We start from the raw sequence: 60,948 nt of genomic DNA, 5'->3' as shown, positions 1-60,948 counted from the left end.
TATTTTTGCTAAAATAGGTGAATTGTTTCACTAAATTGTTAATATCTATACTACAACTGAATGGTGGTCTGCATATGGAGCTTCAGCTCCAAATTTGCAAAGGTTTGCAATGAAAGTCCTCAACTTAACATGCAATGCATTGGGTTGTGAACATAATTGGAGCATATTTGAAAATGCAAGTGACCAAAATAATTACAAGTAATAGTTTAATAGAGTCTTGAATGTAACTTAAAAGTTAAAACTTTAAAACATATGTATGAGCTTATGAATTTTTGCAGATTCATAACAAGATGAGAAATAGGTTAGATCATTAACGCTTGAATGATTTGTTGTACATTAAGTATAATCAAGCCTTGAAGAGAATATACAATGAACATAACACCATTGACCAAATTTCCTAGAAAGATATAGATGATAGCAATGAATGATTGATAGGAAGAATGGAATATGAGGATTCTCATGGAGGTGCACAAGATGATTTTGTATTTGATGATGATAATTTGACATAGGGTGATGTTGCTAGAGCTACTGGAGCTGAGGAGGCCAAGTTTGATACTAGAGCTAGAGCAAGCTCAAGCATAATACCACCAACGAGGGGGATAGCTTTAAATTCTAGAACTTTGTCTTCTCATTCACTAATAGATGAAGATGAAGATGGAAACATGGTTGATTCGGCAGATGAAGAAGATGGGGAAGACTACAAATGTGATGATGGAAATGATGATGATGATGATTTTGTTGATTTAGAGGAGGAGTGATGATTGCTTGTTGTGGAAAATTTTGTTATTTAAGTGTTTTTGAATGATGTTTTTGAATTGTGGACAAATTTCATGTTTTGGTTTGGAAACTTTGGATTTGGATATGTATTAGGTTATTAGCAATATGGATTTGGATTTGTTTTTATGCTTGAAGTTCCTTATTTTTTTGTTTTTTGTCGATTAAATTGAAGTTTTGGATAACATTTCATGATTTATGTGTTTAAGACAAATAAATTATTCTTAAATTTAATTATATTATACAAAAATAGCTATGTAAATTAGAGTGCAACTCACTTCACTAAAGCCCGCGCCTTAGGTGCACCTTGCGCCTCAGGCTCTAGGATTACTTTGCACCTTGGTGTGTTGTGAGCCTTTTAAAACTATGGGGGCTACTGCTGTCGTTTCTCCTGCTTCCATCACCCTTATTTGGATTGGTTGTTTGAGGGCTTTGAGCTTCCAACTTTGCTATTTTTTGTTGGCCGATTCGTGACCAAAACTTGTTGAGATGAGGCTCGAACATCATCCTTGAGCATAACATACTTATCCGCCTATCTGAACAAATCATCCATCGAGGCAGGTGACTTTTTGGCGAGAGACTTAAAGAACGAAGTATTGGGGCTTATACTTCGCTTGAAAATCTGAAGAATGACATCCATGCTGTTTGACTCCACCTAAAGTACCGCCTGTCCGAATCGCTTCATGAAGTCCCTCAACGGTTCGTTCTTTTGCATCTTAATGTTCTGCTAAGTGTTTACATTATGCTTTTAACTTGCAGAACATAAGTAGTGGCTGAAAAATGCCTTAGAAATATCACGAAATAAATTGATAGAGTTTTGAGGGAGGTGATGAAATCATGATAAGGTCGAACCTTGGAGGTTGACAGGAAAGACCTTGTAAAGTAACACATCGTTCCCAATGTCCAATGTCATCAATTGCCAATAGTGCAATAGATGATCAAATGGGTCACTTGTACCATTGTACATGGTGAACTTGGGCACCAGGAAACCTCTAGGAAAGTCATAGCTAATGATATGAGGGTCGAATGGCGTGGAAAACATATCATCCAACTGTTGACTAATAGAGTTTAAGGGTGTCTTTCTTGTGGGTTTAGACATAGTTGGTAGCTCTGGCTACGAATGGTGGAAGCTTGGTGATACCTCTTGTTTTGGTTGGCCAATAGGGCCTTCAAAGCGTCGGATATGCACAGGAATGCCTAAGCTCGTTGGTTTTGGGGCCCTAGGCGGGCCCTCATGGTGTTTGATAGGTAGGAGCCTAGTCACTATCTCATTTTCTACTTTCCTTTGCTAGAGCTAGCAGCCTCATCGGGGTAGGACTGGTCGGTTGAGGCATAAACTTGTTTGAGCTAAGTAGGAGAGCGACTAGAGGAAAAGTTTTCATCATGCATTTGGTGAAATGGCTCTACGTGTCGTCGAGATGAGCATGTCATTTGGTTACGACTCCAATCAAAGATGGTCGGTTGAGGAAGGGTGCGATGGCTCTACGAACGACGCCTTTCGGCCATCTAAGCTCGCAACTCCTAATTTCCTGTTTGGGTTGTTTGGCTTGCTGAAGTAGTGACTGCATTTGACGCTCATTTTCTTCTTGATTTCTTTCAATTCGGGCTTGCCAAGCTTGGAATTGGTTGGCCACAATGGATGATTGGGATGCATTAAATGTATTGGCCATCATACTAATATGCTTTTGGTTCGATATTCCCACAGATGATGTCAATGTTGTTGCACAATCCAAGCGGGTAGTCTCGTATAGCTGCCACGAGTTGGATGAAGGAAACAACCAATAGTTTCGTCTAAGTTCCTCAAAATGTAGACGGTTATAATCCTTGCACAAAGGCTGTCTGGATGGTTTGTTTGAGCACACCCCTTCGATGCTAAATTTAGTAAGTGGTCTAAGCAAGTCAAAGTCTTTTATAAAAAAAAAACCTTTTTACCATTTGTGGAGTCCACATGGTTATTTATACCTTTTGCAGTGTAACGTCTTTCCAGGTGTCTTAATAGCACCTTAATTGCGTTTAATTGTGTGATCTGATGGCTTTGATTGTCAATGCATAACGGTTGTCTTACCATGATGAGCCGCTAAGAATGAAATGTTTCCCATAACGGCTATAGTTAATATGGAGTGTGTTAGGCACACAATTTGCGCATTAATGGGTGTGTAAATGCATGATAGACGGTCAAGCATTAGCCATGTTGTATCCTTGTAGGATTTATTCGTCTAACCTCCTTTGAGACAGATCAGTCACCCAGCCTAAGGGATGTAAGGTGATCCGGCTGAGGGCAGTTTCTCAAATGGCTCTTCTAGCCAAACAGTCGTGAGAGAGTGGTGAACTTTAGGACAACCTTACATAGAGGGTACCACAATTACCAAAGCTAGAGAGAATTGGACCAAGCAAGAGCACGATAAGTTTCTCGAAGCTTTACAATTGTACGTTGCTCCCGATTACTTTATTTTAGGGTTCTGTTTAGTTTATGAGAAGATTCCGGGGGGGGGGGGTTGAAGAATTGTATGTGTGTTTTGTTTCTTGATTTTGGGAAAAGGTGGGGAAAAATGTTTAGTAGAGTCAAGTCAATTGGTCAGTTGAGTGGGGTGGGTTTATTGTTTTTTAGGGCTTGTTTCTCTTTTCTTTCATTTAGTTCTATTTTCTTGCACTTTCTCCACAACCAAAAGAGGAATTGAGATTGGTAATTCTATTAAATATCATCAAATTAAACATTTTCTTAATTGGTTAATCTTTTTATTTCCGTTTTTCTAATGAGGCTTCTAGTTTTGTCATTTTACTTTGGTTTCCCAAAGTGGGTTTTTGAAAAGACCTTCCATTTCTTGGTTATTTTTTTTTTAACAGATGATTTTAGTCTTTTTTATGATAAGTTACGATTCTCAGTTGCATTAGATTATAGATTTATTTAATTTAACATCTGAATTTACTAATTTCCATGGATCCCCAAGTCCAATCATAATTCCTCAAGAAATAACTTATTATTGGGGGATTTTGGGTGAGACTAAACTAAAATTTGAGGTTTTTTAGTTAGAGTTTTGTTTATTTAGCTTTGTTATAAAATGACTTTCTGTTTCATTTCCTATTGTAGGAAAATCATGCATTTTGATTTTTTGTTTTTTTCTTGTGTTCTTTTTACATAGGTTTGATCGAGATTGGAAGAGGATTGAAGCATTTGTTGGGTCTAAAACAGTTATCCCGGGATAAATTTGTATCTTTTTGAAATATTGTCAATTTGGTTAACTTGCTAAAAAGGCTATGTATGGACTTTTTTTTGAAGCTAAATTTGGAAATGAGGAGTGAAAAGAAAGAAATGATGAAAATTAGCTACAAGACATTCATTTTTTAAGTCATTTGTCATTTTCCTTTTCTTTCCAAATCCAAATCTTTGCCTTAGTAAGGTTGAACTGAATTTGATTAGGAATTACATTTATGTGAAATGGTTTTGCTTTTGCTTTTGTCTTTCTTGTTTTTTTTTTTTACACAAATTTCTATTTATCAAATTAAATAATAAAATATATATATATATATATATATATATTTTCTTATTCCCTTTCGACAACGTTAACAAAATTCTACATAATCCTTTTTCTTTTCTCTTTTTATTTATTATAAACACCAAACGAAAGAGTGGATCCCAATGACACATGCATAATTAGAAAATATTTAAGTTTTAAATTTAAAAATAAAAACTTAAAATTTAAATAAAAATAATTATTTGCATTTGAAATTAATCTATTTTTATCCATATTTCTATATAAATAAAAAAGAAAAGAAAAAAGGATTACATAGAATTTTGTTAATATTGTCGAAAGGAATAAGAAAATCATGTATATTCTTTGTTTTGAAGAATATATATTTGTATTTTTTTCTCTTTCAAATATAAATTTGTTAATATTTTATTATTATTTAATTTGATAAATATAAATTTGTGTTAAAAAAGAAAAAGAAAAAAACAAAGGCAAAACCAAAAGGAAAACATTTCACATGAATATAATTCTAAATCAAATTCAGTTCAACCTTACCATTTATTATAGTATCCAAAAAGTTAAATTATCATAATAAATATATTAAAGTTAAACAAAATTCTATAATAAAATATGAAAGTTATATAATAAATAAATGCATAGAATTATCATGATACTATAATATTATTTTAAATACAAATGCCTAAAAATAATTAAAAATTAAATTTTTTTATTTTTATTAAATTAATATTTTACAATTTTTATTAAATAATTAAAATTTTATATATAATATCAGGATCAAGCCTAGTATTACTGAAAACAAATAACTGTTTTGAAAAACACAATCTTGTTTTTCAAAAACGAAAGTATTGATTCACAAGTGAGATCCATGACTCGAGAGTGGTAGAGGAGGTAGAGGATGATGATAGACTTGAGCGCATTCTCGGAGGAGAAATTCGATGCGAAGAAATGGATCAACACGGCGTGCCAAAATCGTCACCCGCAGGAGACTCTGGAGAAGCAGTTGGTGGATCTGGAGATGAAACTTCAGATGATGTCGGAGGAGATCGCCGCCTCCCTCGAGGAGCAGAGCGCTGCCGCCCTCCTCCGCGTCCCCCGCGCCACCCGCGATGTCATCCGCCTCCGCGACGACGCCGTTTCGCTTCGCCACTCCGTCTCCTCCATTCTCCTCAAGCTCAAGAAGGTACCTTCTTCTTTTCCCCCCTTTATTTTTGTTTGGTTGCCGAGAACCTGGTTTCCACCACTTGTTTTCTAAGCTCTTTAAGGGAGGACTGGACTAGAGGTTAAGAGACTGTTTGGGATCTCGGTGAATTGGCGGTGAAAAATCTTCATCATTTTTTTTTCTTTCTTCTATTGTACTTCTCGAGATCCGAACCGAGTCTAAGGTTGGGTGAATGATATTTTTGGCAACTGTGATTTGCATCATCTCTCTATATATTAGGAACATTGCTCTAAGAATTAGTATAGTAAAAATTCAGGATTAGAGAATTATAGAATAGGAATTTGTAGGTGACCTGGGAAAGTTTTGCCAATGATTTGGAGAAAATTGAAGAAAGAATTTATCTGTTCGAGAACCTATAAATTTTAAGAAAATACTTACAATTTGTTGTCATTCAGTAGTTATTTGGTATAATTTGGGATTAGCAAGGAGTTAATTTGGGGATTTTGGAAAATAAGTCTGAGTGTTTATTGGTATTCCGCATTTTGGAAGAAGGTGCCACTAGATGCAAGTGCTTGGCTTGAAAGACAGTCGTTTCAAGACTCACTTTTGTACCTCTCTCTCTCTCTCTCTCTCTCTCTCAACTGTTTTGGTCTCATCTGTAGGCAGAGGGATCCTCAGCAGAATCTATAGCTGCCCTTGCTAAAGTTGATATTGTCAAGCAGAGAATGGAAGCTGCCTATGAGACATTACAGGTAGAGATGTTAATTATCTTGATTGATCAGATGTATCGGTTTTATCAGTTTGGCTGAGGATTGTATGTTTTATGGGTATACTTCTCTTACCTGCCTTAAAACAGGATGCTGCTGGGCTAACTCAATTAAGCTCTACTGTGGAGGATGTCTTTGCTAGTGGTGATCTTCCTAAGGCTGCAGAAACCTTGGCCAACATGAGGCACTGCTTGTCTGCTGTTGGGGAGGTAATATTTTTCATTGAATTTCTTTATATCTTATACGGTTTGATAGTCACTAAGTTCATGGTTTGGTTTATTTACTTCACTTTCAGGTTGCTGAATTTGCTAACATTAGGAAACAACTTGAAGTTTTGGAGGATAGGCTTGATTCAATGGTTCAGCCTCGTCTCACGGACGCTTTATCTAATCGCAAGGTCACATTTCTCTTTCAAAACGTTGTTTTGCTATATTTTTTCTTTCACTTGTTTGTAGTTCCATTACTAAAGTCCTTGCTTATTTCATACATTCTAATAGGCTTCTTCATACTTTCCATTACTATTGTATAGGTTGAGGTTGCTCAAGATTTGCGGGGAATTCTCATTCGGATTGGAAGGTTTAAGTCTCTAGAAGCACATTATACAAAAGTTCACCTAAAGCCCATAAGGCAACTTTGGGAAGATTTTGACTCCAAACAGCGAACTAATAAACTTGCAAATGAGAAGAATGAAGTAGAAAGGCTATTGAGTAGCAATGACTTCCAATCTATTTTGCCCACAATTTCATTCTCCAGTTGGTTGCCAAGTTTCTATGATGAATTGCTGCTCTATCTTGAACAAGAATGGAAATGGTATTGTTCAAATCTTTCAATTTTCTAACTTTCATACTCAGAGTTGTAAGAGGGGCAATATGCATCTTAGCTTGAATACATCCTTGATAGTATTATTGGAGATATGAGCATTTATTAAATATCTGAAATAAGTAGTTCTGAAGCTTTTACTGAAAGTTAAGTTTGTTTCTATTATATAACACAATGCCTTTGTATTTGAGGCCAATTTGGGAATGGGATAAATTGCTTTTGTTGTTCCAAGACTTTTCCCATGTCGAGAAATATAAATTGGTTCATGTTAAAGTTTTTGATACTGTAGTTAAGTAGAAAGCAGGTGTGCAGACTTGGAGACAGATTGTATTTTTCCCTTTTGGTCCTTGAGCTCCATTATTGAAGTGATTATCAAGTTGCTATGACTTTGGGGAATGTCTGAATGCATTTTATGATGAGAAAATGAATTCTTGTATATTTTTTAGGTTGAATATGTGTTTTCTTGTGTTTTTTATTTGGTTGAAAGCAAGAAATTGAGCAAGTCATATTTTAAGGGTTGCACAAAATCCCCAAGTTTCATATGGAGACGAGTTTATGTTTTTCATATCATTTGGTCTTTAAGAAAAAGGCTTCCTGTGTGCTTTTTGAACTGCATCATGTATTTATTGATGAAGGCAAAGGTGGGTTTATGAAGATGCAACCCAAATAACATCCATTCTGCATCATTCTCCATTTTAAATGAGAAATGCTTTAGAATGCATTAAGGTGGATTTCAAACCAGCTTTTAGTACGGGGCATCACTGGTCTAGGTATTCAGTTATTTCTTACTTATCTGTGGATGGTTGGTATAAATAACCTGCTTTTATTTTTTCTTCTTGTCTCAGCCACATGTTGTTATATCTATTGAGGCATTAAATCCCATGTCTTCCATGAGTATATTATTTGATTCAAGGATAACACATCCAATAGATTTTGTGACAATATTTTTTATTTCTCGCAGCATTTTGTGAATTTCTTGTTTAATGGTTTTCGTTCTCTATATAAAACATGGGCCTGCCCCTTAAGAAAATTAAGCAAAAGAAAAATCAGCTTGCATTACCTGATATTATTAAGCACTGGCATTTTTCAGTTGTGTGCCTAAAATTGCTAGCTTACACTGTTATGTGCAGGTGTATGATCGCTTTTCTGGATGATTATAAAACTCTTGTCCCAAAGCTACTAATTGAGACAATGGCAACTATTGGTTCAAATTTTGTCTCTCGGATCAATCTTGCAACTGGGGATGTTGTTGCTGAAACCAAGGCATTGGCTAAAGGTTGCATTTAGATATCTTCCATAATTTCCTGTTGAAGATGGTTTACTTGTGGATATTAAATGTTGGTTTGTATGCTCTATTGGTTATAAAGCATCCCATTTCTCAATTATTGCTGTTCTATGCTCTTATTAAAGTAATTGTTGATTTAGGTCTTAAAATTCATGATTGGATGTTGGAAATCTCAGGCTTCTAAAGCATGCCAGCTCTCTTGCATTTGTGGAAATAGTTGATTAGACACTGATATTGTGATATTGTGCAAGTGGTTCCTTTGGGTTCCACTACAGGGTATGGTGATAACTTTGGCTTTCTGAGATGGAAATACAGGCTTGAGCTTTCATGCTGCAAACTGCCAATTAATGTAAAATGCTGAAGTTTGCATCCATTATCAGTCCAACCCTTGCAGAACCCTAGTCCTGTATTGCTTAATGGCCTATAACAATTGATTCCTTCCTATTTTGTTCTGCAAACAGCTGGAAACCAGGCTATGAATTACGTGGATGAATAACAAAAGCTTGACATTTTTTCTTTCTTTTCATTAATAGTAAATCAGTGCATACTGAATAAAATAAATAGATTCTGATCAAATTTGAATATGAAGAGACCCAGTCTCTAAAATGAATGTGTTCTTTCATCTATCCCTGTTTCAGAGCTGTCATTTTCCATTCTGAGATGGTCCCTCGGGGGAGGACTAATTTTGTTTCAGGTCTTGTTTCAATTTCTAGTCAATTTTTGATGCTGGCCTTCCTTAATGACCAACTGTGGGATTTTTTACCTTTTGCTCAAACTAGTTTTGGATGATTTAGAAGCCTGAGATTTGCAATTTAATTTTCAGCCATGGTTAATTTTTTTTTATGAATGCCACTGCTGTTCCTTTTTATTGTTCAAACTGTGGAATAGTTCTCAGTCATTTTATGCTTAAAATTCCATGTTTATAACTTCAGGCATACTAGATATCTTGTCTGGGGATATGCAAAAAGGTATCAAAATCCAGAGCAAGCATCTTGAGGCACTGATTGAGTTACACAATATGACGGGAACATTTGCGAGGAATGTACAGCATCTATTTTCAGAATCCAATCTTCCAGTGTTATTGGATACACTGAAGGCAGTGTACCTTCCTTATGAATCATTTAAGCAGAGGTAAGCAAAAGAAATTAAATATTTGTAAATTTTACTTTTTTGATTTCTTAGTGAATGTTCTGAAGATTTTTATGTTAATTTCTCATTAGTATGTCCTAGTAGTAATGTTTTGGGTTACTTTGCTTATTTTCTATTTAATCTGCAAAAGCTTAGATTAAATATGTCTCCTTAAACCCATGGCATTTTTCTTGATCCTGGTCATAGTTTTAGGATTCAGTCTAGGACATTTAGAAGATTTTGTGAGTGCCCACTGGGAAAATGATATTTTAATCAGTTTTTTCAATTCAGATTGTATTTTAGTTTGGGAGACAATCTGGAGATCATATGGTAAACAGAAGTGTTAAAAGGTGACTCAAAAAAAAAGAAAAAAAAGAAAAAAAAAAGGGGGTAAATGTGATACCTGAAAACAGTTTATGTATGACTGAGAAAGCTAGCAAGAAACAATTTGGAAATGGATACAAAGCATTAGTAAAACAAAACAAAGCATGTCAAATGTTAAGATAGTCCATGTAAATTCTGGAAAACATGGGAAACATCTTTCTGATTTTTATTTTTTTTAATAATAGGAAAAGAAAACATTTCATTTCATTGAACATGAATGCAATAGTACAACAGAAAGGATTACCTATCCTTCAAATAGAGATACAACAACTTAAAAGAAAAAGGTAAAGAAAGAAAAAGACCTTTGAAGCTACAACTCAAAGTGGCAAACCCCCTAACAAGGATACTAAAGTGAAAGGCCCTACATCTACCCAATCTATCTGCAGTATGGTTGGCCTCCTGAGGACTCCAAGAAATGAAGTGCCTAAAAGGTCTGTGCAATTCAATTGTTTTGCACACCCAAGAGTCTAATTTCCACTGACATCTCTTCCCTTGAAAGACCCAACCTATTGTCACTGCCAAGTCTCCCTCGACCAAAATACTGTCGTAGCCCAATAAAGTCACAATGGTTATGCTTCCAACAAAGCAAGGATCTGAGCCTCAATGACCAGTGGTCTGCTGAAAATTATGAAAACAACACCCAAAGAGTGGGAAGAAAGCAAGTTCCACCAGTATTCCAAGGATCTACATCAATTCTAAAAAGCCCTAGCATTTCTCTCTGGCAGTACCACCCAAAAAATAGCCAGTATGTCCTCCTGCAAGAGCACATGTATTCTTCCTAAAAGAATGTATGCGTTCCTCCACACAATTTTAAAAATGTCCATAAAGTTTGATGATATTTACTCTACTTTGTAGAGAAGATTCCTGTCACTTCCATAATTGGGCTCCAATAAGTGGGTTTCTCTGCTAGAAAGAGATTTCGGTAATTATGTTAGAGATTCCTAACATGTCGCAATAAGATCCAAGTCTTTATTTCCTTTAAACTTCTACCATTTCATTGGATTTTTGAGCTAGCTTATCCATGTCATACCATTTCATGTTCAAGAATATGTTATTTTCAAATCTTGTAACAAATGGTGACTGGGATATTATTGATTTAACCTTATTATGGATATGTTCATCTCTAACTGAATAATATAGTTTTCTCATAAAGAAAGAACAATGGTATGAGGCAGTCCTTCTTTGCATCCTTAATAGGGCCCTTCTTTCCATCCTTAATAGGGCCCTTCTTTGCAAGTGGAATTGGCGTTTTGCGATTGAAAGGGAGAATTTTTGGAGGCATGTCATTAGTAGGAAGTTCGGGGAGGAAGAAGGGGGTTGGAGTTCTAGAGATGTTAGGGAGAGTTATAGAGTAGGATTTTGGAAGGAAATAAGGAAGGAAGGTGCCCTTATGCAAAATAAAGTCTCTTTTCTAGTGGGGAATGGTAGAAGGGTAAAATTTTGGAAAGATATATGGTGGGGGAACTTCCCCTTATGCAATTCTTTTCCCTCCTTGTATGCTTTTGCTTCCTCTAAGGAGGCTTGGGTAGAGGAGTTTTGGGACACTTCGGGAGTGGAAGGGGTTTGGAGTCCTAGATTTTCTAGGCCCTTCAATGATTGGGAGGTGGAGGAGGTGGAGAGGCTTCTTTTGACAATCCGAGGTGCAAGGCTTAGTCCTCTTATGGAAGATAGAATGAGGTGGAAAGTGACTTCGAATGGGAGTTTTTCAGTTAAATCACTCTATAATGATCTATCTTCAAGAAGAGCTGGTCTTTTCCCTCATGGTTTGATATGGAACCCTAGTGTGCCTTCCAAAGTGTGTTTCTTTGCTTGGGAGGCTTCTTGGGGTAAGGTGCTTACTATGGATCAGCTTAAAAAGAGGGGGTGGGCTGTTGCTAACAGATGTTTTCTGTGCTGTGAGGAAGAGGAGTCAATTGATCATATTCTTATACATTGCTCCAAGGCAAGAGTTTTATGGGAATTATTGTTCGCCCTTTTTGGAGTGTGTTGGGTCCTACCATCTTCGGCTAGAGAGACCCTTATTGAATGGAGGGGCTTTATGTTGGGCAAGAAGCATAGAAAGGTGTGGAAGGCAGCCCCGTTGTGCCTCTTTTGGGCGGTTTGGATGGAAAGAAACAGGATTGCTTTCGATAATGAGGACTTCTCGGTTCATAGGTTGAAAAATTCTTTTGTTTGTAATCTTTGGGTGTGGACAAAATCAATTGTAAATGAAGGTCCTCTCACTTTACCTAGTTTTATTGATTGGCTAGGCGCTAGATAAGGGTCGGGTTTGTTTTTTCTCTTCTCTTGGGTGTGCCTTAAGGGGCCTTTTTGTATACTCCCTGTATGCTTTTGGGTTTTCCTCTTGGTGCCCTTTTCTAATATATTTCTGCTTTTGCCTATCAAAAAAAAATGGTATGAGGCAGTCCTCATAGTCAGTGAAACTGAAATTCTTATGTTTTTCATTTTTTTCCTGGTTGACAATGTTGGGATCAACTAAAGATGGGCAACTTATGAAAAATATTAGGATTTGGATGGTTTGTTATCTTGCTTATGGTTGAAATTTATGATTTCTAGGTCAAAGTTGAATCATAGAGAATGACAAAATTTTTAAACAAAAAATAGAGGAGAGTGAGGATGGCATGAATTTTGGAACTTTGTTCTTTATTTCAAAGCTCATCATTTTTTTCATCAATATTTATTCCCCTTTGTGTTGTCCAACATATAACTATAAATAACAAAAATGGAAGAAAAAGAAAAAGAAAAAAGAACTCTTAACCTAATGCATGTGCTTGGAAAGGTTTAAAGATGCATAAAAACTCTTTTAGAGACCTTGTGAACCACGACCTTCATAGCTTTTAGACTAACTTCTTTACTGGTACTAGTCATTTCAGGAGAAACCTCACTTACATCTCTTTGCTCATGATCGCCTGAAGTACAAGTTCTTTGGTAAATACTTTGTTTTTATTAGAATCTTGATTAAAATAAGAGGCTCATTCACCTTACCTCCGCTGGACCTTGCATATGATTTGTGCTATGACATGAGCCTCAAGGTTGACGTTTAAAGTAATTTCCTTAAATCTTTCAAGGTGAGCCTTCAGGAACAAACCTACACTTCCAAAGAAAGTGGTTTATGCTTGTTCAAGCATGCATGCACATGTGCACACATGCTAATTAGTTAATTCTAGCTGTGGCTTTAGGCTCTCATAAGCTCTTTGGAAAATGTTCCATATCCTCTCCTTGACCTTCCATTCCAGAAAAAATCTAGTGTTTTTATGGTCATTTACTGTAGATGCAGAGATCTAGTTGGTTTGTGAGAACCAGTTGAGCTGAGTTGTTTCAATGGTCTGGCTGTTGGTGCTGCAATTTAATCTTCTTTTAGGAACATATCCGGTTTGCAGTTAGACAAACTGTCTAACTGTTCAATTAGGGTAAGGATGGCCAGCATGGGAACTGGGAAGGATCCTGAATCAGTTAAAACATTACTTCTTGTGCAATGGATAAGGTCACTATTTCTGTTCTTGCATCTAATTCATGTTTAATCTGCATTTCTTTCTTTTTCATCATTACTAATTGGGGCATGTATGTGTTTCTTTAGATAACCAATGATTTTACCTGTGTTCTAGGTATGGACAGATGGAACGTGTCATACTTTCTTCTGAAATTGCTGGTGTAGATCTAAGAGGAGCCGTTGTGCGTGGTGTGGGAGCCCAGGGTATTGAACTCAGTGAAACAGTTAGAAGGATGGAGGAGTCTATTCCCCAAGTCATTCTGTTCCTTGATGAGGCTGTCGAGAGGTGCATCAGTTTTACTGGTGGTTCTGAGATAGATGAACTAATTCTAGCACTAGATGACATAATGTTACAGTACATCTCTACCCTGCAAGAGACCCTCAAATCATTAAGAGCTGTATGTGGAGTAGATACTGGTGATGGTGGTGGTACAAAGAAGGAAATGGTATCGGACAGAAAAGAAGGAACTCATAATGCACGCAAAGTAGACTTGATGTCAAATGAGGAAGAGTGGTCTATTGTCCAAGGTGCATTGCAGATCCTCACAGTTGCAGATTGTTTAACAAGCAGATCCGCAGTCTTTGAAGCTTCCTTGAAGGCCACTCTTGCTAGACTGAGCACAAGTTTGTCCCTTTCAGTGTTTGGTTCAAATTTGGACCAAAATCAGTCACATGTAGCCAGTGATGATGGGAATGGGGAATCGTCTATGATTGGAAGGGCTGCCTTGGATGTGGCATCTGTGCGGCTGGTTGATGTTCCGGAGAAGGCTCGGAGACTCTTTAACCTTTTAGATCAGGTGAATGAAACCAATATTTGTGCATTTCCTTTTTCCGTTCTCTCTCTCTCTCTCTCTCTCTCTCTCTCTCTCACACACACACACACACACACATTATGTATTTCTGAATATGACAGCAAAAACTCCAAGTACTAGAAGATAGGACATTAGGTATTGCTGAATATGACGGTGGAAACACCAAGTCCTATTTTTAAGTTGGACATAATCTTGATGGTTTTATCCTACACTCTGAATCCAAGAAAAGAGAAATGAAAGAATAAACTGTCGAAAACATTGATCATATGGAGCTTGTTAGTAGGAAAGAGGCAAATTGGTCTTTGGGGATATTCTTTATATTGGAAGCATCAAAATCCATTTCAGAGTATGCTTAGGTAGTTTAATTGTTAGTTTTGAGTTAGGCAGTCACTGCTGTTTGGCAAGAAAGTTTAGTCTTACCAAATATCCTGGTAGTATGGTAAACAATGGTGGGTATTCTTTCATGCTGCTGTATCTTATACTTCTGTCACTGTGATAGTAAGGGATTTTAGTCTTTTAATTCTTGTGTAGTTTTTGATTGATGGTTAGAATTTGTTTTATTCAAGGGCTAAATTTAACAGTAATTAAAGTCTTTGGTCTTTAGAATTTGGTTCAACCATCTCTTTTTGGAGTTATTGAGGATTCTATTTAAAATGTGTTCAAGGCTTTTCTTTTGAACACAATTTTTCAGAGCTCTTTACTTCTGTATACCTTCTCCTTTTCTCTTAATTTTTTCTTCACGATATAGTATGTATTTATCAAAAATTGAAAGAAGTTTCATCAAGTTCCTTATGGAGTGGTCAAGGGCATCTCTGGAGGTGGCAAATTGTTCATTATTGTATTTTATTGTTAGATGATCTTTTTCTTCTTTTTGTTGGCCCTTTTTTTGTGTAGTCAGGGTTCTTCTCTGTGTCATCGGTAGTCCCCATGTACATAGAGAGCACCACCCTTTTTTGTTAGGCCCTTTTTATTTCATCTCTTTTCTTTGCAAAAATAAAAATTAAAAAAAATAACACACAAATAAACAAAACAAAAAAGAAAAAATAAAGGGAAAAAAAAAGTAAAAGAAAAAGGAAGCTTAAGGGCCATAACTTTATTCTGAAAGCCATCTGTTACCAATTCTCATCTGTAACCTAAGGGCAAACATGCATCCCACATTATGCTGGGTCCTGAATTGTTGTGTAGCTAAGCTGACAAGATAGCTTAAAAATATAATAGAATATAGCACGCATTCATTGTTAAAATTAACAATGACCTGATGCAATTAAGTTGCTGTAATCTGCTAATATCTATTATTTTTTAGTCTCTTTTCATTTTCTACATAAAAATATAGGTTGTTTGTCTTATTTAGTCTATTTTTTCTGGGTTTAGTTTCTAATACCTCAGTAACTGATGTTTAGTTTCTCTGGGGACTGAAGGGTAGTCACTCAGGTGCCAAAATTTTCATATGGAAGATTTTACCATTATATCTTGGTTCAGTTGACAATGACCGACAGACCAGTCCAAAAAAATTGAAGTTGAAAGAATTCTGAGCTTAAGATTTTTTAAGGCAATTGCTGTTGTTGATTACCTAAATTTCACTTAATAAGAACTTGTTCATTCATCATATTTCAGTACTACTGCTGAATTTCGGTTTTTTACTTTTAGCTCAAATGGCTGCCTGCCTTAACGCGCTCTCTCTCTCTCTCTCTCTCTCTCTCTCTCTCTCTGACACTTTATGTTCTAACAAGATTTTCATTTTGTTATGCAGTCTAAAGACCCACGGTTTCATGCACTTCCACTTGCATCTCAGAGGGTTGCAGCATTTGCAGACACAGTGAATGAACTTGTTTATGATGTCCTCATATCCAAAGTAAGGCAGCGCCTCAGTGATGTATCCCGTTTGCCCATCTGGTCTGCTGTAGAGGAACCAAGCGCTTTTCCTCTTCCGAGTTTCAATGCATACCCTCAGGCCTATGTGACCAGTGTTGGTGAATATCTTCTTACTTTGCCTCAACAGTTGGAGCCACTTGCTGAGGGCATTTCTAGCAGTGACCCCAATGCTGATGAAGCTCAGTTCTTTGCAACTGAATGGATGTTCAAGGTAACCGACCTGTGCCTTAAATGAAAAGCCATGAACCATTCAATTTTTTGTGCATTTGGTTTTCTAATAAAATTAGACACCCAACAACCCACTTGTTGAAGATGGGATAATAGTTTTGAAGGGTTAATTTTACTTGCATCCCTTGAAGTATAGCGTAAATACATTAAGTCACCAACAATTTCTAATTTCGTTGGTTAGCACCCCTATAGATGTATAGATGTATTCATTTTATAAATTTATTTTGTAGAAAGATTTAAATTAAAAGATTTTAGGTGCATGTGTCTTAACAATTGAAAAATAAATTTTATTGATGAAATACATTTATAGGGGTGTTAATTAAAGTAATTTGAAACTCATGGTGATTTGATGTATTTACACTAAACCTCGGGAGGTGCGAGTGAAATCAACTCTAGTTTTGAATGATCAGATGTTTCCTACCCTAGCAAGCTTGTGTGCACGATTTTGGCACTTGAGACACATGGATCGATTAAATTCACTTATTTATTTTCTCAAATAAGTGGAAAATTTTGTGTATGCTTCATCTGATGATGTTATCTTCTGTAATGAAGGTTGCTGAGGGTGCTACTGCTCTTTACATGGAGCAATTGCGAGGCATTCAATACATAACAGATCGTGGAGCACAGCAGCTATCAGCTGACATCGAGTATTTGAGTAATGTGCTTTCTGCTTTATCAATGCCGATCCCTCCAATCCTGGCCACATTCCACTCATGCCTTTCAACTCCAAGAGATCAGCTGAAGGATTTTGTAAAATCAGATGCAGGAAATCAGCTTGATCTTCCAACTGCCAACCTTGTATGTAAGATCCGGCGTGTAGGTTTAGAATAGTGCTTTTTTCTAGAGGAAATTTTATTGCTGAAAATAGAGGGTAATTTTTCCCATCATACCATCTCAATGGGCAGCCATTGTGGTAAAATCAGCCTGTGTTTTATATATGCATGTTGCCTATCTCACCTGCATTAAGTTTTGGAAAAGTATAATGTTTCTGAAATTACCGGGGAAAGGGGTTGGGCAAGTGGTAGTTGAAATGCCACCACTGTTCATTTGTAGAATGTAGTCATATTCAAGTGCTTCATCTCCTGTCCTCCACATCCTATGACAGAAAATTAAGCAAACATGACATTGTATTAATTTTTAATACATCATTTCCACATTGTTTTATATTTTTTGCTATGATGATTTTGAGGTAGCACTTGAATAATTCCTTCCATTTTGCTGACTACAGTCTATTTTGCAACTTGCACAGATTTTTTCATGGCAAGAAGCCGAAAACAGGGTTGGTTCCTAGAATAAAGATCTTGAAATTTTTTGTTAATTACCATTATAATTAAACATGAGCAGCTCATCTAGTGTCTCTTTTTGCCGTTTTATCTGAAGGAAGATTATGCTGTAGGTAATCCTAGCAATCACACGTTTTTGAGTAAAAGCTCTCCCCAAATCCCAACCCAAACTGGGATCATATCAGGAGAGGCTTGAAAAATCAGGTGGGAGGAAGGACTTACAATAGCACCTGACTTTCCCCATCCCTAAAATGCCTCTGCTACAAGTAGAGTGATTCTCTAGTTTACAAGCTCCGCCTGCCCGTCCCCTACAATGTCTGATTATGGAGGGTATGAAAGAAAATTTTGGCAATGGAAGACTTAATTACAAATAATTTTCTGATTTTTTTTCCATTTATAGGAACTACTTCTGGTCTTGATGTCAAAATGGGTTAGTGTAAAATGGAGAATCTATTAATGGCCAGTTTTTGGATGTGAGATATCTATTTAGTCATGAAGAAAAGCTGACATAGGTGTTAGGTATGGAATTTGGACTCAGCATTCCAAGTCCTATATTCCTATTTCATTGCTTTCACTTGGCCTTTCTACGGGCTTACAACCATGGCCATTGACGCAGGTTAATCACTCACTCTTTCAGGTTTGATGCAAATAAACTTAATCACCAATAGTTAGATGTATATATCATTTATAAAATTTAGCTTTTTAGAAGAATTTTAGAAAGATATTAAATATATGGCTTTAACAATTCTTTAAAAAATAAATTTTATTGATAAACTACAGATGAAATTTGAAACCAACAATGATTTATTATACCTACAGCGAACCTCAAGGGGTGTGATTAAAATTAACCTAAGTTCAATCGCATTAACTTTAGCCTAACAGATTGGTATACAAGCTGAAAGGATCATTGTCAATCAGCACTTCTGTTACAATTCAAAGATCAAAGACAGAGAAGCGCACAAAAATCTTCAATTACCAGTGGCATATGTTTCTACAAGCATTACATGCCATGTTCCTGTCAATTTCAATTACATAAAAGGACTTCCTCAATTTCCCTACTCTGTTCATCATATGTAATTCACCAAGCAGCACCTACGTTGTAAAATTAATTTCCCTGCACAAGTCACTCTTCATACATATCATAAAAAATATATATATAAATACCACTTTTATCAGCCACAAATTTATGCCACCGAGGCCCCAATAAAATACCTGCTTTGGTGCCTTTCCTGCAAACTCCACACAGAAATATCATATTCTACAGATCAAGTTAGTTACCTCCAGGCACCCCACACTGTTGCAATTTTACTATTTTTTGAAGCAGGAAGAGACTCGACACCCCAATCCACGGAGATATTCATGCATGTGGAAACAATGGTTCTGCTTCAGAAAATGAGTTTGAAAGATATATGGGTAGGAAGCTATGAGCATCCCTCTGCATAGATAGAGAGGTTACCTATGTACTACTTGACAAACTGAAGCATAGTTCACTGCCTGACCCTGCCCATGAAGTTTAAAGTTGAAAACTATCACCAGTTCTGTAAAACAAGTAACATAGAGTCGGCAAATTAGTTACCCTCAGATTCCCCATGTCTCCTGATTTTTGTAACTTCCAATTCATGCGCATTGCACATGCACTGCTCAAGTCATTCAAGAACCATAAACTAAAAAAGGGCAGGGACAGGGGCAGGTTAAGGGAAGAGCATCGAGCAGCATTTACAAGCAACGATTTGCTTGAAGACACTTGACAACTGAAAGGCCATAAAGAAAGAAAACCTGAGTCCATGATAAGTAGGGAAATTAATCCATGGGCTTCGTCGGGATAATTGAGATTTATGTGTTACCTCAGATTTGAGAAAAAAACCATAATCCTCCTCAGCAGCTGTAATTGATGCATATATTTTGGATCTGTCCTCTTAACTATTTGACAATAATGTATCCAGCAATGACAATAAAAAAGAAGCCCAATAAAAGACTCTGAAAACAATGTTTCAGAGAAGCAACTCATAAAAGATGTTTAGTTCAACCAAAGCCTAACAATAGATCATAAAAAAAGAGTTACAATACCTACCTCAACCCTTTCTCCTCTAACAATATTGGTGATAGGGCCATGGTAAAGTCTCAATAAAGCTGTGAGATGACAAAAAGTAAGTTTATGTGTCCATGATGACAATTTAACTCACGCATTCATAAAACTGTGAGATATAAGAAGGTCTACCTCTTGATTTCAAAGCTCAGATATCTATCTACACAGTCCACTAATATGGCCGAACTGGACTTTGAGGGGACCTCCTGTGGCTATGCCTAACAGGGGAACGTGACCTGCTCCGATCACGGTACCTATCCCTGCCTCCATCTCTTCCATCCCTGGAATTGCTGTACCTCCAATCTGTTCCTCTTCCTCCATCTCTGTATCCTCTACCATTCCACTCTCGAGGCCTTTCACGATCCCGTTCTCGTTCTCTGTATCGATCCCGCTCCCTGTCTCTATCTCGGTCACGAGTCCTGTCCCTATCACCAGAATCAGCTCTTCGACTTCTGCTCTCAGATTCCTTCTCTCTCTGCTTTCTCCTCTCTTCAGCTTCTTTCTCCCTCTTTAATCTTTCTTCTTCCCTTGCCTTCTCCTTGGCTTCCTGAAAGTTGGAAACCCATGTTACTTGTTCACCTGAGTAGATATATGAACTTTAAACATGAAAATCACTTTGGAAGACAGACTCACCTTGTACTCAGTGATGAAATCCCGAACCATGCCATAACCAATATGCTGCTTTCCTGTGACATGAGACTGAGTCCTCTCTGCAGCATCATTTGCTACCAGAAAAGAACCACAGGTTTCACACAGAGCCATCTTTTTCTCCTGTGCAAGCATTAGGACTTTGTCATTCTGGGGTTGTTGAGTCAAGACTGTCTTCTCAGCATTCAGCATCTCCACCTGTAAAGAATGTTAGTTAACATTCAAATTAGATATTGAAAATCTAATAGTTTCCATTTATTTCATTGCAAAATAATTCCTGGAAAACATTCTACCAAGACAATTATATTTTCCCTTAAAGCTCCAGTTTTAGCTTAAGGAAAATTTACTATGCATCCTTGGTTAATTTCATGGACCAGATTTGCGTCACAAAGTTACAAAATAAAACTGAAAATGCATATGTACCATCCCTTAAATATTTTCAATGTTAAGGAAATTGGTGAATGATTAGAAGATAATTATTATGATTGCTTCATGAAAAGCTCAGGATGATTAGCAGCACCTTCCTCATGAGTGCTTCAGCCTCATCCACCTTGCCAGCTTCACCAAGGGCCTCAACTTGTTCCAACAGATTCTTTATTTTTTCCTCTAACACAGATAATTGCTCAGATTTCTCCAGTGAAAGTGGAGCAGGTGGGGCTGCTTCCACCTCTTGGGCAAGGCGTTCACGCCCACGCCTCACTCTTCTATCCAAGTCCATAACCTGCAATAGAACAAAAATTATGATCAATATGCAAAAAATTTATAGACTATCATGACCCACAAACTACAAAAATATATTAGAAGAGAGTGGAACCCACCAATTTCTCACAAAACTGAGAAAGCTCAGCTTCAAAGCGAGGCACATATGAATCATGTCTTGGAGACTTTTCAAAACTGAAACCACCAATATAACAACCCTTATTAAACCAAAATACAACAATAGATGCATTGAATATCATCTATACATATAATGGAATAAATGGGAGTCTGTTACAATCAAAGTTCAAAACTTAAAGATAAACCCAATCCAAACAATTTACAACTATGCGCTAGCCGTTAGTTGATCATAAAGACTGCTGACAAACAGAATAAAGCAATCTGTCCAAGATTCTGATTTAAATGCAAGTAGATCATAAATACAAATAGCTATATCATAACCATAGATAGGTTGAACTCATTTCAATTCATATGATCGTTGCCTTATCCACTTTAATGGTCTATGCTTGACTTTCGAGTCCTTGGAATCCCGCTCAAGCTGCACTTGGACTGAAGACTACTTTGGGATCTGTGTTCTCCTAGAATCAGAACCCTTATCCCCATAAACCACTCCCACTTCCTCCAACGGATAGGGGCAGGTTCTCCATGAATGTTGGGTATAGGTGAAGGCTATGCTAATTAGGTCAAAAGCACGTAAGAGCCATTAGGGATTTTTTATACAAGGATAAAGGCTTTCTAGCCAGGGCAACCAAGGGAAGCCAGCAGATCGGGCAAGGAAGGAGCCCCCACAAACTGGAAGTGAACTCGTCAAAGGAAGCAAGTGGAGAGTGAAAAAAGAGTCTTTGTTTCACTCCTATGACCATCATTGCCCTGCCCTTTTTATGTCCCCTCTCCATTTGTTTGTCTCTTTGATCAACGAAGTCCTTTATGGTCTTTTAGTGGAGTCCAAGGACCCATTTTATTCCTTCGGTGGTCGATTGACGATAGAGAAAAGTTGAAGTCCACTGTTGTACTGTATCGATCAGTCATCCCTGAACTCTCGCATCTATTTAGCGAATTGATTTTCTGTTTGACTTTGCTCATCCCGCTTATCTCTCATTTTGGTTTATAGAAAACGTTCTTCATGGCCTTTTTTTTTTATTTGCTAAATTGCCAGGGAACAAATGGGGCTTCACTACCTAAAGAGATAGATGATGTAGCAGTCAAAGAGGCCACACTTCTATTTCCCTTTGTTGGCTTTTTGACAGTATGCAAGCGTAGTTAACAAACAAGGATGATGTTAAATACACCCATCAAATCTCTCTCGACACCCATCCTTTTTTAAAAAAAATTGGGTGATGTTGAACACACCTACCTTTTCTCTCTATGCACCCACCTCATTTGAAAAAACAAAAAGGAAGAGAGAAGTGGGTGTGGAGAGGGAAAAGGCGCATTTATTCACAATTCCCTTTTTTCCAAATAAAAGGTGTAGGTGAAAGGGCAAAAATGCCCTCATCTTCTCCACACACACCCATACTATCAAACCCTAACCCTAAACCTTCTCTTTGCCTCCCCTTTTCTTCCCCTTCCCCTTCTCTTCTTTATTTGTTTTTTATTTTTTATTTTTTGGAGTTTTATGAGGGTGTCTGGCTAACCAACTCTGGAAACCTTTCACATTGTTCAGCCATGAGTCATCCATTGAACCAAGTCCCAATCAACCACATTTTCTCTTCTTCCTCTTTTTCTGCCTTTTTTCCCTACATTTTCATTTCTTTTCTTTATCTTTCTGATACTTATCAACTTTAATCTAAAAGTTCTAACACAGACACACACATTTAAGGTCACAGTTGAAGCTAGTGTTTCATGGATGCAAGTAGGTGTAAAGAAGATGAAGTAGATGAAAAAAATTTTACCCTTTCACATATTATTTTTGTTTGAAACAAAAACAGGGTGAGTATAAAGAGAGATTTGATTGACATATTTAACATAACCCAACAACTAAATGGATTTCAATGCAAAGGAGCATTAAATGGGAACACATTGGAGTCTAAGATGGCAAGAAAAAAATTTAGAATTAATAGGACATTTAACTAAATTGATTAAAATCAAGAATGATTCTTTTCTATATTTGACATTCATTCACTCTCTAGTATAAGCCAAGGCCAAGATGCATTGCCTGACCATAAGAGCAATTTCTGGTTCAATTTCTTTAACTGAAGTGCAATATCCTGGATACATTGCAACAAACATTATATATTACCTTGAAATACATTGCAGTCGTAAGCAATATATTTTCACTGATACGGAGATCTATAATCCAATGTATTATGTAATCTATATCAGAAAAACTAAAAAAATATTTAGCAATAGCGTAATACATCAAATTACTTGCATCAACCAACAGTAATATTTATAGAATTCTTTGAGAGAGATGAAATCACACTGAAAAATCATTTTCCCATTTTGAAATACCAAACAAGTTGGTCGGATAAATACATGAAAAAAAAAAAAGGAACTTCTTATATTAGAAGGTAAGATCATGTTTAGTGATTTTTATACTTGTTATTAACACTTGTAAGGATATTGAATTACATAATATCCTAAAATAGGTAACCAAGACAAACCAATTGTCTGCAATGATTTTAGGCTGTCTGGGATACCTAGGTTCCCTATCACTTTCAAATTCCCCCCATCCTAAAGCCCTTCTCTGCCCTCCACTGAACACACCGACAACTATTGCCACCCCAACCAACCAACAACAGCCCTCAGCTTGGTCTTGGCCTTTAGCTTGTTTTTACGCCCTTCTTTTTTCCCACCTCGACTACACTTACCATTTGCTAGGGGCCATCTCATGCCCACTTTTTCCCATTCTACTATGCTTACCAGTGTCAAGTAGGCAATGACATTACCCTAGAGGACATGAGGAAAAGTGTAAGTGTAGCTCTGTTTCATGTTGCTTAAAGTATTTTAAGAGAGAGGAGATGGCAAGGACAATTCCATAGAGGACAACACATTTTTTGTGTAGCTTGGATATTTTGTAAGAAAGAGAAGAATCTATGAAGGGTTTGGAATATCAAATCTGAAGCTCAAGAATATAGTATATATATATATATCAAGACGATGGAAGCCACGAGCTAGCAAAAAAGTACCATATGCATACAAGCAAACACCCATTAAATTCTATGACATTCTTCATGAGAACCATTTCAATACTTACATGATTTTTGACTGGATACCAAAATCAAATTTAAGATGCATTCATATGAAAGTTCTCACAGGGTTATACAAAGGGGTGCCAAAAGGTGCAAAGATGACAAAAAAAAAAAAAAAAAACAACTCCAACTGACTCTCAGACCCTATTTACAACCAACGATTTAAAAGGCTAAAGGAAGTCTTGATGATAATAATAATAAAAGAAAAAAAATAATCAAAATTAGAAAAATACTAATAAAATCACCTGAAAATTAAATAATAAGAAAGCTATACAATTCATAATAAGCTACTTAATTGAATGTCATTTTCAATAGTTTCTAATTTAGTTCTTCTTTGTCTCTTCTAAAATCCAAACTCTATCTCATGCCTTTATCAAATAATCTTCAAAACTACAATCACTATTACTAGTAGGATCCTCTAATGAATCCTAATTATATCTAGTTGCTCTATTATTATTATTGATAGGCAAAACAAAAATTGCTCTATCATCTCTCCATCAACATTAATGTCAACTTGTTATTCTACTTCACCCATTAACTACATGATCTTCTTTTCCTTTATCTATCAATAATAAGATAATGATTATATATAGGCTCGGTCACTAATTCCTGTATTTCTTCTTCTAAATCTCTTCTTTTCCTTTCCATTTAAAGGGTTAATTGGTAATCAACTAAGCCTTTATTTTTTAAAAGGCTTTACCCTAATCTTAGATGAAGACAAAACTTATAAAATCTATACCGAAACCCCATAAAAGCATAACTCACTAAAACCAATGAATATTGAGGCTTAAACCTCATATAAAATGTATACAAAAAAGCCCATAAAGGTCCTAAACCCATTAAAGCCTTCTGAAACATTTGAGACTTAAGCCTCAATAGCCTCAAAGGCTATGCCCCCAAGGCTATAAGCCTCAATAGGGTGAGGCTTAAGCCTTCATTATCCTATACTAAGGCTAGAGCCTCATATTGATTCAAACCATCTCAAGGTGTAAGCCTCAATAGCCTTTTAAAACACTATTTACAACCAAGCAAAATGACCAGCTTGAAGAGGAGAACAATGGAAAAGGGTGAAAACAAAGGAATATTTTAGTGATCCATCTGATTACTCCACTCCTTCAAAAGATCATCATGTTCCTGCCAAATTGTCCAAAACAGGCACCAAAAACCGTCCTCCATGCTTTACATTCATTCTTCCCAACAAAACTCCCATAACATCCCAATACCAACTCTTTCACTGAAGAAGGGACCACCCAAAAGATGCTAAAAAGAGAGGATAGAAGATGCCAGTGCCCCTATAGCTTTTCCAGAATGCATACATAGATGGTCAGCCTGAATCTAGAAAGTTGAGAAAATTTTAGAATGTGTCACAGTACAAATATTAATCATTTGGACATAAAGTATGAGACAAGAATTTGGAAATCCTAGTCAAATTCGAGAAATGAAGTTCAGATATTTAATTAGGATGCATACAATTGATCTCTTAACTCATATTTGAAACCATTATATATATATATAATCTAATATTTTTGTTGAAACTATTATATTGTACAAGTAGTGTGATACTTTAAATTTTCTTATATATAGTGTTTGAAGTGAAAGCTGTAGATGGAAAAATCAGGGCACCAACTTGTCCCAAATTTACAACAAGAATCTCAGTATCATTAAGAAAAGACTATGCACAATATGAATCAAAGTCTCAAAGATGGCCACCTCTTGTCTAATTAAAATCAAAGTACAAAAGCATTTGGCATCTAGAAGTGACTGGGTGCTGACTTTTTTCTACCTTAAATTTACTAGGACACAGAGATCGTGTCTGCTATTGGACCAGAAAATAGATTTTACCTAGGGAACCCACACTCAACACTTAACATATTTCTGGCAACAACCGACAGAAAAAGCTTGAAACCTAATGTGAGGTAACAGTACATTAAGTTAACTCTTTCATTTGGAAAAGAAAAGCGTCCCCCTTCCTTGGCAGGAATCGGATTGGAAATTTTAGATCAGTAACCAGTTACCTCAAATAGAAAAACCTGCAACAGCCAGAAGTCCAAATGTCTTATTTAGCAAACCACGCTTATAAGTCATATTCAAGTTCCATCCTACAGCAAACATATAAAGCAAGGAACTTAATTTTAAGCAAGAAGAGAGCATTCTCCAAGCAGACATTATATTTGGCGAATCACCAAGTTCTTAAAAAGGGAAGTGTTCCCAAGCTCAACAATAAATTTGATAGTCATATGAAGATTGAAAGCAATGAAAAATTTTTATCAACATAAGTTCACAAATAAACCCTAAACACAACCCAATAAGATTCTTAATAAAAGAGTCCTAACAAGGAATATTAGATAAATTTGGTTACCTTTCTTTCAACTTTTGATCATGAATTCTAGGGCATGGTCCTGATGCAAACCAACAAAGAAAAATTCATGATTAATCAGAATTCACACTTTTCCAAACATCAATTATCCATTTGGTCACTGAGAAATGTTGGAATTAACATAAAAATAAAAATAAAAATTCTCAGGTTTTTGATTACTTCGACACCAGAAATCATATCATCAACCCAACTGAGCTCTTAATTGAGCCAAAATTTTCCTTTGGAAACCAGGACTAGGGAAAAACATGATGGAAAATTATAGTTTACTTTCTTCTCCTTGATTTTCTCAAGAAACGTACGAGTTCAGTGCTCCATTTGATTGCTGGATGAGGTAGCAAAGTAAAGAGTAACTAAATCCTCCATCCAACTGAGGCTGACAGTAATCGGTTCGTTGACTAACGGGGTTTTCTCATTTCCAAGAAATCAAAACAACAAAAAACCTAAAACTAGTAATAAGAATATTCAAATTCCAATACTTTTCCTGTGTTTCCTCAGCAACCAAGCAGATAAAAAGAAGCGTTGTTCAAAGCAAATCTAAGTCCAACGCACCGAGATCACTTCGAGTGTTGACGAAGAGATCATGAGGACAAAACCGCACCATATAGAATCCACAAACCTCCTTATCATCCCAAGTAACCTCCTTGTACCCTTTTTTCTCTTCTTCCGTCAGGTTTCTCGCTGAAACACACCAAACCCAGATACCAAAATTAAACAAATACATAACTTTCACATGAAAACCAAATTAAACCAAATTGAAGTAAAAAAAAAAAAAAAATCATTTGCAGGGGAAAAACTAGGTTTTTTTGGATTTCTAATTTGCAGGAAAAAAAACAGGGATCATAGGATTTCGAAAAATAGAAAGCATCCAAATGTGATATCAAATCAAAGGCAAGAAAACCCTAATTTAGAGGAACACAAATGAGGGTGTATGGAAGATACCTGCACCCATGAGCTCGTCTAGAAGAGCTCTCTGAGCGTCCATCGCTGGCTATGGAGGGTTTCAAGCAGTGAGAAAGAAAAGAGAGTATTGGAGAAGACAAGCCCTAACTATGCAGCAAGATTAGGGCTTTATGGATTGGGGATTCTTTTTCTTTCTAGAGTCTACCCTTTTTAGAATTGATGGAGAGTTCAGTGAAACTTGTGGTGATTATGTGTTTTTATCGGTTCTCGAGGACTTGAGCCTCCAGAGATTGTGTGTACGAGGCGGGTTGCGGTGATTCAATTAGGGCCTGTTTCGCTGATGAGAAATATTTTTCTTCACCCCATTTGATATGAGTTAATAGAAAATAATAAGATTTGCAGCATACCATTTTTATGCTTTTATTTCTTTAAAATAAAAATATTTGCATTGAAAAATAATTTTTTGATTTTAAAAATAAAAAATTATTCTTCATAATTTTGGAGAAAAATTCTATTAGTCTTACCACAAAACTCTCTTCATCCCCACCTATATTTATACCATTTTGTTCAAATAAAATGTAAATATGAAATAATAACAATGTCTTTTTCTTCTTCCACCCCCGCCAACTCGAAATCTTAAGTTATGTTTGAAAAGTATTTTCAAAAAGTAGTTTTTAAAATTAATTTTTAAAAATTATTTTATGATATTTTGTAAGATGAAAATCTATTTAAAAATTAAAAATGTTTAACTTTTTTTTTTAATTTGTGTTAAAAATAATTTTAATATATAAGTGTCATATTGTTATTTACTATTTATATTTATATAATTAATTTTTAAAATAATTAAAAATATTTTTAAATATCTTATTTTTATTTTTAACCTTTTCTTAAATTTTTTTATTAAACATATTTTCTTATTTTTCAAAAACTAAAAATAAAAAACCATTTTAATAAAAATAGACCCTTACCCCAACCTCCCTATAGACCCCTTTTAAAACCAAATGTTATTAGTTTTATTTATGGCTTTAAAAGCATTTGAAGGTTTTTTCTCTCACACCCGGGGATAACTGGCCAGACCTTAAAGGAGTGGGGGGACCCCTTTTTGCCGAGAACTAGATGCATGGACGTGTGGCAGGCATCAACAACTCGCCCATGGTGGTGGTTGAAGATGGGAACTTCCTGAGCGGTGAACAAGGGAACGGGTAGTGTCTTTCAAAGGAAGACAAAAACAGGGAGGAGATATTTGGTAAGGGTATTCGTTTAGCTGAGGAAGAGGCCGCCTGAAGTGGGGGTTTTTGTTTTCAAGTTTCAGAGATTTTTTGGGATGAGAGGTTAGCTTAGGGGGGGGGGGGGGGGGGGGGGGGTTTGCTTAGAGGGAAAACGAGGGGACTTGCTGGTAAGAGTAGGAGGGGATATCATTTTTTCTGGAGGTAGCAGAGTGAGGAGAAACGAGTTGGAAGGTGAGCATCCCGGGAGTTAAAACTTGGAGTCCTACTAGTCTTGCTGAAAAAGGACTTTCTCAAGTATGATTGCTACAGGCTCATTGATTGTTTTTGGCTTTTTGACACTCTTCTATGTCTCTTGTTGATATTTGAATGTTGTTTGATTTGCTTGGGGTGGATAATGAAGGCCACTTGTTGCTTGTTGAGATATACTCTTGAACTCATGTTTGACATTGTTAATCTTAGCATGCTTTGTCTCTGTTGTGAAACACCAAAGGATTATACCCATGGTTGCACTTGATGTGGTTTTTCCCACCTAATTAGAGAGCCCACTAATGATCCATGAAGTGAAGCCTCTGAAAGTTTTTTATTTATTTATTTTATTTTATTCGTTTTCTTTTGTGCTCTGTTTTTCCATATTCCTCTGTTTCCGATACCTGTTCATGGAGTGCATTATTTTCTCTCACTTAACTTCTACTCCTCATCCCGCCATTCATAACCTTTGTCTTCATACCCATTTTTCAAACCTACCAAAAACATTCATCCACACGCTCATTCTTCATACTACCCATATCCACCCTTCATGCTACCCTCACCAAATCAATATTTTCCTTACACTCCATACTTTATCCCACTACCCATCCAACTAATCCCCTCTCATATTTTCATACCCATTGAAACACTCCTCTCACTACCCAACAAGCCAAACTATTCCATTCTCCATCATCTACCAAACTCATCATACCCCCCACATACCATTTCTCTCACGACCCAAGCTTCATTCTTCATGCATGGGTGTTTTATTTTGCATCATTGAACAAACTAATAGGACTTGTCAAATGTAATCATCACCAAATTGATAGTACTTGAACAAAAAAAAAAAAAAAAAGAATTCATCAATTAGATGATTGGGTAGTATAAGAGGATCATAAAATATGAAATAGCTCATTAATAGAAATCCTCAAATAATCTTTTCTTAAATATGGGCCACACAAAAATAAAATCAAATCACTCAAATGTTATGTAAAATACAATAGCATAGTTCAATTTTTTACTGCCCATTCATATTTTCTTACCATGAAAGATAGATATGGTTCATTTTAACCAGAAATAGTTCATTTTTCAATGATTAAAGAAAGTATATTTCAAATCAAAAACACCTAATAACCATAATTTGGTGCATAATTGAGAGCTTCAGATGACTTTTATTAAAAAGTCGTATTCCATAGAATTCAATGGCCTTTTATGTCTATTAAACAAAAGCAGAGTCACAACACAATCCAATGAAAAACAAATCAATGCAAAAGAAAGAAATTACTTTACTACTATAAAACCAATCAAGTGAAAGGGTAAAATTCAAAATTTAAACATTCATAGAACTATAAATCAACGGTAAAAAAAAAAAAAAAAACTTACAAAAATTGTAAAACATAAATAATAGAAATTGAGGAGTTGCTACCTTCAATTGCTTAGAAATCTTTATAGTATACCTTTGTGTTATTTATGTATAAATGACTTTTAATTAGGATATGACTTTTTAGATTTAAATTTGGTCCACGAAACCTAAAAAACAACACTTTTATGATAATATGCCCTATGAACCTTCCATGTAAGTCAATGGCTCAAGATTAGGTTGGAATTGGACTCTCATTGGCTTAGCCAATTTCCTCATCTTAAGACAATTAAAATTCCTTTCATATATTGTAGTCACATGAGTTTTAAGACCAAAAGGGTGGTTGCAGGTGGTGAGGCCCTTATGGGGCCCTTGGTAGTGCATTCATGTGTTGGAACTTCCTTCTTCATTATTTAGATAGTTTCATAGGCAAATGATCTCCAGAAATTCTAAACATTATATATTCTCAATTTATGTAAGAGGAATTCTTCTAAATAGGGAAAGTTTGGCTTCTCCCTCTATCCCATGAAATTAGAGATTTCCTAATAATTAGGAGTTGTACAGGTTGCACAAGAATATTCAAAGAATAAAAAATATCCAAAAAATAAAATAATAAATCTACAAGATTTTTTACACTCCCCTTAAGTTGGTGAATAGAAGTTTTCCATTCCCATCTAGCTTGTAATATCTTGGAAACTTGAAGTAGGCAATCCTTTGGTTAGAACATCTGCCAACTAATCATTAGACCATATGTATGGTATACATATCATTCTGTTGTCCGTTTTTCTTTTATAAAATATTGCTCCATTGTGATATGTTCTATGAGGTCATGTTGCAAGTGGTCAAAAGGTTGCCATGAGTCATGTTATAGAAAAGAACCCACCACATCCATAAAATGGGCTATGGTAATGATAATAATTTAATTCCATGATAAAAGCTATATTTATTGATGTAATATTTAGTTGATTGCGACAACAAACCTTCCTGTATTTCCTCATCTTCATGTTTTAGAATCATAAAGACTTTTAGATGGAAATTAACCTTAACCACTATCATACATTTGATTTGATCATGGTATTTTTTAATGCCTACTAAAAGCCTTATCATCGACACTATATTTTGTTATAGTGACAACATGTTATTAACACAAATGTTCTACACTTAGCTAATAAAAGAAAAGAGTTTTATTCTTCAATAAGAGTTCTAACTTATCACGACACCTCCCTTAGAAGACTTCTATAGTTCTTCTTTCTTCATACACTCATATTTCAAAGGTATATTTTAAAGTGGTATCTTATCTTATGTTTGTTTTTAGAATCAATACAATTTGTTAGTTAGTTCTTATTAATGTAAGTAGTAATTATTGTATTTGATAACCAACAACAATGTATATAATTTCTATTTACATTAACTTGTAGCTAGAAAATTTTTACCTCTCTTAATTATGTTATATGACCAAAATTTATATAGAACTAAATTGTCAATTAACAATTTTATAAAATTTGTATAGCTAGAAATAATAGAAAGAATATTTCATTATCTAAAACTACACAAATTTTTATATTTTATTGTAATAAAATTATGTAAAAGAATTTATAGCTAGATACTATTAGTTTTTCATTTCTATATTATTTTATAAATAATACTTAATTATTATGTTCTTTTCTGAGCATATTTGTAATGATAATGTTGCAGTAAAATATGATGAAATCTTAAATCATTTAATATAATTAATATAAAATATGGGATAATTGTGTTTAGGGTTTCCAAGATGTGATAATGGTCCTAAAGTCGATGTAAGATTGAAAATGGGCCTAAAGTCGATGAAATATGGATAGATAGATGTCTTGTTGACTTGGAATTTGATGCGAAATTTTTAAAAAATAAAAACAAAAAATAAAGTGGAATAACCAAACAAAACCTAAAGATTAAAAAATGCTAAGTGCAATTCATGCATTGCTAGAGGGAGTTTTAGGAAGCCTCATAATGATGCTTTTTCACTGAAGTCGACAATGTAGTAGTTGTAAATCAAAGCTTCGCTGAGTAAATACTAGATTTTCTCCTTTATTTCACCTATTTGTTAAGAAAAGAAAGTTTTGAAGAAGACTTGGCTTGGAGAAGGGGTTTTAGTTAGATGCTAAGAGACTACACTTGGGAGAAGCCACTTGGGTAAGTTCTCTTCAGCTTTGTTTTTTTTTTTTTTTGTGTTTATGGACATACACAATCCATTTAAGATTGTAGTGCACTACTTTCTAATTAGAAGGATGACTCATTTAGGCCATCAGGATGAGTTTCCCATAGTAAGTGCACTAGTATGTACAGTTACACATTGAACAAGAGCCACAGTGAGTCATGATTTAAAGTTATCACTACAAGAAAAAAGGTCTTCATTGATAGTTTTTCATTGTCAAGATAAGGTATATCTGTTAAGGTAGATTGGTATTCACATATGTCATCTATGCCAATGTCAAGAAATGATAAAAGCTAACTTGACATATGCATATGTTAAGGTAGACCTTATTTCTATCAATGTAGGAATCTTATTAATATGACATATGTTAATGTTTCTTCCACTTTAGTCAAGGTTAGGTTAAACATATGTGAAGGTTGACTCACTGTTTTGTCAAGATTATATTCAATATATGTTAAGCTTAAGTATGATATATGTCAATAATGTTTTATATGCTTTTAAATTTAATTTACACATGTTAAGAATGTTTTTTTTTTTTTCAAAATTGAAATTTTAATATGTTAAGGTTCCTTTATTCTTGTGTCAAGGAATACAATTTCTTTTATGTCAAAATTTATTTATTCATATATAAAGGAAATTGTTTTATTTCATATCAAGGTTGCATATGGAACATGTCAACAACTTAACCTGTTGCCCAAATGATCTGCATCAAAATTAAACCTGTTGTGTGTATATATATATATAGATAAAGTACATGAATGTATAAAATATATTTAAAAAAAAATGAACAGGTAGGCAAATATATTGACAAAAAAAAATTAATATCCATGCATAATCTTGTATTATCATCACATACATCCAAAAAAGGCAAATATGTACCCAAAAATCCAATAGTTATACATGATAAATAGAATGTATACATGATCTTGTGCCTTCAAAAGTACTACAACTGTTGCAAATGCCACCTAACCTTCTACAAGTAAGAAAAAAACATCAGTATAAGTTTATATTTGAAAGATTAATAAAAGGATAGAAACATGTATCCAAATGTATTCCCAAACAATCTAACAACTATATATAATCTTGTTATCTTGACAAATATATCTAAAAAAAAGGATAGATATTTACCCAAAAATAACCAAATATTAAGTGGCTGTACATAATAACAAAAACTTATGCGTGATCTTCTCCTCTAAAAACTGTAACTACTGCAAATGTCACCTAACCTCTGGCAAGAAAGAAAAAAGTAACATTATTTTATGTTTATTTTTGAAAGTTTATTAAAAATTTAATGGAAAAGAATCCATGTCCAATGTATATTAAACATGTCACCTAATCTCTTGCAAGTATGAAAAAAACAACATTATTTTATGTTTGTTTGAAAGTTCATTAAAAAGATATAAATATGTATCCTAAATATATCGAAATGTATCCACAAACAACCTAGTAAGTATACATGATCTTGTACTATTATCAAATATATATATATAAGATATTTACTAAAAAAAGAACCAAAAATTAAATAATTATGCATGATAACAAGAACTTATACATGATTTTGTACTCTAAAAATTTCAAGTACTACAAATGTCACCCAACCTCTTGCAAGTAAAAAAAAAAAAAAAACAACATTACTTTATGTTTATGTTTCAAAATTTTTTTAAAAAGATATAAGCATGTACCCAAATATATCCAAATTTATTCACAAACAACCAAGCAACTATACATGATCTTGTACTCTTATCAAATATATATAACGACATAGATATTTACCAAAAAATCCAATAGTTGTATATGATGGCAACAACTTATGTATGATCTTGTACTCTAAAAATTGTAAATGTTGCAAATATCACCCAACCTCTCACAAATAAGAAAAAAACAACATTAGTTTATGTTTATATTTAAAAGTACTAATTAAAAAGATATAAACATGTACCCAAATACATAAAAAATAAAAAATAAAAAAAATCTAGTAATGAACTTTTAGGGAAAAAAATATAGATAAGATATGTACCTAAAAATATCCAATAAAAGAAAAAACTATTGCAAATGTTATTCAACCTCTTGCAAGTAGATAAAAAAACTACATTACTTTAAATCTATATTTGAAATTTTACTAAAATGATATTAACGTACAAAAATTTATGCAAAAAGAATCCAACAAACATACATAATAAAAAAAGAAAAAAAACATGAATTTGTACTTTCATCAAATGTGTCTTTTAAAAGATGTAGGTATGTACTCAAAAGTATCCAAAACTTCAGCATCTGTGCATGACAATAAGATCTTACGTATGATCTTGTAATCTCAAAATTGCAACAACTCCAAATGTCACCCTATACCTTGCAAAGAGGAAATATGCAACATTAATTGAAATTTATTTTTGAAATTTTATTTAAAAAATTATAAAATTCACATACCCACTATACTTGGTCTAAGATAAGAGTGCTAAAAAATGAGACCCATTCAGATCTCACTTCATCTAACTTAGCTCATGAATAGGTTTTTTTTCCCTTCATACTAAAATATATGACAAAAGAAAATATGTTAATGTGAAACATTAAATATATGTATAAGTTCTAATGTACTTATGAAAATACATTGGTAAATAAACCTGAGATGTTAGGAGACTTCTATTTGCAATTATGTCTTGCATGTATTGCATGACAAAGTATCCGCACGTGACACCATCCAACTATTTGGGCCCCTATGAGCAAAATTTCACGATCAAATATGACATCATATAAATTTGGTCAATTTTTTCATCCTTCACATTTTAAATGTATAAAAACAATGAATGACATAATGTTATTTTCAAGTAAAATTTGCACCTAAATTAAGTCACTACATGTCTAGCATAATACCTTAAGCTCCCATGTTTTAAACTTGGAGGGTTAAATTGGGTAAAATATAAGAATGTCTAATAACATGTATATGTGAAAAATAGACAAAAATAAAAGGAATAGATAAAGTAATGATTAATCATATTTATTAAGAATGGTGATTAACTTTAAAAAAAGAGAATAGTTAACTTTTGTCTGTGTGAGAATAACCCTTAGAAAAGATCATGACTTTTAAGACTTCATTAAGGTAAATCAATCAAGCTTTAAGAGCAATTATCGATAATATATTTGGAAATATGTAGTATTAGCCTCCTTTTACATCTCATAGATCGACATTATAGAAGAGAAATGCAATTAGTAATTGTAAGGAATAAATGTTTTACATATGAACAATTTGATTGAAGATGGACAAAAGATTAAAGAGTTTAGATTAAAGAGAGAGAGAGAGAAAGAAAAAGAGAGAGAGAGAGAGAGAGAGGTCGTGCCTTACAAGAAACGTCTAAACTAAATATAGGATGTACATAAGACATACTAAGACTAAAAGAAAGATATAAAGAACAACTCACACCTAAGTAACATGATCAAAGCTATCTAAAGGATCCCCATTGCTTCCTTACCCACACACACATCTAAATGGTTCTAAAGGATTGTAAATGCTATGAATATAGTGATCAAAATTTAATAATTGTTCTTCCTATGACCAACATTTCAAATTGACTAATTATGTATATATTAATTTTTTTTATGCTTGAAATTTCTAAGGTTTGATCTTCCACATCAAAATACAATTGAAAAAAGTCTTGTACTCATGCATTTTTAACAAAAATTTTCCTATTTTTCTTCTAGTTTCTATTACTATTTCTTGAAATATTAATCGTAGAAAGTGAAAATGGATCATAAATATTTAAATCACATGAAAAAATGGGTTTGTTCCTTTTTAGTACTACTTCATTACTAGTGGAATAATGAACATATGAGTACATTGTATTCATAGCAATTTAGATTATATTTTCATAAGGTAGTGAAACAAACATATATAGTATCCTTCTCAACTCAAGTTAGGAATAGGAAATAATAACAAAAACAATTATAAGCTAAGAAAATTCATATATATATATATATATATATATATATATATATATATATATGTATGTATGTATGTATGTATAGGTATATATTCATGTGAGAGAAAGCCATATAGAATCTTTACTTTTTAAAAATCAAGTAAACTTTAATTCAAGAAAGCAACTTAAATGTAGGTAAGTCTTCAAAAAGTTAGAAAATAACAGAAAGTTTAGGAAAAGAAAAAAATGTAACCTTAATAACTATCCACTTTAACTATTTTTTTAGATCCTTTCTTCTTTTGAGATACAAAAATTCGAAACCCCCTATAAAAAATAATATTACATTAGTGTTCATTTTGAGACATGAAAACTAAAATTATGGTAGACTTACATGGTCACAATATATTTTATATCTTGGTATGGTTGTTGTAATAGTGAGTCTAAATAGTAGATTGTTTGTGATTTGAGGTCAATTAGAGCCAAAACCCAATGAAACCTACAATATATTAACATACAATTTAGATAAATAACATTTATAAGGCTAAGCAATTAAAAACAATTATGATTAACAACTTACTTTGGGTTATATGGAAGAAAAATCAGGTCTGCTAATTTGGTGTCAATTAGGCGATCAACAATGAACCTTGCTCTTTTTTCAATTTATGGGGCTATTAATCCAGCCTTGGACACCATTCCTGGATGAACAAATATAATTTTCTCATGTAGTGTATCATCCAAATGTTCATGCAACCACCTTAATGAAATGTCACCCAATTTAGAATTACTTAAAAAAAAAAAACACAGCTTCTACTTATTTATATCATGAATGTAACATAAAGATTTACAACAAAATCTCACCAAATATAGAAACATACACAATTCATAGTCATTTTTTTTTTTTGCAAAAATTACATTCTTCATTTCAATTTTCAAGAGGAAGGTTTGAAATTTTATCCCAAAAACATTGATTGAAAAGTCCAACTTTGGGTGCTAGTTTACCCTCCAACATTGCTGAAATTGTTTTAGAAAACAGTTGTATATCTCTAGAATTTTCATATTTGATTTTCTTTGGGGATGCTTGTATCTTCTTCATTTTATTCTTTCTCTTTCCAACATCCTTAAAAAATAAATAAACCAAGAGTGTAGGAAAAAATAACTCAACTTTGAAAGTTTGGGTATAACCTTATTCACCTCATGATTTTCATCATCTATCACAAATGCAACAGACCACAAAACTTCATATCCAACACCCTCCCTTATTGTACTAATGTTTTTAGAAAGTGTGAATGGAAGAAGTGCATTAGGTTGAAGAAGGTAAAGGATGACCACTAATATATCAGTACCATCAATGGAAATCTTTGAATCTCGTAAATAAGTTCCATATGCAAAAATGATCTCTTTAGTTTCAAAAGCTAATTTGCATTTATAAACCTGTAAAAACATATTTTGTAATCCTTAGTCTTTCATTTTAGTTATTTTATATATTATTTTTATAAATTTAAATTAGGAAAAGTCATATATACCTGAGTTTGTGGAAAAGCTTTTCGAGTCCCTTGTGTTGATAGGTTCTCCACATGAGCACTATAATGAGTCTTCCCTCGTATTTCTTCATGTTACAACAATTGTTTTCTTATGTTTGTGATGCTCACTTTAGAGTGGGGTATGAGGTTTTTTTTTTTTTTTTCCAGCTTTCAAAGCAATGATCTCCTCTTCCAAGCTCTTTAGTTTCTCCATTAACATCCTTTAACATTCCTCTTCTTCAAGAGTTTTTGTGGGTTTTGGTGTGTTGAAGAATTGTTTGGGTTTTTTCCCACTTTTTTCTCTAACCAGTCTAGGATGCTCTGATGTACCTAATGCTAAAGTGAGGATATCCTTTTGGCCAACACATGTAATCTTCCCTTCCTCAACAACCTTTGACAACTCATTCTCCAAAAAATATAAGATGCTTCAAGAGTCATATTAAATAAAAAAAAAAAATTGACTAAAACTAAGTATAGATTTGACAACTTACAATCTTTCCCGCTACAGGCCTTGTAACATCATCATATTCATCTTTTTTCAATCTTGCTAGCTTCCACAAGACCCATCTATCAATAGGTTTCCTTGAACTTGTCTTTTGCATCTATTGAAAAACAAAAAAGTGAAGTAATTAAACTTTATAAAAGTAAATGTCCAACAAAATAAAATACACTAATTCAACTTACCAATTATTCCTGAAGTCCTGCATATCCTTTCCTACTCACTCGATAAATGTACAACTTGCCCTCATTTCTTTTTTTTTATTTAATTTGAAACTCAGTTGAAAACCTATTAGCCACTAACTTTCTCCAGTCTTCAATTGGAATGTAATTATATTCAATTAGTGGCTGCAAAAGGTACTCGAGCTTATCCTTATAAGGCAAGATATACTATTTCATCAATGTGTGCCTGAATGACTTAAAGCTAGTCCCAATGGATGATATGATGTTGTATTTGCTATTCTCATCAACCAAGAATGCACCCTAAAATATAAGATCTTGATTATTTAATAAGCATGTAAGATCTACACAAAATATAGGAAAATAATTTCAATAGATTACTATATATCTTATAAGAAGATCTTGATTATTTAATAATCATGTAAGGTCTACACAAAATATAGGAAAATAATTTCAATAGATTACTATATACCTTAACACAATCCCATAATTTCTCCTTCAATTCCACAAGCACTACTCTCCAATCAATATGATATACTGGCACCATGGTTCATGTTAGCATGCCCAAGTATGATACAAGTTGTACATATCCCTCACCCACTCCCTCACCATCATCATTATATTGAATATCAATTTTCATTCATTCACTTATCTTTTTAGCAATTTCAGGTTTTAAAGTTTGGCTTCTTAACCTTTTTGGTGAAGTAATCTTTTGTTTTCCTTCCTTTTCATCCATTTACATGACAATAAAAAAAAAATGATCAATCTCATAATACATAATACATATATATATATATATATGTATGTATGTATGTATATCTTACATTCAAAAGTAAAGCATGATATTTTAATAGTTACCTGCTCTTTATCTCTTCTTGGTGGAGACATCCGTAAAGATATATCACTTCTCTCCTAAGTTCCCAAATAATTAAGAATTATGCAATAATAAACAACACTTGAAAATGTATCTTAACTAAATATCAAGAAATTAGTTACAAAATGATTTCATAAGTAGGAATAAATCATTGGTGTACAAACTTTGCAATACATGAAAATTAATCTTAAATCTCGATTATGAAATATGCATAAAATTAATAGGATAATCAATTGCTAAACCTCAACAACATATCATCGAGTTTAAAGAAAATTACCATGACTTATCTTATAAACACACACACACACACACACACATTCTACCATTATAGCTTAGTTAAATTACATCTATTTTAGTCACTATTGTTATACGGTCCTAGTTGGAATGCACGCTTCTAGTTAGGATGCCATACTCATAAAATGAAGTTTAAGAGTGTGGGTTGAGGATGCATTGCAAGGTGTTTGATTTTCCTACTATTAAGCATATAAGCATTGATCATATGTAATGAGAAGTGGTTGCCTTAACTTTAATGATTCTAGGATATATGGATTCACTTACGCAATCTCGAGGATGGATTAATGTCACTAATAGTTAACAATAACAAACCAAAGACTACGTTCATTGAAGCTAAATAAATTGAAGAAGATATTATCTAATTTGACATAAAGTTAAAAATCCACAAAATTCTCATTAATGGAACTTTATTCGAATTTTTTAAAATTAATGTTATTCAATTACACTGAATTTGCAACTTGATCAATTATCTCTCAAAAGCTTTGTTATCTATCATAAACAAGTGACCTAAAACAAATGAAGAACCAAGAAAATAAAAATTATGGTATTCATAGACCGTTTTAGTTGGAAATAAGAATATTCAACTATCAATTAAAACGTATTTTTCCATCGTTAGATGATTCCTTATGAGGATCAACTTTGTATAGGGTAGGTTGTTATTATGTGTATAGTTAATTCATATATGTTATTTATTAATATTTCAAATTGGTTCAGTATGGGTTGGTGGATTCAATCCATCTTCCCATAAAACCTTTTGCTTTGTTTTGCGTAGTACATAGTTTAACACTTTGATTTAAAGTTTTTAATTCAAATCCATGGAAACCTTCAATGGGATTACCCCTTAAATTATTTAAAATTTGAATCAATATGAAATAGGTGAGTAATGGCTTTATCTTGTCTAATATGAAATTAAACTTTCAATATCAACATATAAGCAACATTTATTTAACTACATATCAATTAAGCTCAAATGAAAGTTCAAACTATTCAATATATATAAATATGATACTAATTGCATTTATTTAGAATAACTAGCAAGTATATAATAGCAAAAATATATTTGATAGGAATAAAATAGAAACATAACATTGTTGAGCATCACATTGTATATTAACAATAACTAAAAATCACATAATACACTTAGTAGTCACAAAGCACAAAAAATAAAAAATAAAAAATTAAGCTTAATGTTCAATCCAAATCCTCTCACAATCAATACGCATACAAATTTCATCATAATCTTCAACTTCATCAAAAGACTTAATATTAGGCATCCCATTCGCAAATGGGTGATGCTTCATACAATTGTCGGCTATGTTGTCATCACCTTCTATGTCGAACAACTCCATTTTTGGCCTTGATAATACAATAGACCATCTTGAATCAACTTGATCTTCTACATAAAATACTTGTTGGTTTGCGTTTCCAAAATGAAAGAATCTTATTTATATCCTATCTTGCTCAAATAAACTAATGTAAACCCAAGCTCATCAACTTTGACACCATTCTTGCTATCAACCCAATCACACTTACAAACACAAATGTTAAACATGTTATAATCAAGGTCCCATATCTCAGTGACAATCCCATAAAAACACATGTCACCAAGCACAGGATTCTTATCTTTGGCACTTGCAATTTGCATGGTTGATGCCACAATACTGACGTCACTATTTTGGTTGACTTGTGTCTCATCACGGTCCTTGATATGGTAATGACAACCATTAATGATATGTCCAGGGTGAGTAAGAACTTGTTGTCTTGGTCCTTACGCAAGCCACTTAAGTTCCTTTTCAATAGGTTCTTTCTTACTTATGTCATCTAAAACCTATAAAGTTCATTAATGATATGTAAGTAAATTTAATTTAAATTTTGTAAGCATGAAATTGTAAGGGGAGTATGAATATTGAGTTTCATACATTTTTTCTAAGCTAATAACTAAATGTGTGCACATGTTCATCCTTTAGCCACTTCACTCTCTTTGATTGATGAGGATATTTTGTCTTCAAATATTTAATATGTTCACTATCAAGTAAAAATAGGCAAGTCATGGTTTGTATAAACATTAGCTAGAGTTTCAAACTGATATATTCACATATATGACACTTAATAAAAGGTTGTACAATGGTTATATTTTGTAGAATATAATGATGTGCTTACTCCACTAATTTATAATCATGAATAGTTTTTGCACGACCACCAAGTAATGGTTTCCCACATTTCCATTCATCTTTCATACGAGAAGGAATCCCAATTGCATCCATACCCGATAAATACTCTATACAAAACTCTAAGGCTTTTTCTGCGATATAGCACTCAGCAATGCACCTTTCTAGACGATTATGATTTCGAACATAACCCTTTAAGACTTTCATGTACCTTTCAAATGGGTACATCCATATCATATACACTGGTCCACATAATCTAACCTATCTTACCAAATGCACTATTAAATGAAGCATGATGTCAAAGATGGAAGGTGGAAAATACTTCTCTAGCAAGCACAAAGTCACTACTATGTCCTATTGTAGATTATTCAATCTTGACACATCCACCACCTTTGCACAAAGTGCATTAAAGAAAAAACACAATCTTGTAATGGCATATCTAACATGCTTAGGCAACACAGATCTTATTGCTACTGGTAGTAGTTGTTGCATAAGTGCATGATAATCATTGGACTTAAGACCACTAAGCTTTAGCTCTTCCATGGACACAAGGTTTCTAAAGTTTGAACAATAACCTCTAGGAACCTTCAAATCAACTAAAGTCTGTAATATTATTTTCTTCTCCTTTCTACTTAGAGTATAGCATGTAGGGGGAAGATAAGTTTGCTTCAACCCAAACCTTGGTGCTAAGTTAGGCCTTAAGCCCATTTCAAGAAGATCAAGTCGAGACTTTACTTTATCCTTTGTTTTACCTGGAATGTTAAGCAAAGTTCCAATGATGCTCTCACAAACATTCTTCTCTATATGCATGACATCCAAGTTGTGTCAGATATAAAAATATCTCCAGTATTCAAGTTCAAAAAATATAAACTTCTTTTTCCAGAAACTTATAGGATTAGCAAAAGATTCACATTGTTTAACCTTCTTTTTCTTTCCCCATGAGTTATGAATCATATCAACCTTTCTAAATATTTCATCTCCAGTAAGTTCTTTTGGAGGTAACCTAAACTCTTGTTCACCATTAAATGCCTTATTTTGCTTTCTAAATAGATGGTTGCATGGAAGAAATCTTCTAGGACCAGTATATGAGTTCTTATTCCCATGTTTTAGCTAAGGTGAATTTGTTTCTCCACCACATATTAGACAAGCATAATATCCCTTAACGGTGCAACCATACAAGTTCCCATATGCAGGGAAATCATTAATATTCCATAAAAAAAAATAGCCTTTAATGTGAAGAACTTTAATTGATGTGCATCATAGGCTTTCACCCCTACCTCCCACAATGTTTCAAATCAACGACTAATGGTGCTAAATAAACATCGATATCATTACTAGGTTGTCGTGGTCCTAATATTAGCAAAGATAACATCATAAATTTCCTCTTCATGCATAACCAAGGGGGAAGGTTGTAAGTTATTGTGAGAATAGGCTAACAACTATGCTTACTGGTCATGGAGCTATGAGGATTGATACCATCTGTTGAAATAGCAAGTCTAAGGTTCCTACAATTTGAAGCAAATTCAAGCCACATTTGGTTCACTAGTTGCCATGTTGGGGAATCCACTGGGTGTCAAAGTTTACCATTATTTTATCTTCCTTGTGCATGCCATTTTAGGTCTTTTGCTATTTTAGGAGATTGCAACATCCTCTTAAACCTAGGGATGGGTGGGAAATACCATAACACTTTTGTAGGAATCCTCTTAGTGTTTCTTGTCCCTACCTTGTTTACTTTCCACTTGACATTCCACAAGTAAGACATGAAGAGGCATCATTTAACTCATTCCTGTATAGTATGCAATCATTTGGGTTTGCATGTATCTTTTTTTATTCCATCCCTAATGCATTCAATGTTTCCTTAGCCTCATACATGGATAAGGGCATCTTATTGTTCACTGGGAGCATATCCCTAATATTTGGAGTAAATCTGAAAAGCTTTTATCTAACCACCCAAACTATGCCTTCACATTGTACAATTTAACTAATGCAGAAAGCTTTGTGAACTTTATTCAACCAGGATACAAAGGTTTTTCAACATATTCAAGCAATTTTTTAAATGACATTGGGTTTTTCATGAACTAATCTTCTATAGCATGAACCATTTCTACTGTACTAGCAACGTCACCACAATCCATCGTGTCATAACATTGTGCCATTTCAGTTGTTTGTCTACTAGTAGGACCTGTTTCTCCATGCCAATACCATGTATGATAACTCTGGTCAATACCATTGAAAAACATATGTTCCCGAATCTTGTTAGGTGTATGATTTATTAAGTTTCCACATCGCATACAAGGACAACAAATTCCACTTTGATTCGGACAATGTTCTAATGCAAAATTAATGAAGTATTCAACTCCTTCCTTATACTCCCTTGACATTCTATCTTTAGACATCCAACTTCGATCCATTCTATGATTCAAATACACAATCAATTAATCATGATGAATTTTAACAATGAAATCAACTTGTTAAGAGTAAGGGCTCTTGCTCCATGCATTAGACTTTTTTTTTTTTTTTGATCCACAAAAGCTATTGTTTTAACACTTTTGAAATATTAATGTTGTATCATAGATCAAAAGGATTCATCATGTAATATATCCATGTCGTCTACAAGTATATCAAACTAGGATAGTTAATTATAAAAATTGTCTTTTTCAATTCATGTCATTGTAGTTAATGCCATAAATTATTAATTTAAAATTCCTATTAGTTCATGATATTTCATCTTATTAAATACATTTAATTTCATTAGGTATTGACCAAAGTAAAAAATGTGGTTCTCTTATAGAATTATGATCCTATCTAGTTGATGCGCTGCCATACAAATGAGAAATAAATATATCTTACATTTGTTTAAGTCTTTATTCACTCTTGAATCATCAAAGATCACTTATTATGCATATTTTTGTAAAATAAAAATAAAATCATAAATCAAAATATTAAACCAAGAAACATAATTAACTCTCATAATTCTATCTTATTAAATTAAAATCAACTTATACTACATGTCTTATGCATTCTAACATTTCCAACTTCCTAGTTTAGGTGGTGGTTCTTATCCTATATAGGAATACATAATCCCTACATGTCAACTACTATTATGTTTCGTTTCATTTTAGAAAAATTTTGGCAGCATTTTCCCATAGTTCTCCAAGTACACAAAATGAAGAAGGCATATTATTCAGCCTAATCCAAATACGCACCCATAGAACAAAAGGAACGACTGTCGAAATTTCTAAAAAATGAACCAAGCATAAGAGTGTAACTTCAAAGATATTATGTTTTCCTTATATTTTCTAATTGGACAATTCAAGCATTATTTGTAGAAAAAAAGAGTCTCATTCACATGCTAGACAAATTTTGAAGTTGTCAACTTTAAACTAGTTCATCAATGAACCATTTTCATTCTTTGACAACTTAAATGTCCTAAGCATGTAATAAGAGAAATTTTTGTCAGACAAGGATTCTAGAATGGGAAGTCTAATGTTTCATGCATGAACTCATTTAAATCCTATCTAAGTATCCTAACCACATTAAAATGAAATACATTTAAATCCTTTAACATATTTGTTATTTGCCTAGTAGAAGAAAAAAGAAATATATTTAATTGAAAACTCATGAGTCGAGAAATTTAATTAGACTTGGCAACAAAAAAATAGAAGTTAATACTCAAAATATAAAGTCATCAACTTCACAGGCAAACCCTTACATGGATGATAATGTAGGCCATTTAAGTTTCTAAAATAATCAATGTTCTTTACAATACTAATGAGCAAATTAAATAATAATAATAATATGTAATAACAATAAGCCTTTGTTCCTTAAAAAAAAATAGAGATAGTAATATTTTAAAAAGAAAATGTCAAAGAATGTGGAGATTCATAATGAAAGGAGTTTAGTCTTTTCATAACATATCCCTAATCATACATCATATTTTTTTTTTTTTTTTGGATTTAGTAGGTCACAAGAGTTGTTGATTCTTATGAGGTTTAAGGACACAAAACATATATTAGTGTTATTAACAAGTTGAATTTAGTTATTAGCCACCAATTTGATACAAGTTGTTTTAGTGTTGGAAACAATAGAGATCTCGTTTCTTTGAATGGTCAACTCTACTTGATCCACATTATATAATTGCTGAAAGTTTTGAATACCACAAGTGATTATTTAACAGGAAAGAGAGTTTCCTTAGGCAATATCCCAACAATTATGAAGTTCATTGCTCTTTTTATGGCATCCAAACATGGTTTCTAGACTTGAAGACCATTTTGATATATATACCATTAAAAAAAAGCATGGTTTCTAACTTAAAGACCATATGATTCTAATATATACCATTAAAAAAAGTTGTAACTCATTAAATAACCTCACATTCAATGGAATCAAATTAAATCCAAAGTAAACCCACTCACTAGACCAAATATACTAACCACCAAATAACTTAACTGCAAGTCTGATTATTTATGTTCATTTTCCTTTAAAAAAATGAAGTATTGAGAAGTTAGAGTTTCATTGCAAAGTATAGAGAGAGATACCGAAGAGATCAAAGAATTACCTTAACAAGACTTGTCCCTTGAAATTGTCCTCTAGTGATTGAGAAATTAAAAAGCTAACCCATGATTAGGAGGACCTGCATTTTTGGTACAAGAAGATAAACTTTTAAACAACAAATAGAACATTAAAGGGAAAACAATAGCTAGAATAGGCAAAAGTTTTTCTTAGATGCAGACAAACTTTTTAATTACGTACAAATAGAACATCAAATGGAAAACAATAGCTGGAATAGGTAAAAGTTTCTCTTAGATCTTTGAGCAAAGAATGAAGAGGCAAATGGCAAAAAAAAAAAAAATCCTAATGTACCTAGATTGAATATCTTTAAAGCAAACAAATAGTGTGGAAATGAGTCACCAATGGAGGAAAGTGCAATAGATGAAGGAGCTAGAGATATGCATACTTAAATTTTAATACTTTGAAACCAGTACCTGAATTGGTCTTTGATATTTGAGAAGGAACATTACCAATCTCCATTAAAACTCTTAGTTCTTTTTCCCCTTGTTTGCTTGCTTTTTTCTCATCCAAGTTTCTTGTTTCTTGTTGTACTTTTAGGCTAAAAAATAGGATCATCATTACGTACCAATGCAGTTTGAGAAATGTTTGCTTGATTTCTACAATGGGTTGGAAATTTTGGACCATTATTACATAGCAATAAAATATTTTATAATGAATTTTGTAATAAATAAATTAGAATTATAAAATATCCATTTTAATTTATTTATGATATTCATTTTACAATATGTTTCTTTCAATAATTTTAGAATTTTCATATTTCATGTTTATCTTTTTTATAGATACAAATTTTTATTAATAAATAATTTCACCATAAAATTTGTCATATTTTTATAATAAAATTTTTTATCATTGTTTTCATAATAATTCTAAATAAAATACTATTTTAATTCATTTATAATAATTATATTGAATCTATTTAAATATTTTATATGGATTTATATTAAAATTAAATTTCTTTTAAATTAAAGTTATTTAGTTTTTTAATTTACTTTCTATCATTATTAGGATGTAGGATACAGAACTTTACTTTATTCTTAAAGTTTATTCTATCAAATTGAGATCAAGCTTGCTTAAGTCATATTTATAAAGAGTCTGAGTTGGTATGGAAACACCACCTTTGAAATCACATGCTTTTAGTTATTAGACATTGGTTATTAATTGATGTAAATGAATGTAATAACAATAACATAATTAACTGAATATATAGTTCTAACTATATATATCATAAATGTTTAAATATATAGCAACAAGTTTTTTATGGAGGTTTTTTTCCCATTTTTGAATTTTTTTTCTCCACTAATTGGGTGATAATGTTGAATATTTTGACTTGCTATAAGTAGCTAACAATTTAGGGATGATAATTAGGGATATGACATTTGCTCCACTTCTCCACTAACCTACATCCTATAAGTAGTTCTCCATTTCTCCATGACTAACCTGCAACCTATAAGCACTTGATAGTCAGGGATAATGATAACAAAGACAATGACATGACTCCACTACCTCCAAGGCTCCTACTCTAACCTTCTCTAACATTGGCTTTACACTTGCAGGATGTCAGGATAACATGTCCAATTTATTTTTCAATGAACTATTTGTCATGCTTCTTGTAGTTTTAGAATTGAGTAAACGTATACTCATTCAGTATCTCATTACCAAGACCACCAGTTGGAATAATGGGATATTTTCAAAAAAAAATTAATTTTTTTAATATGAAATATATATAAATCTAGATTACATAACATAGCATAAAAGGACTTATAAAGTTTTAATATAACTTTTACGTTTTTTCAAATTTCATATTCTTCCATTTTCTCTCCCCTAATTTTCTTAACACATTCTCTCCTCTAATTTTCTTAACACAATCTTTCATTCAAAAATTTCAAGATGAAAATGAAATTTTAAAGCTTATTGTATTAGTCTTTTTTTTTTTTTTTTAAATGGGCAATGAGGAAAATCATTGTACTATGAAGAACTGATATAATATATATATATATATATATATATATATATATATATATATATATATATATATATATATATATATATATATATATATATATATAGATATATAATGGTATTACAACTTGGCCATTAAACACCCAAAAATTTAAATAGGGAGGTGCATTCATCCATCTCTTATAATTATTATAATAAATGTAAAGACAAACACATTTTATACTTAGAGAATCATAAAACAAAAACAAAGCTTAGAAAGAGAGAAAATAAGAAAAAATACAAATAAAGTAATCTCAGAACCGACATTTTGTACTTGAAGAGAGAACCTTTTGTTTTATGAGGTAAGACAAGTTAGTCAATCATAATAGTATTTTCTAATAGTACTATCATTCAAACTATAGTTTCATTTTTAAAAACTAAAAATTATTTTTAGAAATTAACACCATTATCAGACAATTTTTTTTCTCATTAACGATACTTCTTAAGAGCAAATTTTTGCCTTTTTAAAAAAAAAACACCAAAAGATTAAATAAATTAAAAATCATAAAATACAAATAAAGGAAAACACAATACTTTAAAATTATATTTAGCTCCATCTAGTTTTCCTTTGATAGTAAGTTAAACACGATTTATATTTGTTTTCCAATGAATTTTTATTTATAATTTAATATGGCATCCAAATATAACAATATATAAGAAACATAATGAATTTCTACATCTTATTTAATTTCTATATCAACATTTCAAGCATAATCCTAATGAAAACATTTTTTACCAAGTGATTATGTATATGGTAACGTGTTTTTTTCTTAGAATATTGTAGACCCTCTATTTTTTTCTCTTGACACATTCCCTATAGGATTGTCCTCCTACATCCTTTGATGCTTTAGTGTGCAATTGTGGTCATTTTTGGGGTTGTTTTTAAGCTCTTATTAATGGTCCACTGAGACTATATTGATCACTAGTTTTGGATTTTCAATGAGATATTTTGGAGAGATTAAGTGGATCCCAATTTCGTCTACAGTGACCCTTAATTTTTAGTTTATGACTTTGTGTTTTTGATTGATTTATAGAATATTTAGGTTTGTTTAGAATTCTAAAACCTTAATTCTTACAAATAAATTCATGTTTTAAAATAAATAATAATTGGTTTCATTTTCTTTAAAAATATGAAATACAATACAGGTTTTGATAATGAATTGGAATGAGTTTTGTTTTTTTTTAAAGAATGATTTAATAAGATTCAAGTTTTTTTTGTTAACTTTATCTTATAAATTATAGAAATTGAGGTATTAATCAAGATATTAAATGATTAAATTGAGAAATATTATGTTAAGGTTATTAAATATATATTCTAAGATTTATTTTATGATAAAATAATTTTCCTTTTTAACATCATAGGAATCATAAATCAAACTAAAGATTTGAGTTTATTATGGTTATCTAATTCCTATCTTAAAATATAAAACAAAATGAGTTTTTTTTTTTTAATAATAAACATGCCAAAATAATAATTATTTTTAGATATCATGAATCATAAGTAAAGTCTATATGATATTAAAATTTACACATCAAAACATGAAATAAATTAATTTTCTAAACCAAAAACAAATATGCAACTTATATGCTTTTATAAATATTTATACTTAGCTTTCATATAATTTAAAACATCCCAAACACACCTTAAACAAACCCATGCATCAACCGTCCATCAATAGTTTCCATAGGTCGTTAGCCTAGCTTCCCATTTCTCTTACCCATCAATTGTTCTTTCTTGCTACAACTCATATTTTAGATAGCCCAAAACGTATTTTAACCCATGAGCCATACCACTCCTTCTTAAAAGCCTATGTTCTTTTTAGTTGCTCAAGACAAGTACAATACCAGTCAGGCCATGCCATACCTCTGCAATAGCCTATTCTTTAGGCTATTAAAAAAACCTATCCTTACCACTTTCATCAACCGTCTTTCTTTTGCCACAACCCATGCTTTAGGTTGCCCAAAACCTATTTCCATCACATTGAATAGTCACTCTTTCCGTGCTTGCCATCCACTCATTCTCTCTCCTTATCCCTCTGCACATACACATTTTGAGACTAGTAGAAAACAAGACTTTCTCTCTTCTTCCTCATTTTCACTCCTATTTTCTCAATCGTCACTAGTAATCTCTCTGCATTGAGTTTCACATCACCATCAAAGCTTCGTCTTCTTCATTCTCTACCTAAAAATGCATAAATTAAAGGCGGCCACTGCCTTTTTGCTTTTATATCATCCATAACTATTTTCTTTTCTTCCAAAACCGAATACCATATCACCACTCAAGCTTTGGTTTCCTTTCTAAATCAAACACCACAATCCTCAGCTCCACTGAAACCTCATTTTCATCGTTCTCCAACATGTGCATCACAACAACAAAACACAGTACCACACAACACCACCCAGCCTCATTGTGATTTTATCTTCTTCTTTCCTTCAAACTGAACACCACAACAGTTTCAATATGCATCAAATGATCAGTGAAGAGGTGGTTGGGATGGCCCGACCCAAACGTTTTTTGGCTCATCATGTTGAACTCGGTTGTCAACTCCATCAAAAGTCACTACGGGGATTCCAACATACAACTAGAGCAAGATGACCCGAAGGTGGCCGTCATGAAGAAGAATGTCGGGCTTTTTGACGAAGAAGATGTTTAGAAGACACCACCAGTGATTACTCCACATGCCTCTTCAAGCTTGGAGTCTAGATAAAATAAAAAATAAATAAATAAAAAACCAGTTTGATATTTTCCTGAGTTTCTTGGTAACAAAAATCAAAAGGGGTAAATATTTTTATAGAAAAGAAGTTCAAAGTGTCATGCCAATCTTTGGTAACCAAGCTTTCTGTACATAAAGTGAATATCCATGCCTATCTAAGAATAATATTCTAAAGACACTCATTTTGAATCCTTTTCGGTATTCCTTCAAAATATCATCCACAATCTTTTGACAATGGGCTAATATCTCACTTTTAGATTTATCATGCGGTTTCTTGTCAATGACAAGTTGACATACTCTAGTGTGAGGTAAATTTTGATCTCTCTCTTCTCTATCATGTTCCAATTGCCTCTACAAGTTTGACCGTCATTGTGTGCCTAAAAAAATTGATCTCAATCTATTTGAAACATAAGGTTGACTTGAACTAGATTTCTTTCTAGCAAGCTGAATGACTTTGAAAGTGAAGGTTGAGTGGGGTTTTCTTCAACCTGTTTTTTATTTAATGTTAATAAATCTACCAAGTGAAGCAAATCAGTTTTTGTGAGAGATCCAATAATTAGAGGCCCTTCCTTGCACATATTTTGTGCGATTTATTCCCTAGTCCTTTACTGGGAGACAAGTACTGATCCTTTTTTTGTGGCCATTAATGATTCGATGTCATTCCAAAAAAAATCCTCTAAGAAACAATCATGCTTTTTAGAATGACTGTTAATATGGTTTTTTTCTCTCCCATTGTATGTTTTCCCCCCTATTTATCTATAGGAAAATTTCAATTGTCCAAACAATGGTAAAACGGTATACCCAAAAATGCCATCTAAAATCACTAGATAGTGTACACCCACAACAAAATCACTGTTTAGTTTATTCTTAATTCTTCTTTTCCCCTTGATTGTTTGTTTCTCTCCAATTCTTTCCTAATTTTATTTTGGTTTCTCTCCTACTCTTTTTGAGATTTTATTGTTTTATCTTATCTAAAAATCATCAAGGAGTGGAACTTTGAGCTACAAGAGCACAAAAAAAATATTTAGAGGCTTGAGGGGATTTTTTTTATATGTATTCACATTTTCTTTAAAGGGAACGCATTTATAATAACAAAGTTCATAGCCGAAAAAAAAACAAAAAAATATAAAATATGGGGTATAAGGACAATGTAATTCATGTGTTTATACTTGTTTGACCTTTTTAGATTTGTGATGTGGTCAATTTATTTTCATTGATAGATTTTTTTTTTTAATCACATCTTAAATGAAATGAGATTGTTATATTTTTAAGTCTTTGTCTAAATTTATTAATATGATTGGATGAACCATGGAGTAATCTTTTTGCCTTATTGAAATGGTTTAGTTTTTAATTATTATTTCTCACTTCCATTCTTTGGTTGTTGTTGCAATTATTCTTGAGTTCATGAACTATAAATGAAATTAAAGTGATGAAAGTGGTTGAGAGCCAAGTCCAATTAAAAGTGGCAATTGGAGTTAATTGAGACATATCAACAAGCATTAACTAAACAAGTCTTAAGTCTATTTTATAGTGGTCAAATTATTGTTACAAAACAAGTTGATGCTTGATATTAAGTGAATTTTTGTTGGTTTTTATTACGTATTTCATAGAGGTTTTTATTATGTATTTATGTGGACCCCGCATTTCGGCTCATGCATTTCCACTTAATGGCAAACTCGATTTTATTTTGAAAATGATTTTATTTATTAGAAAATGACTTGGAGTCACCACTTATTTTTGTTTTATTTTTAAAAGGGTAAACAAAATAAGAAAGAAAACCCTAAGTGTGACTCCTTATTTCGGAAAAGGTGGTCTGTGAAAAACCAGATCGGACTCAAGGGTCAGGTTACTTATCGGGAAGGTACGGTAAAGATCGTAGCACCCCTTTAAGTCCCTAAAGTCGGGTCTCTACTAATAAAATGAAGCTGATGTGACAATCAATAAGAAAATCAATGGATACTCAAATCGATCATGCACATATGGGAATCAAAACATGCATAAAGAATAACCGGAATGGGAGTGGATGCGTACCTGGGCCACGAACGAGCAATGCGCTATCATAAAAATGGGGTCAATGTACAATAAAGAGCATAAAACATATCACATGCATCACCAAACAGAAATTAAAACTGTTCGAGGGAAAACTGGATTTTTGAAATTTATTTGAAAATTGGAGTCTTAGAAATTATTCGAAAATTCGGTTTTTAGAAATTAAATGTAAGAATGAGAATTTTAAAATTAAATTTTGAAAGAAATTGGAATTTTCAAAATTATTTGAGAGTTTGGGATTTAAAAAAAATTAAATTACGAAAATTGGGACTTTGGAAATCAAATTTTGAAAGAAATCGGAATTGAAAATTATTTGAGATGTAGAAACTATGAAAATTAAATTATAAAAAAATTGAAAATCTTGGAAATCATTCGAAGGCAAAATTTTTAGAAATAAATGAATAAAATAATAATAATAAATAAGTAACGGAATAAATGCGAGAATTGGAATATTGGAAACTGAAAATTAAGTTCGGAAATTGGAAAATTGGAATTTTAGAGAATTAAATTTGGGAATCGGAATTTTGAAGAATTATTTAAAGACGGAATTTTAAATAAATGAACAAATGAATAAATAAATGAATGGAATAATAATAATGACGAAATAATAATGATTGGATAAATAATTGCGAAAGTTATGATTTCGGAAATTGGAAATTGAACTTAGGGATTGGAAATTTAAATAATTATTTAGAGATGAGATTTTAAATAAATGAACCAGTGAATAAATAAATGAATAGAATAACGAAAATTATGATGATTAGATAAATAATTACGAAGATGAGAATTTTGGAAATTGGAAATTAAATTTAGAGATTGGAAATTTGAAGAATTATTTACAGAGGAGATTTTAAATGAATGGATAAGTGAATAAGTAAATGAATAGAAGAACGAAAATAGTAAAGATTGGATAAATAAGTGCGAAAAATAGAATTTTAGAAATTGGAAATTGAATTTAGAGATGAATTTTAAATAAATGAATAAGTGAATAAATAAATGAATGAAATAATAATAATGACGAAATAATAAAGATTAGGTAAATAATTGCAAAAAATAGAATTTTAGAGGTCGGAGATTGAATTTAGAGATTGAAAATTTGAGAAATTATTTAGAGATGAGATTTTTAATATATGAATAAGTGAATAAATAAATGAATGTGATAATAATAATAACGAAAATAATCATTAAACAAATGAATATAAATAGTGGAATTTTTTAGATTAAAAATTAGATTTGGAAGTCAGATTTTTGAAGAGTTGAACTTTAATGATTGGAATTTTTAAAAGAAATGAATAAATAAATAAATGGGATTATAATAATAATGACCAAAATAATATTTAAATGAACGAAAGTGAATAGTGGAATTTTTTAGATTGAAAATTAAATTTGGAAGTCAGATTTTTGAAGAATTGAACTTTAATGATTGGAATTTTTAAAAGAAACAAATAAATAAATATGGAATAATAATAATAATAACAAAAATAATATTTAAATGAATGAAAGTGAATAATGGAATTTTTGAGATTGAAAATTAAATTTGGAAGTCAGATTTTTGAAGAATTGAACTTGAATGATTGGAGTTTTTAAAAGAAATAAATAAATAAATATGGAATAATAATAATAATAACAAAAATAATATTTAAACAATGAAAGTGAACAGTGGAATTTTTGAGATTGAAAATTAAATTTGGAAGTCAGATTTTTGAATAATTGAACTTTAATGATTGGAATTTTTAAAAGAAACAAATAAATAAATATGGAATAATAATAATAATAATAAAATTAATATTTAAACGAATGAAAGTGAATAGTGGAATTTTTGAGATTGAAAATTAAATTTGAAAGTTAGATTTTTCAAGAATTTAACTTTAATGATTGGAATTTTTAAAGGAAATAAATAAATAAATGGAATAATGCTGATAATAACGAACGAAAGTGAATAGTTGAATTTTTTAGATTGAAAATTAAATTTGAAAGTCAGATTTTTGAAGAATTGAACTTTAATGATTGGAGTTTTTAAAAGAAATAAATAAATAAATATGGAATAATAATAATAATAACAAAAATAATATTTAAACAATGAAAGTGAACAGTGGAATTTTTGAGATTGAAAATTAAATTTGGAAGTCAGATTTTTGAAGAATTGAACTTTAATGATTGGAATTTTTAAAAGAAACAAATAAATAAATATGGAATAATAATAATAATAATAAAATTAATATTTAAACGAATGAAAGTGAATAGTGGAATTTTTGAGATTGAAAATTAAATTTGGAAGTTAGATTTTTCAAGAATTTAACTTTAATGATTGGAATTTTTAAAGGAAATAAATGGAATAATGCTGATAATAACGAACGAAAGTGAACAGTGAAATTTTTTAGATTGAAAATTAAATTTGAAAGTCAGATTTTTGAAGAATTGAACTTTAATGATTGGAATTTCTAAAAGAAACAAATAAATAAATATGGAATAATAATAATAATAACAAAAATGATATTTAAACGAATGAAAGTGAATAGTGGAATTTTTTAGATTGAAAATTAAATTTGGAAGTCAGATTTTTGAAGAATTGAACTTTAATGATTGGAGTTTTTAAAAGAAATAAATAAATAAATATGGAATAATAATAATAATAACAAAAATAATATTTAAACAATGAAAGTGAACAATGGAATTTTTGAGATTGAAAATTAAATTTGGAAGTCAGATTTTTTAAGAATTGAACTTTAATGATTGAAATTTTTAAAAGAAACAAATAAATAAATATGTAATAATAATAATAATAATAAAATTAATATTTAAACGAATGAAAGTGAATAGTGGAATTTTTTATATTGAAAATTAAATTTGGAAGTTAGATTTTTGAAGAATTGAACTTTAATGATTGGAATTTTTAAAGGAAATAAATAAATAAATGGAATAATGCTGATAATAATGAAAATAATAACGATTAAATAAATAAGTGTGAAAAATTGGATTTGTGAGAGTTGGAAATTAAATTCGGGAGTCGGAATATTGAAAAATTATTAGAAAGTGGAAAATTGAGGATTAAGTCTAAGAAAAGGGCATTTTGAAGATTTATTTGAGGATGAAATTTTTGAAGATTTGATTTGAAAGGAAATGGAGTTGCGAAAATTTATTTGAAGGTGACATTAAAAAAAAGATTAAATTCAGAATTGTGGAATATTGTTGGAGAATTAAATTTAAAAATTTGGATCTTGGAGAACTAGACCTAAAATTAGAACCTTAGAAAATTATTTCACGAATAGAAACTTCGAATTTTTAAGAAAACGAAGTTTAGGTAAATTGAATTTTCGGGAATCAAAGTTTCGTGAACTGAATTTAAAACCAAATTTTAGGAAATTTCTTCGAAAATGGTATTTTGTATAATTAAATTTAAAAACGAATTTTGAAAGGTTATTCAAGGATAGAACCTTCATAAAAATTATATTTGCATCATTAAAGAAACAAGGACTTAAGAGGGCAAAAAACTTGTCCCATTGGAGCCTACACTAATCTATCCTAAACTCAAATGATGGGGCTTAAAGCCCACATGAAGCAGCTTAGGCCCACAACTTAATGCTTTGGGAGCCCACCAACAAAGCCCACTGCTCAAAATGTCTACCATGAAGATCCAGGAATGCTATCCCCCCGTTTTTAAAATGCTATGTTGAAGGCCAATGGGTAGCAGGCTGGCGGTGAGGAACATGGCTTGCATGTTGGTGATTGTTGTGATGAAATGGAAGAATGGGGTGGCAGCTGCTGCTCATGAGCAGCCGCGCGAGCAGGCGGACAAAAACATGGGTGTGGCGGAGAGCTTCGTCGTCTTCACCACCAAGCGTCGTTGCCTTACCACCACAGGTGCCGGAGGAGGTGAAACAGAAAACGGAGAGGGGGACAGCTGCTCTCCGCCGACGCTATCATCCATTTTAATGGTGACGCTTGGAGGCGAACCTAGCGGCACCTCTCTCGACCATCTTCACGAACCCTTCACGCTTTGCTCGGAGCTTCTTGATGTTGCCTTCGATGCGGCTTTGAAGCTCACGGTGCCTGGAGTTTAGGCCACCCCTAGACCAATGGGCATCCTCTGCTTATGAAAAGAACGGGTCGAGGACCGGTACAAGCGGATCCACCTGGGAAGCGTTGAATGTAATGTCGGCATGGCTGCGGGAGCAAGTAAGACTACCACCTTAGAATCTTTTGGGCCAAGCGGCTCAATCTTGGCTGTGGGGCAGTTGTTGTGTGGCCGTCGAGAAATTCAGGGTGGTAGAGGCATGAGGGATGGGAATGTGGCAATGGAGCAATAGGTTGGATGGGAACTAGAATAGCTGAGGTGGTGAGCATGGTATGAGTTCAATGTGGCCACGCATGACCATGCAAGGGTGGGAAGAACGGGAAACTCTCAATACTATAATCAAACATCAAACCAAAATGGAGACTCGGTCTTTTACAGGGGAAAGATCAACAAAATTAGAGAAAACAAAAACAGAGCAAGCACATGTAAGCAATCGTATTCAACTAAAACAACTATGTGGCCCTGGATGTTCACAGCAAATCACAAAATAATCTTCATGGATCAACATAGGACCTTACCTGAAAGTCCACAGCGCGACCTCCATCTCTCCCATTCCTCCCGTATGAATATCCCCCCACCTCCAAAAAATAATAATAATAATAATAATAAAATCCAGACCCCCTATGCCCGCTTGTTTTTTTTTTTTTCACCCCCAACTGCTCCCGTTCCACCCATCATCTCTTACTCAGAGATGTCTCCCTCACCAACCACCACCGTGGTGAGTTAGTGACTTGTCCCATGTAGCTTCACCCTTCCGAAAACCGTCCCCCACTCTTCTAAATGAAGATGCAACTCACTCCCCGCTCTTCCAGTGCAAAAAAATGTGGTAAAAAAGAAAAAAGAAAAAAAAGTCTTTGGTCCCTTGAGGGGTCTACAATTTCATAGTGGAATTGTTTGTTGTATGAGAAATAGAATATTTTCAATCATTTGAGACACTATTTTTCTTGACTATATACGTTTTTTTGGCATATACACCACTTTTTGCGTTTTGACCAAAAATAGTACTAACAAAAATTTTCCATAACATAAACTTGTTTTCAAAGTAATGTTCAATATAGTGCATCTATACCACACAAGCTGTCATGTCATAAAACCGTAGTTGGCGACTATCATTTTATTTTTCTAAAATGGTTAAAAATCGTAGTCACCAACCATAGTTTTAATTTTAAGTTTAAAGTCCCAGTTGATGACTATGGTTTTCAATTCTTTTAAAAATGATCAAAGTCGTAGTCACAATTGGGGCTTTAACTTTAATTATATATATATATATATATATATATATATATATAATTATGTTGTTTCATTTGAAATATTTAACTTTAATTTTTTAAAATAAAAATATTATATTATTTTGATTTTAAATAAACTTATCTCATTATTTAAAAAATAATAATATATGAAATTAAATAATTGATATTTTTAATTTGATATAAAAATATTTTTTTAATTTTATTAAAACAATAGGTACTATATTTAATATAAATATAAGTAGTTAATTATATTTAAATATAAATAAAATATAATAAATTATATTTATTTAAAACAAATAAATTATGAAAGTCTATTAAAAAATAATAATATAAATTATTATATTAATTAATATTTTTTTTGTACACTATATCTAAGTGGTATATAATATCATATTTATATAAGTTCAATTTAAATTTAAAATTTATCATATTTTAATTTTAGTTCATAATATCACATCATGTCCATAGGATAATAATTTATGAAAATATTATCATATTTTCATTTAAGTTCATAATATCATATCGATATGATAATAATTATTTATATATTTAAATGAAAATATTATAAATTTTAAACTTAAATTAAACATATATATATATATATATATATATGATATTATATACCACTTACATATAATATATAAAAAAATTATTAATTAATATAATAATTTATATTTTTTTTCTAAATAGGCTTTCATAATTTTTTTTAAATAAGTATAATTTATTATATTTAATTTATATTTAATTTTAATTAATTAATTATATTTATATTAAATATAGTGTCAATTGTTTTAATAAAATTTTAAAAAAATTATATCAAATTAAAAATATCATTATTTAATTTCATATATTATTATTATTTAAATAATGAGATAAGTTTATTTAAAATCAAAATAATATAATATTTTTATTTAAAAAAATTAAAGTTAAAGCCGCAGTTGGTGACTATGATTTTGACTATTTTTAAAAGAATTCAAAATTGTAGTCATTAATTGCGGCTTTAAATTTAAAGTTAAAACCGTGGTTGGTGACTATAGGTTCTAACCGTTTTAGAAAAATAAAACAGTAGTCACCAACTACGGTTTTATGACATGACAGCTTATGTGATACAGATGCATTAAATTGAGCATTATTTTGGAAATAAGTTTATTTTACAAATTTCTTTTTCAATGTACTATTTTGGGTCAAAACTCCCACTCTATAGATGTTATCTATAGTAATATTTGTTTCATTTTAAATCTAATCTTGTTTATATTTTACAAATGCATAACAAATGATCATCCATACAACGAAAAATGACAAAAGAGCTTTGTGGTTTGCTAAGCTCTTGCATCTTGTATTCTAACATAACATCTTGGATGCATATTGAGAAACAAAATAGTTAATTTCAACAAATTTCCATTTTGGGTTTTTTCTCATTGGTAAACTCCTACATCATATGATATCAAATTTTGGTTAATATAGAAGTGAGGAATTAAATAACCTTGGATGCTCCACCTCATGAGCCACATTTTTAGTTTTATGAAATCCCATCTCAAATATATATATATATATATATATATATAATCTTGTGTTTTTCTTTAACAAACACAACAATTATCTCAAGCCACTTCTAAACTTGAAGATATGTCACGAATACACTATAGGAGAACAAACACTAATGCATTAATTGCTATTCTCTTTTTTAATTATTTCTTCAAGAAGTTTTCATGGGGCTTTCACTTGGCTTTAATTTCATGTTTCTTTGATTCATGTTCTTGAACCTTGAGTAAGCATTCCTTGAACAACCTGAGCTCAAGATCAAAGAAATTCTCATTCATATTTAAGGTTAAATTATGGACAACCTGATGCCAATGGTTTCTAGCATATTATGAGATCAAAGCATCCTTAGGACTTAGATAAGAGAGAATTAAAATTACATATTTTATTTTCATCTTTTTATGCATAAATATAAAACAATTTCATTATTTTAAGAGTATAATTAATGAAATTTGATATACAATTCTTATGTCTTCTCTTGTTGTCCAAATGAATTATATAATGGTACTTGTAAACAATACCATAGTTTCCTAAAATAATTAAGGACCACATTTTTTTAAGTTCCAAACTTTTTCCTAAAATACTATAATGATTTTTTTTTCATAATTATTATGGTTGCAACAATAAACAAAATAAAAGTAAATCATGTTACATCATTTAATAAATGTCATAAAAAATGCAAAAAAAAAATAAAAATAAACCCTATAAAGGATATATATTTGCATCAAGAATAAATATCTAATTCAATAAATTTTCATAAAAAAATATTTCTACTTTTCACAAAATTTTCAATGTGGCCTATTGTCTTAGGATTTTCTTTCAAGTTGCTTGTAGATGGGAATGGGTCTAGATAGAATTAAAAGAAAAACAAA

General features: G+C 32.2%; 2 protein-coding genes across 4 annotated transcripts; one reads left to right on the top strand and one right to left on the bottom strand.

Annotated features, from left to right (window-relative positions):
* The first annotated feature begins 5,039 nt into the window (after positions 1-5,039).
* On the top strand, positions 5,040-17,370 carry LOC100243313 (conserved oligomeric Golgi complex subunit 7). Its single transcript, XM_002267621.5, has 10 exons — positions 5,040-5,442; positions 6,084-6,173; positions 6,278-6,397; positions 6,484-6,585; positions 6,718-6,998; positions 8,138-8,283; positions 9,225-9,423; positions 13,410-14,091; positions 15,857-16,189; positions 16,759-17,370. The coding sequence occupies exons 1-10, from the start codon at positions 5,158-5,160 to the stop codon at positions 17,035-17,037; spliced, it is 2,517 nt and encodes an 838-aa protein (XP_002267657.1). The 5' UTR covers positions 5,040-5,157; the 3' UTR covers positions 17,038-17,370.
* Positions 17,371-18,443: 1,073 nt separating this feature from the next.
* On the bottom strand, positions 18,444-27,801 carry LOC100265629 (uncharacterized). 3 transcript variants are annotated; one of them, XR_009467961.1, is made up of 12 exons: positions 27,448-27,801; positions 27,058-27,186; positions 26,491-26,530; positions 21,042-21,117; positions 20,744-20,944; positions 20,209-20,421; positions 19,708-20,122; positions 19,561-19,619; positions 19,334-19,409; positions 19,066-19,240; positions 18,702-18,989; positions 18,444-18,617 (listed from the first exon to the last, which is right to left on the bottom strand). XR_009467961.1 is itself a non-coding variant. In XM_010664125.3 (8 exons), exons 1-7 carry the CDS (start codon positions 27,488-27,490, stop codon positions 19,748-19,750), a joined length of 1,077 nt encoding a protein of 358 aa, XP_010662427.1. In that variant the 5' UTR covers positions 27,491-27,801; the 3' UTR covers positions 18,444-19,619; positions 19,708-19,747. The 3 variants fall into 3 exon arrangements, 1 of the variants encoding a protein (XP_010662427.1); XR_009467960.1 differs by having other exon boundaries at positions 18,444-18,989; XM_010664125.3 differs by having other exon boundaries at positions 18,444-19,619.
* Positions 27,802-60,948: the final 33,147 nt, after the last annotated feature.

This window comes from Vitis vinifera, chromosome 16 (genome assembly GCF_030704535.1).
Source record: "Vitis vinifera cultivar Pinot Noir 40024 chromosome 16, ASM3070453v1".
Classification (NCBI taxonomy): Eukaryota; Viridiplantae; Streptophyta; class Magnoliopsida; order Vitales; family Vitaceae; genus Vitis; species Vitis vinifera.
The sequence above is the reverse complement of the archived record's forward strand: the minus strand, read 5'-3'. Positions and strand labels throughout refer to the sequence as shown.

Excerpts from the sequence above, each read along its gene's own strand:
- LOC100243313 (XM_002267621.5), top strand. The coding sequence starts at position 5,158 with ATGATGATAGACTTGAGCGCATTCTCGGAGGAGAAATTCGATGCGAAG. Across the intron at positions 6,586-6,717 it reads ACGCTTTATCTAATCGCAAG|GTTGAGGTTGCTCAAGATTT; the intron begins GTCACATTTCTC and ends ACTATTGTATAG. Across the intron at positions 8,284-9,224 it reads AACCAAGGCATTGGCTAAAG|GCATACTAGATATCTTGTCT; the intron begins GTTGCATTTAGA and ends TTATAACTTCAG.
- LOC100265629 (XM_010664125.3), bottom strand. The coding sequence starts at position 27,490 with ATGGACGCTCAGAGAGCTCTTCTAGACGAGCTCATGGGTGCAG. Across the intron at positions 21,118-26,490 it reads GATCAAAAGTTGAAAGAAAG|TTTTGAAAAGTCTCCAAGAC; the intron begins GTAACCAAATTT and ends TGGTGGTTTCAG. Across the intron at positions 20,422-20,743 it reads CTGAAGCACTCATGAGGAAG|GTGGAGATGCTGAATGCTGA; the intron begins GTGCTGCTAATC and ends CATTCTTTACAG.